General features: G+C 49.2%; 3 protein-coding genes across 4 annotated transcripts; 2 read left to right on the forward strand and 1 right to left on the reverse strand.

Annotated features, from left to right (window-relative positions):
* Positions 1 to 29,250: 29,250 nt before the first annotated feature.
* TSEN2 (tRNA splicing endonuclease subunit 2) lies at positions 29,251 to 40,195 on the forward strand. The gene is made up of 12 exons (XM_071440067.1): positions 29,251 to 29,300; positions 30,501 to 30,690; positions 31,422 to 31,503; positions 32,176 to 32,212; positions 35,075 to 35,573; positions 35,670 to 35,747; positions 36,213 to 36,263; positions 36,996 to 37,134; positions 38,123 to 38,159; positions 38,897 to 39,008; positions 39,410 to 39,499; positions 39,906 to 40,195. The coding sequence occupies exons 2-12, from the start codon at positions 30,517 to 30,519 to the stop codon at positions 39,963 to 39,965; spliced, it is 1,359 nt and encodes a 452-aa protein (XP_071296168.1). The 5' UTR covers positions 29,251 to 29,300; positions 30,501 to 30,516; the 3' UTR covers positions 39,966 to 40,195.
* Positions 40,196 to 40,542: 347 nt separating this feature from the next.
* MKRN2OS (MKRN2 opposite strand) lies at positions 40,543 to 45,502 on the reverse strand. 2 transcript variants are annotated; one of them, XM_071440070.1, is made up of 4 exons: positions 45,278 to 45,502; positions 44,319 to 44,368; positions 43,590 to 43,752; positions 40,543 to 41,263 (listed from the first exon to the last, which is right to left on the reverse strand). In XM_071440070.1, the coding sequence occupies exons 1-4, from the start codon at positions 45,472 to 45,474 to the stop codon at positions 41,044 to 41,046; spliced, it is 630 nt and encodes a 209-aa protein (XP_071296171.1). In that variant the 5' UTR covers positions 45,475 to 45,502; the 3' UTR covers positions 40,543 to 41,043. The 2 variants fall into 2 exon arrangements, with proteins under 2 accessions (XP_071296171.1, XP_071296170.1); XM_071440069.1 differs by having other exon boundaries at positions 40,543 to 41,244; positions 45,278 to 45,498.
* On the forward strand, positions 45,497 to 55,898 carry MKRN2 (makorin ring finger protein 2). The gene is made up of 8 exons (XM_071440068.1): positions 45,497 to 45,638; positions 46,336 to 46,464; positions 47,522 to 47,667; positions 49,340 to 49,644; positions 51,924 to 52,138; positions 53,593 to 53,703; positions 54,116 to 54,260; positions 55,439 to 55,898. Exons 1-8 carry the CDS (start codon positions 45,613 to 45,615, stop codon positions 55,583 to 55,585), a joined length of 1,224 nt encoding a protein of 407 aa, XP_071296169.1. The 5' UTR covers positions 45,497 to 45,612; the 3' UTR covers positions 55,586 to 55,898.
* The last annotated feature ends 1,065 nt before the right edge of the window (positions 55,899 to 56,963 follow it).

Consider the following 56,963-nt stretch of genomic DNA (forward strand, 5'->3'; position numbering starts at 1 on the left):
GCCCTGCCCCAGCCACCCCAGCCATGGATTAAAGGCAGAGACAGGAGGGGTGCAGGGAGCACATCCAGGGCTGCTGGGGCTAAAGGGGGGTGCCCTGGTGGCCAAAATATCGGTTTGGTGGCCAAAACATCTTCTTGGTGGCCAAAATATCTGATTGGTGGCCAAGTCTCTGCTTGGTGGTCAAAACACCTGCTTGGTGGCCAAAATATCTGATTGGTGGCCAAAAGCTCTATTTGGTGGCCAAACATTGGTTTGGTGGCCAAAATATCTGATTGGTGGCCAAAATATCTGATTGGTGGCCAAAACATCTTCTTGGTGGCCAAGTCTCTGCTTGGTGGTCAAAAGCTCTGCTTAGTGGCCAAACATTGGTTTGGTGACCAAAATATCTTATTGGTGGCCAAAATATTGGCTTGGTGGCCAAAACACCTGCTTGGTGGCCAAAATATCTGCTAGGTGGCCAAAAGCTCTGCTAGGTAGCCAAAACCTGAGCTTGGTGGCCAAAACATCTTCTTGGTGGCCATAATATCTACTTGGTGGCCAAAATATCTGCTTGGTGGCCAAAACATTGGCTTGGTGGCCAAAACACCTGCTTGCTGGTCAAAACATTGGCTTCATGGCCAAAGCATCTGATTGGTGGCCAAAACCTGTGCTTGGTGGCCAAAACATCTTCTTGGTGGCCAAAGCCTGTGCTTGGTGGCCAGAGCCCTGCTTGGCTGGCAGCAGCCCTGCCCATGCTGGTTTGTGCTGGTTCAGGGCACTGCCAGCCCCAGGGCTCAGAAGGAGAATTGGGAATCCCCCAAGCCCAGCCCTGGTGCCTCTCCCAGGATGGGAATTCCTGAGGGAAGCCTCCCACCCCCCCAACCCTGCCAGGAACCAGCCCCTGCCCCATCCTGCCTGGCTTTTCCTGCTGCCATTCCCAATCCCTGGCTGCCAGGGCTGCCCAAAATCCAGGCTGTTCCTTTTGGAGCCCTTTTGGAGGCCAGGGATGGCCCAAATCTGGCTGTGCCTCTCCAGGGCTGAGCCACTGTTCCCACGAATTGCTGCACAGGGAGGACTTGATGTTCCCCAGCTCAAGAAAAAGCCTCAGGAAATTGCAAAAAGTCCTAAAAAGCCACAGTTTGTTTTCATAACATTCTTTTCCTTTTAGAGAAGTCTTCTTTTTTTTTTTTTTCCCCTTAATATTGTCTCTGATATTTCAGGAGTTAATGGACATCAGTGATCTAAACACTGCAAAAAAAAAGGTGGGACAAGTCACTGGAAAGGGGTCCTGGCTAATTAGCAGGGCTTCATTTATGAAGGAAAAAAGGATGTTTAAGTTACACCAAAGAGACTCAGATTGATTTTTTTTCTGCCATCATCCTGTTCTGAATGAATGTCTAGGCTCCCTCCAGATCCTCTCCTCTCCTTCACTATTTACAAAGCAAAAATGTTCATTTGTGTCATGCCCTGAGTTCCTAATCCTTAATTTAAGTCTGTCCAAAAGCCAAGCATCCAATCAGACTCATTCTGGGATGGGGGAGCTCAGCCTGGCATTGATCTCCTGCAGGGACTGATGGCTCAGGCTGGGCTTTGCCTCATTCTCTGAGGTGCTGCTCCTTCTGCAGGCTCTGGATGGAAATTTTACATGACTGAAAAAAGATGAGACAAATCCCAGCCTCCACAGCCTTGTGCCACCCCAAATCTGCTTTCCAGTCATGTGCAGAAGCTTCTTTCTCTCATTTAATGGATGACATTTTAAAGAAACCTGCTACTATAACTAAATGATATAATTTATGCATGGAACCTAGCAAAGCTCATGTCATTATTTCATTCTTCTCTCCTTTCCTTCTCACCTTTTGTAAAATAACCTTGTGTTAGGCAAAAAAACCCCAAACCTGAGGCATGAGAAATTTTGGGTCTGGCTGAAAAAAATCTCAAATTTGGCTCTAATTTCCAAACCTCCACTTGATGTGGCTGTATCTGCTTCTCCCCTGCTGCAATGGGGTTGCCAAGGCTGCTCCTGAGCCTTCAGGGTGCCTGAGAGCTGCAAAGACTTGGTGGCACTGCAGGCATCTGTCACTGGCTTTTCCTGAGAGCTGGACCAAGCCTTGCTGGAAAAGCTGAGATTTGCTCAGCCCCAGGCAGCAGGAGATCCTCGGGGGGATCTTTGCCATCCCTGGCTCTGGGCTCATGGGAAGATGGCAAAAGAGCTTCCAGAATTGTCAGGAAACAAAAGAAATCCTAAGATCAGGATTCAGAGCTCTGGGTGTGGATCCCTCACAGAACAGAGGATCACGGGGAGTTTGTGGCACAGGTGGGATCTGTGGCAATATTTATAATTACAATCAATAAAAACTGTTCAAATCTGCCCTCCCAAAAGCCTGAGCACGTTCCTGGCCCTGTCCCAGAGCCCTGGGTGCTGGAACTGCCTGTTCCAGGTGACAGTTCCCCTCTTGTCCCCAGCTCTTGCATTTGTTATCAGAGCACAAGCAACAATACATTAAATTCTTTCTTAATGTTTGTTTCTCTTAGGCAACGGCAGCTGCCATGGGGATACCATGCAATCAGGGCTGGAAGGAGCAGCAGAGTTTGCAAATCAGGGGTGGCTGAGCTGGAAATCTTCCCTGGGGGCAGCCAGGAGCAGAAGGGGAAGGGTCTGCAAGGCAGAATTGGCACCCACGTGTGGGGGAATATTCAGTGTGGGGAGCTGCTCCTTTAGCAGGACATGCACAAAGCCATCCACAGGTGGAACTGGGCAGCACATGCCACACCTTCAGCTGCTGCTGCTCCCCAGGAGTGAGCTGGAGTTTTATTGCTTTCAAAGAGAGAAATCTTTGTTTATATATGTGTATATTTATTATATGATATGCTTCTTTATTATAGATTTATTATATATTCATATCTATTTTATATGTAAATATTTATATATTCTATTTCTATTTATGTAATATAATTATATTTCTTTTCTATTTATATATTTATATTTAAAATATTTTAATATATATTAATATATTATTATTTTCTATTTCTATATTATATTTATATTTATGTAATATATCTATATTTATTTATAATATATATTTTGTATATGTTTCTATATTTTATTTAATGTATACGTCTATAATTATTATTATTATTATATAATAATAATATAGTAATTGTAATATTATTATACAATTATTGTATATTATATATTTCTATAATATATATTTATATTTATATTTATATTTATATTTATATTTATATTTATATTTATATTTATATGTGGGGTTTTATATGTTTATATATTATTTTTATTATTTATTATACTTATAATAAAATTATTATGTTATAATAATATAATATAATATAATATAATATAATATAATATAATAATTCTGTAATTATTTTGATATAATTATTATCATGATTATATTTAATAATAATTGAATTAAATATTTCATTATATTAAATTGTATTTAATAATTAATAAATAATTATATTTGATCGTTGTTATTATTATACTTATAATGTATTATAATTATTATATTTCTAATGTCATAGTTCTGTAATTATTTCTAGTATTTATTTAATATATATTTCCATATTTTATTTAATAGAATGTTGATATATTTATATGTGTTTTTATATGTATTTATGTCCATACTGGTCTCACTAGCAAAGGTCCAAGCACTGAAACAAACAGTTCCAGCATAAATGTCCTCCCTTGATAGCAGGAGCTGCAGACCAGGGGGTTTAATCCAGATGTGCCCTTAATTTACCTTCAGTGTCTTGGGTTTTTTCCATCTCCCAGGTACCACCATGTCCAGCCCCAGAGCTGCAGAGCAATCCCCACCTGTGAGAGAGCAGACAGGTGAATTTCTGTGCAGCCGTGTGGGCAGGACAAGGTGCAGCAGCAGAGGCTCCACCTGGCCCTGGCACAGCTTTGTGCCTCTGCCCCCAGGGAAGGAGGAAACTGCACAAAATGCTCTTCTCCTTCAGATTCTCTGCCCCAGCTTCTGCTTTTCCCTCTCAGCCTACCAGGAACAGCTCAAGACTCTCAGCTGCTTGGGGCAGGAGAATGGATCACATCTCTGGTGCCTTTCTGGCACTTTGCTCCTCATTCTCTGCTCTAAGTGTGGGATGGGGGTCCTTCACCATCCTGCTTTTCTCAAATCCCTCCTGACACCCCAAGTGTCCTCTGACACTTCTGGATTCTCCACTGGACCTGGAGTAACAGTGGGCACCTTCTTAAATTCAGCCTTGCTTCAAATCCTGGATTTTACTGACTTTTCCACATCATTTCTCTCTTCAAGTAACAGAAAATAAAAACCCACACAGGACTGGGTCAGCAGAGGCTGAGGGCTGCAGCCTAATAATCACCACAGCTTTCCTTTGATTTAGTAATTGATTTCAACAAAAGAAAATAGAAGCATAAGAAATAAATCATTCTCCTGACTCAGTGCTCCTGGAAATCTGTTCCTGAAGTGAACCAAGGAAATCAGTGGTTATCTCCTTTTCAGCACAGCTCTTTTCCCTGGAACCAGCTGCCTGAAAAATGTGTGCAATAACCTACAGCTAAAGGGAGCCTCCAAGCCTCCCAGAAAATCAAATGTCATTTCATTATTGCTCCCACACTGCCTGGGCTCTGTTCTGGAATGCTCTGAGCCTCACACACCACTGGCCACAGTGTAAGAGAGGCAAGCAGGTGGAAAAGTAAAATATGATTTTAGTTTCCTGCCATCCACTGGCCTCTTACTACACGCAGAGAAGCAGAGAGGGATTATAAATAAGATCTTGCTTTTTGTTTGTCACTTGATTGATGAGGTGTTTAAGTAACCCTTACAGAATGTATTTAAAGCATATTTCTCCCTGCCATGGCATGCTCTGGGGTTTCTTCTCTGGGAGTTTGTGTTTACAGAGCTCTGCAAAGCCTCAAGAGCTGGAGCTGAGTGAGCAGAATCCCTTGGCTGGATGGGGCAGGACAGGGCACAGAGACAAAATAGTGGAGAGACAATCTGTGAGAGACAATCTGTGAGAGACAATGTGTGAGCAGGGTGCCCCTGCCACACTGATAGCAGCTCTCCCTGCCAGCTGATAAGGAGAGCAGAGCTCTCAGCCAGGGAATTTTGTGCCCTGCAGGCTCTGCTGGCCCTGCTGTGCCTGGGGAGCCCAGGGTGGGGAATGTGTGACCACAGCAGAGAACAGCCCAGCCCAGAGGGGGAGACTGATTAACTGGGGTAAGAGCCTAAATGAGGGATGTGGGACTCCAGGGGCTCTCCAAAATGCAGTCTATTGTATCCAAAATGCAGTTTATTGTACCCAAAATGCAGTTTATGGTATCCAAAGTGCAGTTTATTGTATCCAAAATGCAGTTTATGGTATCCAAAATGCAGTTTATTTTATCCAAAATGCAGTTTATTGTATCCAAAATGCAGTTTATTCCATCCAAGAGGTTCCAGCAGCCCAGGGTGGTGGGTGACAGAGCTGTGCCCACAGCTGTCAGCTCCAGCTGCAGGCAGGCCTGGAGTCCCTTTGGTTTTGGTTCCAGTGCATTATAGACTTTTCTTTGCTGAGCATCTTCATACAGTAGAACCAATCTATACCTTAACTGTTATCTATAGCCCATCATAACTACTGTAATTACCATATTCATGTCACTGTTCTCCAGTCACTAACAGTCAGTACATTACAGTTTAAGCTAGAAGTTGTTTTTCAGTTTTCTTGCAGTGGAAAATTCTGAGACCTTTTTTCTACTTGCCACTTTGCTGCCTTGTTTGCCTGTGCTCTCTTCCTGCTTGGTACAAACATCTTCTTGTTTGGGGTGGGTTTATCCTTTGCTCTAAGCCATAAAAACCCCTTCTAACTAACACAGCCTTTGCCTCCTTGGTTATCCAGTCAGACTGGCTCAGCAATTCTTTTCTTCAATATCAAAACTTGCTTCCATCTCTATTCCTTCATCAGACTCTACATTTAAAAATCTTTCTGCCAAGCACACACATCTGTGACACTTTCTTGTCAAACTTTCACCCTTCCCAACAAACTGGGGAGCAGAAGCTCTGCTGGAGCAGGGTGAGAGGCTCAGGCTCCATGAGCAGCTCTGTGCTTGCTCAGCTCCTGCTCCTGTTCTGAGAAAGGCAGTGCAGAAAATGGGCACCATCAAAAACCAAAAGAAAATCAACAAAAAACTCCAGCAAAACCCCAAAACTCAAAAGCACCTTTCAGTCTGGTGTTTGTTAGCAGTGTGTTGTCCCACTCCTGTGTGACATGGCACACAGCCCTGGTCCCTCAGGGTTCCTGTGGAGAGCAGGGTGAGCACCCAGAGCAGAGCCCAGCCTGCACCTTGTGTCCCCACAAGAGCTTTCCATCCCTGCCTGGCTGACAATCAGCCCCAAGGAGATGATCCCCCTACCAAACCCAGCTTGGGCACTCCCAGACTTTAATTCCAGACAGCAAACATGGAAACTTTGCTCCTTGTTCTGGCCCTGTTTGGCAGGAGAGTCTCTGTCCCACATGCACAGAAAATCCAAATTCCTTTTTCACTCTGCTCAGAAGTGCAAGGTGCAGGCAGCTTCTCACAGGCAGGACATTCCCTCTTCCCAGGCTGAGAAAAAACATACATTGTGTTGCTTCACTAAGCCAAAAACTCACAAGGGAGAATTGCTCTTAGGGTCAGAAAAAATGGAGTGAAACAGAAGCACTTTTAATAAAAATAAATGCTGTTTTGATTCCCCACTAGAAAATTTCCCTCTCCTTGAAGGACAGAGTATTCTGTGACAAATGTTCTCATTCCTCTTTTATTTTTAATCCAAATTCCCAGCTGTGATTGGCCTGGGGTCACATGCCATTTGTTCTGCCTGAACATCCTCAGATGGTGGCAGGAGTGTTGTGAGTCATGTTCTGGAGAGGCTCTGCCCAAACCAGAGCAGAATCCAGGGAGCTCCTGAGTGTGCACAGAGGGGATTTGGGCTCATTGTGCCCCCCAGACAGCAGCCAGGGCAGGGGGATGGAGCCCTGGCCCTGCCTTCTTGCAGACACATTTTATGGAAAATCCTTTCCTTAGGATTTTTCCTCCTGAGAAGCTGAGAGGCCTCAGGAACAAAATGTAGGCAATGGTTATCTGCTGCTGTGGGATGCAACAGGAACAAAATGTACCCAATGGTTATCTGCTGCTGTGGAATGCAACAGGTGCATCTGGGATTGGGCTCATGTGAGTGTTTCTAATTAATGGCCAATCACAGCCCAGCTGGTTCCGACTCTCTGAGACACAAACCTTTGTTATCATTCTTTCTGTTGCTATTCTTAGCCAGCCTTCTGGTGAAATCCTTTCTTCTATTCTTTTAGTATAGGTTTAATGTAATATATATCATAAAATAATAAATCAGCCTTCTGAACCATGGAGTCAGATCCTCCTCTCTTCCTCATCCTCAGACCCCTGTGAGCACGGTCACACTGCCTGGCTGCTCACAGGGCAGAAAATCTGTCCTGGCACAGAGGGGACAGCAGAGGGGACGTGCCAGCTCTCAGGGACCCCTCCTGCCCAGGTGCTGCTCTGTAAACACAGAGTCCCCCTGGATGAATTCCTGCCCCCCTCTGAAACCTCAGCAGGACTGGGACAAACAGCTGGGGAAATGCTGAGCAGAGGAGCTGGGATCCCTGCCCCCAGCAGCTCCTGCAGCTCCTCTCCTGCCTCCTGACTGTGCATTTCCAGCAGCTGCTGACATCTAAACATCCTCAGTGGCCTAAGCTGCTCTGATCCCTGCGTTTCTCCTCTGCTTCCTCAGCCTGTGAATTTTTGGGGGCTGATCACTCCGTGTCACTTTGGTTTATGGACAGGAAAAGCCTCTCCAGACACTGAGCACCACTGAATTTATGGCTGGATGCCACTGCTCTGCTCGTGCAGATGAGAACTGCAGCATTTGCTCCATGAAATAGTTGCTATTTTTTTTTTTCCTAATTCAACGAAAGGACAACTCATTTTAAACTTCTGGTGCCATCCCCATGGCCTCTGAGGTATTTTCTGCAATCAGGGCTCTGATGCAGGAGAGCACAGGGTGCCTCATAAGAAAGGATTTCTTGGGACCATGGTGTGGCCAGCAGGGTTTCCAAAGGGTCCCAGGAGTTATGGGGAATCTTTTCAGCCTGGTCTAGGATGTGGTTCCACATGGGCCACCCCAGCAGGACACAGAGCTCTCCTGGGGGTTTTGGGGACATCTTTACAGGGGCATTCTAGATGTCCAGTCCTTCAGATTTAATAGCCTGGCTCTACCTCACAACCACCCAGGAGCTGGGGAGACTTGGTAGGAAGAATTTTTATTGTATTTTCCCAAGGAGCAGCTCTAAGAAATGCCATCAGTGGGGTCAGCAGATTATTTCAGCTGCTTCTGCCACATTCCTCCAAGGATTTGAGGAGAATAGCTGAGGAGTTTTGAGGAGATTCCATAAATCCTACTCAGGTTATATCTAACCCATTTGTATCCTCCTCTTTTTATACAGGTGAGATGGATTCAATCCCTGGAGAATGAAGCCTGCAGAACAGTGGGACCCAGCAGCAAGGCTGGATCAGAGAAGACAGAGAAGTCCCTAGAAGTCCCTCTCTGCAGAAACCAGCCTGGAAAGTCACTTTTAGGGCCCAGGTTAATCCAGAATTTGTAACCATTCCCTCCTGGCCCTGCTGAGCCTACTGACAACACTGCTCACTAAATTTCTGGTCTTTTGCTGGAAGAACAGGGCTACAACCAGGCTGTTTTCTGTAAATTTGGCTATGCCCATATTTCATCCCCTGGGCAATAATCAATAGTTTTGCTGCTGTGGAAGATCTCTTGCTCCATGTCCAATACGTGGGGTTTTTTTTCAAGGAACATTAGTAAGAATTTTTTTCACGTATTTTTCCCCTTTTTTGTAGCATTTGTATGAAGCAGAACTAACAGCTGCCTCCTGAAGCAAGGCCAGCATCAGCCTATTTTCCAGGTCTGGAATCATTGTAGTTGAACTCAGTGCAGTTTCTGAAATCCTTTTGCAATGAGCACAACCCCTGCTGCATTTCCCAGCTCAGGCTCCCGTGGCAGCCACAGACCCTTGCACTGAACTGGGACCCTGAAGTTTTGTGTACCAGAAGCTGCAGATAACAGCAGAGCTGAGCTGCTGCTGATTGGAGAGAATTACAGATGGGCCTGCTGATTCCAGAGCCGTTTTTAAGCTGTCACAGAAGGAGGAATGGAATAATTGGAATCATTTCTTGTCTCAGCAAATGGCAGCTGTTTGTTTGCAATGGTGTTAAGGAGAGCTTTGCATCCAAAGTGGTGACTGGAACAGAGCCAGAACTCAGAGGCAATCAGTGGGGATGGCAGGATGCTGGCTGAGGGCACAAGTGACAAATTTCTCCTCTTCCCATTTCACCCAGCAGTTTAAATACAGAGAATTGAAGCTGCCTTGCTCTTCCAAGGCCCAGAAATTGCTGTGCCCTGACTCAGCAGAGGAGGGAAATTGCCTTTTGCAACTGCCCCACGCCAAGCACTGAGCCTGGAGAGCAAAACTAATCTTGTACAGGCAGTTCTGGAAGTGAAACCTGTTGACCAAGAGGGTGCAGAGCCTTGTCACAACAGGGGTGACTCAGCAGGGGACAGAGTGGCAGAAAGGAAGTGATGGAGCAGCAGTGACAGCACTGTCAGGTGACACTTGTGCTGGTCACACGACATTGATGGCACAAGGGGCTCCTGGGGGCTGATTTTAGTGGCCTGGTTTATTCTGGAATTGGATATAGAGCACTTGTTAATGAAGAATCATCATGGGAGAAGCTGAAGGGTTCACACAGAAAAATGTTTAATGATCCAATATTGCTTTAAAAGATGTTTAAGTTCTAAAAGAGGCTGTGCATGAAATAATAACCAGGTTATACTCTATCTGCTTGTGCCAAAGTGGAAAATAAGTTGTGGCAGGATGGTCCATGCCTTGCTTTTGGTGCTTCTTTGGGACAAGGGGACAAACCCTTCCTGTGGGGAGGAGAGAGGTGGGCAGGGCATCCTCTGCCCCTGATCCCTCCATTGTCAGACCTGGGAGCCTCAGTGTAGCAAGCTGAGATGTGATGGTGCTCACAGGGGTCTGAGGATGAGGAAGAGATGAGGATCTGACTCCATCTTTCAGAAGGCTGATTTATTATTTTATGATATATATTACATTAAAACTATACTAAAAGAATAGGAGAAAGGATTTCATCAGAAGGCTGGCTAAGAATATGAAAAGAATGATAACAAAGGCTTGTGGCTCAGAGAGTCGGAGCCAGCTGGACTGTGATTGGCCATTAATTAGAAACAACCACATGAGAGCAATCCCAGATGCACCTGTGAGAGGATCTGCTCCTCTCCACCCTCCTGTGAGGCCATGGAGAGGATCTGCTCCTCTCCACCCTCCTGTGAGGCCATGGAGAGGATCTGCTCCTCCTTACCAACCTCCTGTGATGCCATGGAGAGGATCTGCTCCTCCTTACCAACCTCCTGTGATGCCATGGAGAGGATCTGCTCCTCTCCACCCTCCTGTGATGCCATGGAGAAGGCCTGGTCCTCTCCACCCTCCTGTGATGCCATGGAGAAGATCTGCTCCTCTCCATCCTCCTGTGAGGCCATGGAGAGGGCCTGCTCCTCCTTACCAGCCTCCTGTGAGGCCATGGAGAGGGCCTGCTCCTCTCCATCCTCCTCTCCACCCTCCTGTGAGGCCAAGGAGAGGATCTGCTCCTCTCCACCCTCCTGTGATGCCAAGGAGAGGATCTGCTCCTCTCCATCCTCCTGTGAGGCCATGGAGAGGATCTGCTCCTCTCCACCCTCCTGTGATGCCATGAAGAGGGCCTGCTCCTCTCCACCCTCCTCTCCATCCTCATTTGAGGCCAAGGAGAAGATCTGCTCCTCTCCACCCTCCCATGAGGCCAAGGAGAAGATCTGCTCCTCTCCACCCTCCTGTGATGCCAAGGAGAGGATCTGCTCCTCTCCACCCTCCTGTGATGCCAAGGAGAAGATCTGCTCCTCTCCACCCTCCCATGAGGCCAAGGAGAAGATCTGCTCCTCTCCACCCTCCCATGAGGCCAAGGAGAGGATCTGCTCCTCTCCATCCTCCTGTGAGGCCAAGGAGAAGATCTGCTCCTCTCCACCCTCCTGTGATGCCGAGGATCTGCTCCTCTCCACCCTCCTGTGATGCCGAGGATCTGCTCCTCTCCACCCTCCTGTGAGGCCATGGAGGGCCTGCTCTCAGGCCTTACTCCTGGGGAAGGAGAAAGAAAGCTGCAACAGCAATGAAAAATAACCAAAACAAAACCAAGCAAGAAAAAAAAGAGTCATTGGGACCATAGGACATAAATAGAGACAGAAATAAAATCCATTGTAAATTCTGGTCTTTGAATCATGGTAACCATAATACAGGCAATGCAGCAGGAAGTTCTTGTGGATATCAATGAGTTCTTCTCAACTGAACAGCACCAAATCCCAGTCCTTTTACTTTCTGTCAAATATTCAGCCTGTTGTTTAATTATTTTTGATGTTATTATTTATTTTTGTTGTTATCATTTGTTTTTTCCCCTGCTCCTTACAAAAAAATCTGATAATTGTTTTCAAAACCTACTTCAAACCTACTTAAAGTCCTTGGCTGCCCCTGGATCCCTGGCAGTGCCCAAGGCCAGGTTGGACATTGGGGCTGGGAGCACCTGGGACAGTGGGAGGTGTCCCTGCCATGGCAGGGGTGGCACTGGATGGGCTTTGAGGTCCCTTTCAACCCAGACCTGTGGGAATTCTGTGATTCCCATCACTCTGCAGCCCTGGGAAGGCCACCAAGGGCAGTGTACCACCAGCAGGTCCTCCCAGCTTGGATTTGCACCAAAGCCCTGCTGTTGACAGAAGCAATGAGGTTTTTGTCTGCTCCTGAGGTGAAACTTTCACTGCCTGTTTCAAGCAGCCCTATTGCAAGGCCCTGTTGCATCAATGTGAGGTTTCAAAATAGAGTAAAAACCAACTTGGCTTTGGATTATTTATTTATTTGGGACTAATGTCTAAAAGAGCAGCAGCATTCCTGACAGCCAGAGGACTCCAGGCATCTGTCCTTAGCTTCCCAGTGACCCTGGGGAAGCAACCCATAATCCACATATTTGAATTGCCACAGGGCTTTGTGGGCTGTGCAGGGGTGGGAATGTGGGCAGGAATATTTCTGGCTCTGTAATTAATCCTATTTGCTGTACAAGTGTGATTTATGGGGCAGCCTGGGTGCTGGGGGAAGGAAGGAAGGAGCTGCTCCATGGACATGGACAGGGCTGGGATTTGGAGGAAGGAGAATCCAGAGCAGTTTCTCTGTTTAATAAAGCAGAAATGTTGGAAGGGCTCTCATTAAGTACAGTCCTGCCAAGAATTATCCCTTGGTTTTCTGCAGCACCAGGATTATTCCAAAAGTGTCCCCAGAGGGTTTTTTTTGGCTATGGAGTTCAGGATTCACCAAGAATTTCAATTCAAGACTGAAGCAGGAGTCTCAGTGTCGCAGACATCTTTTGTGGAAAATCCTTTCCTTAGGACTTTTCCTCCTGAGAAGCTGAGAGGCCTCAGGAACAAAATGCAAGCAATGGTTATCTGCTGCTGTGGAATGCAACAGGTGCATCTGGGATTGGGCTCATGGGGTTGTTTCTAATTAATGGCCAATCACAGCCCAGCTGGCTCGGACTCTCTGAGCCACAAGCCTTTGTTATCATTCTTTCTTTTTCTATTCTTAGCCAGCCTTCTGATGAAATCCTTTCTTCTATTCTTTGAGTATAGTTTTAATGTAATATATATCATAAAATAATAAATCAGCCTTCTGAATCATGGAGTCAGATCCTCATCTCTTCCTCATCCTCAGACCCCTGTGAACACCACCACTCCTCTCCAGCTCTCCTGGAGCCCCTTCAGGCTCTGACCTCTCCCTGGAGCCTCCTCCTCCCCAGGTGAACATTCCCAGCTCTCCCAGGCTGTGGATGAAGCTCAGTGACCAAATGTTCCCTGCTGAGAGGTCAGGGGACATTCCCATGGGGAATGACACCAGGGGCTGGGTTTGCAAACACAACTGGAAATAATGGAACACAGTGAAGACAAAAAACCTGGGTCAAAAAACCAGGGAACTCTGCAAGACCATAAATCAGAGGGTATTTTTTCCATGAAGTTCTGTTTCTTGGGATCTTAAAAGCAAATGTATCCTGGATTTTAGGGGACATTAAAGTTCTTGAGGTGCCTCTTTCTTACACAGGAGTTCCTCACAACTGGAGAAGGCCCTAAAGAGGAGTCAGGGGTTTGTCCATTGCATGGAATTCCTGACATTTCTCTCCCTGTTTTCTCTCCAGTCATTTCTCTTCCCTCAGATTATTCCCTCCTCCCTGGCAGCCATGTGAGGAGCACATCAATGGTTCAGAGCCAGGAAGGGTAAAGGGCCCAAGGGTGGGATTGTGCTGGCACTGCCTGTGTCACCCTGCTGCAGGGAACAAGGGGACAAACTCTAGAAAGCTTCAGAAACACTGATTTTTTTCCTTCTGGCAAGGAGCACTTCTAGGATTTATCATTCTATTTATGTTCAGGTCGAAGAAATACACAGTGGCAGATTTTGGAGCCTTGAAAGAAGCTTAAAAACATTTCATAAAGGCAGAGCAGGAGATGATCCAGGTCAGGTTTGCTTTTAAAATCCTCTGTGATTTTCTCAATTTTAGCAGAAGGAAGGAATTCACTTCAGCACCATCAGAAAATTTATTTTGAGGACATATTGGTATTAATTATCAGTAGAGACCTAAAGAGACCCAGCAATTTTACTGTAGAAAACTGCCCTGTGTGGGCTAAAAATCCTTTTTATCCCTTTCACCTCTTTTCTGCTTGTAAACATTGCAGCACTAGTTCCATAAAATGAACATTCTGGCCCCTTGTCTGGAAAAACATCTCCTAGAATTAGTGCCATTAACGTTGTTCCTGTGTTTTAAAGCATTCATTTGCTGTGACTCTTTGGATTTTTGAGAGCAGCTGATGCACCAGCACTCCCCTGAGGACTGGCTTTACTCCAGTTTCCAGAGCTGACTGGAAACCCTGCCAGCAGGTAGGAAATCCCAGGTCCTGGCAATGCCAGCAGGGATTTTGCTGTCCCTGTGTGTCCATGGCACTGCCCAGGTCAGCCCTGGCTGTGTCTGAGGGAGCTCCTGCTCTGGCACCTCCTCTTTGTTTTGGCTGTGCAAGGATAAGATCCAGCACACTCCTGGTTTGCTTGGCATAACTGGGCACCCACTGCCTGCTGTCTTCACTGATAATTAGAATTTAACTGGGAAAAAATGGTGTTTCACAGAGCATCCTGCACAGCCACCCCTGAACTCCAATTTAGCAGCCTGGACTTGGCTATCCTGTGGTGCAAACAGATGCTGGTGTTGTATTTTAAGTAGGAAAGTCCATATACTGCAGTTATTTCTGTGCATTGGCAAGATTGCACATTGCAGCAGCATGGCAGAGACTAAACAGTGGGGTTTGCCTTGAGCTGCTGATATGGGGAAGAGCCAGGGGTGAGATTAGGCTGAACGGTCCAAATTCCAGTGAGGGGCTGCAGATCTTCCCTGGCCCCAAATCTCCTGGCTGGAAAAGGGGAGGCAGAGCTGAGCTGAGTGCCAGGCACCTTCCAGGGCTGCCTGGTGCTCCTGTGCCCCTGAGTGAGCAGCTGGCCCTGCAGGGAGGCCCCAGCTGCCAAATCCAGCTGGGTTTGTGGGCACAGCTGGAAGGGGAGAGCTTCTCCTGCTGCATCCATCCCGAGCTGGCAGCCAGGGGAGGCATTGTCCTCTCTGAAATGCTCTGTAACCTGACTGTTGTTGGGGGAGAAGGAGCTCAAACCCAGGCACTTCAGGTCTAATTGGCAAATTTCACTCATTGCTCCCACAGCCAAGGCTCCCATTCCAGCAGACAGAAATTTCTGCAGAAATACAACATTTGACATTCATTTTTCACACCTTCCTTTGAAGCAGGAGGAGAGCTCACACTGCAGGTTAGGTGAAGGTCAGGGAAGGTGCAGAAGCATCACCTGTGCCTGCACCTAAAAAGGCACAAAACACTCAAAAACCACCTTTAAACTGCACATCTCAGACACTCAAACCAGTCCTACAAGGTTACAACTACCTGGGCTCTGGTAGTTAGTAATGCCTAAAATTAGGAATCAGCAGGTTAGAACTACCTGGGCTCTGGTACAGTTTAATAATTCCTAAAATTAGGAATTAGCAGGTTAGAACTACCTGGGCTCTGGTACAGTTTAGTAATTCCTAAAATTAGGAATTAGCAGGTTAGAACTACCTGGGCTCTGGTACAGTTTAATAATTCCTAAAATTAGGAATTAGCAGGTTAGAACTACCTGGGCTCTGGTACAGTTTAGTAATTCCTAAAATTCCTAATTTTCTTTTTTTTTTTTTTTTTTTTTTTTGGCACATTTAGATACTTCAATTTGTCATCCATAAAAATCTGGATTTCCAAGGGAAGACTTTGGGGTTAAGAACACTTTAGAGAGCCTTTTCAAATTCCTGCTGCTCACCTAGGAGAGAAGAGCATTCCTTATGGAGCAGGGAGGTTTGTGGGGATTTTAAATGTGCATTATAGATTTTAAATGTGCATTATTAGATACTTAACACGTTGAAGGAGTAAATTTGCATTTAGTTAGATGCTACTGTTGCTGTGAGTACATAATCACTTGGAAACTAATTTTTGGCAATGAGTTGCTTTTAAAGGAGTCTTAAAAGGAATTATAAGAAATAATAGGTCTCAAATAACACTACTGTTCTCTGTTAATACCAAACTCAGTGGAATGGGAGTGAGTTCATTCCTTTTTGCAAATAGAGGAGTGAGTAACTGAGGTGTTCCTCATCCAGTGCCTGTCAGAACAGGCAACAGGACCCACAATTCAGATTTTTCATCTGCCTGGACCCTGGTGCCTCTAAAAGCCTGCTGGAAAGGTGTCAGAAATGTGGCATTTTTGTGAAAGTCTGTGAGGAAAGTGTACAGACCTTGCACAAGAGGCAGTTGCTGGTTTATTTATCCCAAGTACTGGAGTGCAGCCACCAGCCATGTTTCAATCAGACCCTGCTCTCCTGGGGGCTCAGGCACCCATTGCAGGAATTGATGCAATCCTGCTCCACTCTTGCAATGAGCTGTGGTCAGAGTTTGCAAGAGTTTCCCTAAATTCCCATTTCTGCCATCAGACTGTCACTGGGTAACCCTGCTGGTGACACAGATGGGATCCAGCACTCACTCAAATCCCAGATTTAGATCCAAGGATATTTCCTTTGTATGGTTCCTGTACACATTGACACTGTGATGGAGGACAATAATCACATATTTATAAGAATTTACACTGATCCAGCACTCACATCCCAATTTTTTTGCCTGGATCCACGGATATTTCCTTTGTATGGTTCCTGTAGTGACTGACACATCACTGTGATGGAGGACAATAATCACATATTTATGTGTATAAGAATTTACACTGACCCAGCACTCACATCCCAGATTTTTGCCTGAATCCAAGGATATTTCCTTTGTATGGTTTCTGTACACATTGACACATCACTGTGATGGAGAACAATAATCACATATTTATGTTTATAAGAATTTACACTGACCCAGCACTCACATCCCAATTTTTTTGCCTGAATCCACAGATATTTCCTTTGTATGGTTCCTGTAGTGACTGACACATCACTGTGATGGGTGTTGGAGGACAATAATCACATATTTATGTGTATAAGAAATTACACTGACCCAGCACTCACATCCCAGATTTTTGCCTGGATCCAAGGATATTTCCTTTGTATGGCTCTTGTACACATTGACACATCACTGTGATAGAGGACAATAATCACATATTTATGTTTATAAGAAATTACACTGATCCAGCATTCACATCCCAATTTTTTTGCCTGGATCCACAGATATTTCCTTTGTATGGTTCCTGTAGTGACTGACACATCACTGTGATGGTGCTGGAGAACAATAATCACATATTTATGTTTATAAGAAATTACACTGACCCAGCATTCACATCCCAATTTTTTTGCCTGGATCCACAGATATTTCCTTTGTATGGTTCCTGTAGTGACTGACACATCACTGTGATGGAGGACAATAATCACATATTTATGTGTATAAGAATTTACATTGATCCAGCACTCACATCCCAAGATTTTTGCCTGAATCCAAGGATATTTTCTTTGTATGGCTCTTGTACACATTGACACATCACTGTGATGGAGGACAATAATCACATATTTATGTTTAGAAGAAATTACACTGACCCAGCACTCACATCCCAGATTTTTGCCTGAATCCAAGGATATTTCCTTTGTATGGTTCCTGTAGTGACTGACACATCACTGTGATGGTGCTGGAGGACAATAATCACATATTTATGTTTAGAAGAAATTACACTGACTACAGACATTGCAGAAACTTTCTGGTTGCCAAAGGCTGGCAAGTTTAGCTTGGGTTCTGGAGCACAGGATCAAAGCTTTCCATGCTCCTTGCATGTGCCCAAAATTAAAAGGTTCCAGAGGTCAGACTGGTCCTCAGATTGCTCCATGCAGTGCCCCATGCCAGCAAGGCCTGGTGACCCACCTGCCACAGGGACTTTGTGCAGGTGTGGGTGGCTGAAACTCAGCCAGCAGCTCTGTCTGCAGGCTCTGGGGTGAGCTGAAAGCAGCAGTTGTGTTAACTCTACACTATGAGGGAAAAAATGGACAAAAATCCCCTTTTGGAGCAGAGATGAGCAGGGGCCAGAGCTCTCCTGAGGCAGCAGCACTGAGAGCTGTCTCGTTTCTGAGGGGAGCTGAACCAAGCAGCTCCAGGGTGGATCTCAGGGGGCTGGGGAGAGTTCCAGCCCTGCTGAGAGCCAGGTGACAGCAGAGAGGATGTTCTGTCCCCAGTGGTGTGACAAACACTCCAGGCTGACCACCCCAGCATCGCTGGAGTGTTGATTCAAGAGGATGGGACAGGAGGGGAAAGCAGAGGCTGGGGCTGGGCAAACAGCAGTGCTGGGCACAAAAACCCTCCCCAGGAGAGGAAGCCATGCAGGGAAAAGCTGCATCCCATGGATCTCTCCTTTTAAAATAAGGGGAAAACAGCCTGCTCAGAAAAACTGCCCCAAGAGCCTAAAAAAATCTGTGTTTCCCACCTGGTTCCCAGGCTGTCATTGGTGGAGGTAAACTTTTGGTGACAGAGTTGTGAGCTGTTTCCTGTGTCCCAAACCCTCTGATATTGCAGCTCCGAAAGGGCAGAGTGGGGGCTGTGCCCACCCCCCCCAACCCCCAACTTCCACAGGGAATGAATGAATAAATGAATAAATAAATAAATAAATAAATAAATAAATAAATAACAGCCTGTGCCACCTTCTGACAGTTCTGCTGTCAGACCCCACTTCCACAGGGAATAATTAAATAAATAAATAAATAAATAACAGCCTGTGCCAGGCACTTTTGCTGTCAGACCCCACTTCCACAGGGAATAAATAAATAAATAAATAAATAAATTAATTAATTAATTTGTGCCCACCCCCCCCAACCCCCAACTTCCACAGGGAATGAATAAATGAATAAATGAATAAATGAATAAATGAATAAATAAATAAATAAATAAATAAATAATACCCTGTGCCAGGCACTTCTGCTGTCAGACCCTACTTCCACAGGGAATAAATAAATAAATAAATAAATACATAAATAAATAAATAAATAAATAAATAACAGCCTGTGCCAGGCACTTCTGCTGTCAGATCCCACTTCTACAGAGAATAATTAATTAATTAATTAATTAAATAAATAACAGCCTGTGCCAGGCACTTCTGCTGTCAGACCTCTACCAGGCAGGAAAATGAAATTCCTGCTCACTCTGAGTCTCACAGCAGGAAATGAAAACCCTGGAGGCATTAAAATCCTGCTGCAGAAGTGGGAGACGCTTTCAGCAAGATGAGAGCAGCTCTGAGGAGCTTCAGATGGGACTGCAGAGCCTTTGGTGACAGAAAGGAGCTGAGCCACGGGAGATGGATGAGCTGACAGCCAGAGTTCAAGTGTGGGGAAGTTTATTTGGCCTGCACATGTCCTGATTTCCAGCCTGCTGTCTATACCCTTCTTGGGACTAAAAATAAATCTCCAGACACAGTGAAAAAGGCATTTGCTGGCACCTGGGCCTGACTTAAGAGTTAAAAAAGAAGGAAACATTAGTTGCATTTCTGGAAAAAGCACTTAATCAGCAAACCAGAGTTCCTTTAAAACCTCACTATGGTTAATTCTCCTTCCTTTTACGGAGCAGTCTTCCCCTTCAAGCTTCAATAATCATTTCTTTTCCCAACAAAAGACAGAAATAGTTTCAGAACAACTTTTACTCATGTTTACTGTGGCATATCGTGCTTATAAAATCTTTTTAATCTGTAACCATTTAACTTTCCTTGGCAAGATAAATCCAGAGCCATAGAGATATTTTGTAAATACCACTCCAGCTCAGCATCTGAGTCAGAGCAGATGATAAAAGAAAGTGGCATTTCAGACAAACTGGGGCTTGCAGGGCAGCAGGACACGTTGAGAAAGAATTTGGGGATGAGGCAGAGTTGAGAGTTCAGGATCTTGTGCCCTGTGCTGCCACGGGGGCACCTCTGAGCTCAGCAGCCCTCCCTGGGGAAGTGAGTCAGCAGCAGCCTCAGGGATTTCAACACCTTTGGTATAAATTCCATGGATCTGTAATAGGAACTTTACAAAACTCCTGCTGATTCGGGGCCTGTGAGGCTTTCCAGGGAGTAACTGTGAAAATGCCAAGCCCTGCCCCAAAATCTGCATGGCAGCAGCACTGAGGGCTCCTGCAGCACCAAGGGTTTGCTCTGCTGGGTTTGAAACAGCAAAGGGGGAGGCAAGAACAAAGTCTGGCTCTCTCTGAGCCTGATCCTCACCTCTGAAATTTTGCTGTGCCAGGAAATTGCTGTGTGGCTCAGGGAAGGTGCAGAAGCATCACCTGGGCCTGCACCTAAAAAGGCACAAAACACTGAAAAATCACCTTTAAACTGCACATCTCAGACCCTCCAACCAGTCCTGTAAGGGCTGGCAGAATTTTCAGATCTTGATTATTGCCTCTCTTGCTTTATCTAATGTTTTTTTCAAATTATTACATGTTTTGTATTGACTTGTAGGAGCAAACAGGAAAAGCTTTCCAGATTTTTAGTGGGTTTTTTAATCTTTTAAAATCCTCCCCAGCTCACAATCAGGGATGTGAGATGCTCCCAAAACCCACAAAAAGCCCCACAGCACTGCCCATTCTTCCCAACCTGCCTGTCCTTTACACAGCTTGATAGATGGAAATGAGATTTTCCTGCTATTTGCACTTCCTTTTATGAGTTATTTACTTTTGGTTTTTTTTTTTGAACCTGGAGCCTGGGTTTGAGACACTCCTGTGCCCACAGTTGTGCTCCTGAGGAATCCAGTCAGTGGCTGTTTGTGGTTTAGTCATTGTTTAAACAGCCCCACAGCACACAGAGCTGTGTGAAGAGAACTGGCTTGCTCTATTCAGTTTATAGGTCTGTCCTACAGAAATAAAATTGCCTTTTTTTGACATGATTAGGCCCAAATTAGCCACAGTTACTGCATTTGCCACAATAAAACAGGCAGGGCCAAAATAGGTTCGAACACTTCTGTGAGAAGCTTTGAAAGCTCTCTGTCATTATTTCTTCCAGAGCCCAGTCTCAGAATCAGGGAATTAAAAATCAGCCCTTCAGTTCCAGGTTTGTGACAATATTCAGAATATTGTCAGAATATTCTGAGCTGGAAAGGGCCCACAGGAATCACCAAATGTGGATCCAGCAGCAGATGGGTGATAAACCCTCAACCCAACATTCCCACACCAAGAGCAGCAGAGCCCAGCAGGTGATGGGGAAATGGGAAAAGGGATTTAAGGGAAAAAGGGATTTAAGGGAAAAAGGGATTTACCCTGCCCTGGAATTCAGAAGGTGCAGAGCACAGGAAGGGCAGAGCCAAAGGAGTGCAAATGAGACAGCCAAGGCATCAGGAGCTGCTCCCTGGGTTTATGGCAGCAATTGTTTGACTTTGTGTGCTCATAAAGGCATTTCAAATAAACAGAACATTTCCTACTATAGGCCATGGCACTGTTTTCTTCCTGGTAAAAGTTTCAAGAATACCAGAGGAATATTAAGATGCTGACACATGAAACTCAACAAAAGAAGCAACAAGCCTTTTCCTGTTATTAAACAAACGGAAAGTAAATATTCCAGATTGGGATAGATTCCATAAGAGGATGTTCTGAGTGGGGTTTTTTTGTATTTAAAAACATATATATGTTGGCAACAAGTTGGTTTATTTATTGCAGTTCTTAGAATGTGATGATTTGGGGGTTTTCCTTGATTTGTTTGTTGTTTTGTCCTTCTGTCAGCCGTGACAGATGAACCTGGAGAGCATTTGGGACAAGCTCTGAGACTCGTTTCAGGTAAAATCTGAGCTCCACAGGATTGTTCTGGGCAGAGAAATCTTAAAGCACATTCCTGCATCAGGCACAGTCCACATCACATGGAGTGACACCACATTTTGGTTTCATTCTCTAATAAAAGAACCTATTCTGCTTCCTTAGCATTGTAAATGAGGTAAAAGTTTTGGAGTCAAACTCAGTTTTAGATGTTGCACTCACAGCTGTGGGAATTATAAATCACCAGAGCCTCGTCTGCATGTGGTCCTGGAAGCTGCCTCAAAATGCTCTGGCACATAGCAGTCCCTAAAATTTTAAAATAATATTAAATATTATATCCCTTACATTTAACAAACTGAAAATGCCTGGGAAACCAGAAGAAAAACCACAAAGAAAAAGGAAAAAAGAAAAAAAAAAAGAAAAAAAAGAAAAAGAAAAAGAAAAAGAAAAAGAAAAAGAAAAAGAAAAAGAAAAAGAAAAAGAAAAAGAAAGAGGAAAGAAATTTAAAAAAAAAAGAAAAATAAAAACATGAAAGAAAGAAAAAAAGAAGAAGAAAATCTGCTGGGTTATTCCTAGAAGGGAACCCAGTAATGTTAAATAAATCCCTCTTTTCAGCTCCTTGGAATTTCCTGGTATCTGAATGAAATCCCTGCTCTCTGGCCTCTTATTAATGAATGGGGTTGCAAATGACAAAAACAAGCAGTGAAAAACACCTTCAATAAATGAGCACTAAAGGCTGCTGCCTCCAGTTTGTTTGAAATTGGGAGCATGAAAAAGTCCCTGTGCTCACAAAACTCTGCCTTCCAGCATCCATTAGACAGCCAGGAAAAGTAGGTAAATATTAGGCATCAATATTTGAAGAGAAATGTAATGAGCAAAGCAGTTATTTGACAATTAAGCAGGTGTTTCTAAAATTCTGAGTCACTGCTTTAGGGCTCTCTGCTCAGCTAAATGCAAAAAAGGCTGTGCAGAGAAAAACTGGAAGTCAAATAAGAAGAGACTTTACAAACCCACTAGAAATCTGGAAAGCTTTTTCTGTTTGTTCCTACAAGTTAACACAAGGCACGTAATAATTTGGAAAACACGAGAAAAAGCAAGAGAGGCAATAATCAAGATCTGAAAAGTCTGCCAGCCCTTACAGGACTGGTTTGAGGGGCTGAGATGTGCAGTTTAAAGGTGCTTTTTGAGGGTTTTGTGCCTTTTTAGGTGCAGGCCCAGGTGCACCCTTGACTGGTGTAAAATCTATCTCCCATTTCCATCTGGCAGTGGAGCAGAACAATCGCTGTGCATTCTGCAGGGGCTGAGTGAGCCCGTAATGAAAATTGCTGAAACATGGACACCTAGTGGAGACACCCAGCCCTTACTGTGCCCTTCCCAACTGGAGACACGACAACAAAATGAACTTTTTGCTGCTCATCTTGCTGGAACCTGGAGGTTTTTGTGCCCAGCACGGTGCTGAGCCACACGAGGTGAAGGTGAGGGAGTCAGGATTTGGGCAAAGAGAGGCTGTGCCTCATTGAGCAGCTCACCCAGGGACTGATGGAGCAGAAAAACTAATGAGGCACGCAGAAACAAATGGTTCTGCAGCAAAAGGTAAATAAATCTGGCACTGGGTGAAAATCAGCGGGTTTAAGTGCCCTTAATTCCCCTGGAGTGGCCAGCTCAGAGCTCTGGCTTTTGTTTCCAGGGGGAGAAGGGAAGCAGGGGCTTTGGGGAGGCTGGGGCTGAGAAAATGAATGTTCCCATCATTTCAGTTAATTAATGTTCACGTCATTTTCAATTAATGTTCACATCATTTTCAATTAATGTTCACGTCATCTTCTAACACATCTGGAACAAAAATTGAGGGCAGGGATTGACTGGGGTGCCCTCAGAGAGATGGGATGGGATGGGATGGGATGGGATGGATGGATGGATGGATGGATGGATGGATGGATGGATGGATGGATGGATGGATGGATGGGATGGGATAATGGGATGGGATGGGATGGGATGGGATAATGGGATGGGATAATGGGATGGGATAATGGGATGGGATGGGATAATGGGATGGGATGGGATGGGATCCATAGGATCCATGGGATGGGATAATGGGATGGGATGGGATAATGGGATGGGATAATGGGATGGGATGGGATGGGATGGGATAATGGGATGGGATGGGATGGGATGGGATGGATGGATGGATGGATGAATGGATGGATGGATGGATGGATGGATGGATGGATGGATGGATGGGATGGGATAATGGGATGGGATAATGGGATGGGATGGGATAATGGGATGAGATAATGGGATGGGATCCATAGGATCCATGGGATGGGATAATGGGATGGGATGGGATGGGATGGGATGGGATGGGATGGGATCCATGGGATGGGATGGGATAATGGGATGGGATGGGATAATGGCATGGGATAATGGGATGGGATAATGGGATGGGATGGATCCTGCAAGAATTCCACATCCAAGTGTGTTTAATCTCCAAGAACACACAATCACTGTCCATGTCTGAAGCAAACACACCCATGCCATTCTCATCTCTAAAATCCTCTTTTCTCATGCTGCTCCCTTCACTGCCATCCTCCTCGGGATTGCTGCTATTATGGGATTCCTCACTGGGTTGATGCTTGGCCAATATTTGGCTTCTCTTTTTTTGTCTCCTGTGAAAACCATCTGAAACTAAGCAGAAACTAACCTTGATTTATTTCTTTAATAAACAAAATTAAGATGCTGCATGTTAATAAAAATGAAAAGTATTCCCTAGTTGTTGGGGTTTTTTTTAAGTTTCCAAAAACAGTCCCATATCTCTGTCAAAGTTAATGTAACCAGAATTTCCATGGGAATTTCTGTCAGTCTGGGGAAACTGGAGCTGGCTAATGTAAATAACTACAGCCCATCCTCCCACTGCTGTCTGCATCACCTTGTGAGAAAGAAAATCCAGAAAGGAGAGTGTCATCATGGGGGCTTTGTGGATTACAACACGGATGGGATAACAAAATTTTACAGGAACATTCTGTCAAAGCCAGAATTATTACAATGACAAATCACGACTTGAATTTCATGGACTCCATGCAAAACCCTTTTATTTCTTGGCACGGATTCCAAAATTACCTAAAGACACTGTAAGAACAGATCATTCTTTTATGATTTTATGAGTGGCTTTCTACATGGGCAAATAGTTTTACAGGCTGACATTTCTGTTTCTTTTAATAAGCCTAAGCATGTAAAATATGTATTTAGGGAGTACCTGGCCTGTATGTTTTGGCTGAGGTAGGACTGAGAATTAACTCCCAACTGCCTCTAAAACCCCCAAACACTCAAAAAACCACCTTGGATAACAAAACCGCCCTGTACCTTCCTGCACATGGCAACTCCATTTTACTGGGGTAGAAACTTCACAGCACAGCAACTCGTCAATATTAGCTGTTAAATATTAATTCATATAATATAAAATGAGCTCCTATTTTATAAGGGGAATATTTCTTCCAAATGATTCCAGATGGGCTTCCCAATGAAACAGTGCCTGTGGAAGGACACAAACCACAGGCAGGCTGAGAGCACAGCACTGCAAATGTTGTGCAGATTTTAGAGGAAATCACCACGTGTGTGGTCACAGGAGGAGTTCAGTGAGCCTAGCAGGGACATCTTGTCCTGCCACTGGAACTGGTTTGCAGCTCTGTGCCTCCACCAGGGCCTGAGAAATCCTGGGACAGCACAGAGCAGGAGCATCCTCCCCCTGGAAAGGCTCTGGGAGTTCAGAGAGGCTCCTGTGGATCTGACACGGATGCCATAACACATCCATATTTATATCCATATTTCTGGGATTTATATCTGAATTTCTGGGGCTGGCAGGGCAGACAATGGGGCATTGAGAGTCAGGCAGCAAAGGCAACTGTGCCAGGGTTGAAGGGTTAAGCCACGGTGATTTAGGGGAGAGTCCTATCAGCCTTGGCAAGAAGCTGACATTGCCTTGGACCTTAATTTAATAATGCAATAAATCAGCCCAGTATCAAGAAATGCTGTGTGCAGTTCTGGGCCCTCAGTTTGGGAAGGATGTTGAGATGCTGGAGAACATCCAGAGGAGGCAACGAGGCTGGAGAGGGGCTGGGAACACAAACCCTGTGAGGAACGACTGAGGGAGCTGGGGGTGCCTAGCCTGGAGAAAAGGAGGCTCAGGGGTGCCCTTCTTGCTCTCTACACCTTCCTGAAGGGAGGCTGCAGACAGCTGGGCTTGGTCTCTGACAGAACCAGAGGACACAGCCTCCAGCTACATCAGGGATGGTACAGGTTGGATATTAGGAAAAAAAAATTCACCAAAAGAATAATAAAGTACTGGAATGCTCTTCCCATGGAGGTGGCAGAATCACCATCTCTGGATGTGTTTAAAAAAGACTGGACATGGCCCTTGGTGCCACAGTATAGCTGAGGTGTCAGGGCACAGGTTGGACTTGATGATCTTGGAGGTCTCTTCCAGCCTCGTTATTCTGGGATTCTGGGATTCTGTGCAATAGTGAGCAAGTGGAGGCTGTGATTTCGAGCCTGAACCAGCCGTGCAGCAGGGAATTCCGTGTTCCCGGTGCCATTCCCAGCCAGGGAGGGCAGAGCGGGGATAGCTGGGCAGGAGCTGCGCCCGGCGGGGCACAGGGAGCTCGGCTCTGCCGCACTCAGGCACGGCCGCAGCGCTCCGGGGAGCGAAAATCCACCCTGGAAACTGCCCGCAAAGCGATCTGCAGGGCTTTGAGCGCAGCCCCGTGTCTGCAGGAGGGATTGGCTGTATCTGTACTGCTCCTGAGTGCTTGTTCAGCCTGTGAAAAGCCCCGGTGATGGACACGTACAATCCTCGGTGCTGTCCTCACTCACAGGTACAACATTGTTTTGTTCCTCCCATATCTCAGTGGTCCTGCAGAACTATGCAGGTCTGTTCACATATTTACTAGGAACTAATATTTAAATCCCATTTTACGCATTCATTTTTTTTATCTTGACGTATTTTTTTTTATTAAATAATTAAACCATATATCCCTACATTATCCAAATCATTTATCATCAATTGTGACGGCATTCACAGGGGTTCTTGGATGAGGAAGAGATGTAGATCTGACTCCATGTTTCAGAAGGCTTGATTTATTATTTTATGATATATATTACATTAAAACTATACTAAAAGAATAGAAGAAAGGATTTCATCAGAAGGCAAGCTAAGAACAGAATAGCAAAGAATGAATGATAACAAAGGTTTGTGGCTCGGCTCTCTGTCCGAGCCAGCTGGGCTGTGATTGGTCATTAATTACAAACATCTAAGATGGGCTAATTAAAGATCCACCTGTTGCATTCCACAGCAGCAGATAGCCATTGGTTACATTTTGTTCCTGAGGCCTCTCAGCTTCTCAGGTGGAAAAATCCTAAGGAAAGGATTTTTCATAAAAGATGTCTGCGACAATCAATATACTTTCAATTAACCTTCCTCTATATTTCCTAGTGTCAAAAACCATAACCAGCTGTCATCATCACTCCATAACCACCCCAAAACAAACATAGAATTAACCCCAGAACTAACACCCCCCCCAAAAAACAAACAAAAATACAAACAATGATCATAAATCATCAACCAATCACCCACCAAATTTTCCATTCTTGTGGCTTATAAAAGGCATGACACTGAAGGTGTCAAGATGGCTGCCACACACACCCAAGGACAAAAGACTAAGTCCTAACCTTACTGTTAGTTTTTGCTGGGTATATCCATGCAAGTATCTGTGCTCCTGTGTAGATGCCCTGGACACCTTAATTTCTGTGCCCTGTACAATTTCTAGACTGGGTGATTTCAGCCTTGTGCTGCTGTGTTGAGACACGGATTCTCACACTGTGCCTCTCCCCGTGGCTCCTGACAGCAGGTGACATTCCTGACTCCCTGGTGACCCCGAGGGCCCCAGCTCAGAGCCTGTCACCAGGGAGCTGCCTGCTCTGAGCTGCCTCAGCAGCAGCAGGGACATGCAGACACTGCCGAGAGTGTCTGCACAATTACTGATAGAAGAAATTGATAGATAAAAGAAACGAGGTGTGACTCATCCAAAGCTTGTCCTTCAGACAGCAAGTTCTGGCTGCAGCTTGATCTGGGCTTATCAGGGACAGGAGCAGATTATGGGTTGAAGACACAGGAGTGTGAGTGATTTAATTGGGGGCTGGCTGTGGGTTCTCTCCAAGGCTGCAGGCTGATAATGAAATGTGAGTGACCTGTAGCTCCTCATGTTTTGTCTGCTTCTCCCTGCAGGGAATGTCTCATAGTAAATGTGTCTGCACAAAGAGAAAATCCAGATATAGCTAGCAGAGATAAACTTGCTTTCATTCAAGTGAGACTTGGTTTGAGAGTGGCATCTTTGATGCTGGGCCGCTTTCATTTTGTTGCCTGGAATATTTTAATTTGGGTATTTCTATGGCAGAGCTCTGAGAATGAACCTGAAGTTACCAGAGCATCTCTGTGCTTTGGTGACAGGATCACATCAGGCCCCTCTGAGGTTTGGCTTCAACACTTTTTATGCAAACCAACATCAAAAAGTCCTGAGCTGGTGTATCAAGCACACCTCTGCAGGCAATAACTGTAAGAACACAAGCTGAGTGTTCTTATGTTTTGTGCAATAATTCCTGTCTGCCCTTGTAATCGCTATTGCCTGCCCTTTGGCTCACCATAAAAAAACAGGAATGAGATAAAATACCTCCTAAGAAGGACATATTATTACAGCTTTTCATCAGGGAATTCCCTGATCTCTGCTGGGAATCAGAATTCTCTGCTGAGAGTCTGCATCCCTGCAGCCAAATTGTCTCTCTTCTCTTTGTGTGACAGTGGCACCTCCCAGGTGCCTCAAACAGGAGCAGGTGAAGGTGTGACCATGGGTTGGACAAGCAGGGCTCAAGCTGTAGAAAAAGAGACACCAGGTCCTAATAGTGAAACCCCTTTGTATTTTATTCAGGTGCTTTTATTTTATAGCTGCACAAACCTGTCGTGCCCAGCTGGCTCTGAGCTGCGGGATCAGCCTCACCTGATGGGACAGCGGTGCCTTGTCCCGGGTGCCACCGAGCCACGGGCTTTGTCCCGGAGCCAAATGAGCAGGACATTGTCCCTGCGCTGTCCCCAAATGAGCAGAACATTGTCCCTGTCTCTAATTAACCATCTCCGCTTGTGGCTCTGCCGCTGCTCATGGAGGAGCTCACTGCTCACTCCAAAAGCTTCTCTCACTTCGGTCGCGCTAAAGCCGCCAGTGCCGTGTGATTTGTCCCCGGGAGGGACACCAGCACATCCCGGCGGGGACAGCCCCGTATCCCGGTGGAGACAGCCCCGCATCCCGGCGGGGACATCACCGCAGCCCGGCAGCAGAGCCGGGAGCACATTCCCGGTCCCTCCCTGCCGGGAGCATCCCTCGCTAGGGGCCGGGACACCGCGGCCTCACCTCTGCCGGGGCGGGACACCCGAGCGGGACCGGGCCCGCACGGCGGGGATGGAGCGGGACCGAAACCTCCCCTGGACCGGGGATGGAGCGGGACAGGGGTAAAGCAGGACCGGAACCCCACGGCACGGACCGGATCTCCCTCTGGGCTTGGGACGAAGCGGGACCGAACCCCCTGGCGGGAACGGAGCGGGACCGATGCACGGGGATGGAGCGGGACGGGGATGGAGCACAGCCGGGGCCGGAGCGGGACGGGGAATAGACCGTGACTGGGGACGGAGCGGGACCGGCACCAGGAGCGGAGCGGAGCGGAGCGGGGCGGGGCGGGACCCCCGGGCGGTACCGGGGCGGGCTCGGGGCGGGGCCGGGGCGGGGCCGTTCCCGCGCGGGCTCAGTGCGCAGGCGCGGTGGCGGCGCGGCGGTGACGGTGACAGTGACGGTGCGTGGTGCGCGCGGGCGGCGGGAACGGCCCGGCTCGGTCTGCCCGAACCCCCCGGGACCGGGCACTGCCCCTCAAACCCACCGAGACCGGGCACTGCCCCTCAAACCCACCGAGACCGGACACTGCCCCTCAAACCCACCGGGACACCCTGGGACCCGACACTGCCCCTCAAACCCACCGGAACACCCCGGGACCGGCCACTGCCCCTCAAACCCACCGGAACACCCCGGGACCGGGCACTGCCCCTCAAACCCACCGGAACACCCCGGGACCGGACACTGCCCCTCAAACCCACCGGGACCGGACACTGGCCCGGAGTTCACCGGGACACCCCGGGCCGAGTGCGGGTCTTGCAGCAGGGCCCGGCTATCCCGGGGAGCTCCCCGGGGCAGCCCTGAGGGGATCCCGGGACAGCCCTGAGGGGATCCCGGGACAGCCGTGAGGGGATCCCGGGGCAGCCGTGAGGGGATCCCGGGGCAGCCCTGAGGCGATCCCGGGGCAGCCCTGAGGGGATGCGGGGCAGCCGTGGCTGGATCCTGGGGCAACCCTGAGGGATCCCGGGACAGCCCTGAGGGGATGCGGCGCAGCCCTCAGGTGCTCCCGGGGCAGCCGTGAATGGATCCCGGGGCAGCCCTGAAGGATCCCTGAGGGGATCGCTGCCCGCCGTCCCTCGGCCCAGCGGATCCCGGTCCCTCGGCCCAGCGGATCCCGGTCCCTCAGCCCAGCGGATCCCGGTGTCAGGCGGAGAATCCTGCCGGGCCGCGGCTCTCCTGCAGTGCCAGAGCCCCAGGGTGTCCCTGTGAGCCCCGGTCCCGCACACACGGCCCCGCAGTGCCGCCCTGCTCTGCGAGCGCTGCCCCAGCGCTGCTGGAGCTCACGCTGTTCACATCGGTTCATATTTAAGCACTTGTATGGTTTCTCCTTTTGTGCTCGTTGCTCTGCTTTGTTCCTGGATGTATTTTACTCCTTTCTTGCTGGAGTTTCCTTCATGAGCTCTGGCTGCTGTGCTGGGGATGCCCCAGAGGCAAATCCGAGATCTCCAGCACATCCCTGCCTGTTTGAGTTGCACAATTAAACCTGTGTTACCCTGCAGGATCCACGGAGAATGTGCTGCTGTAGGAGGGGTCTTGCTGAAATACAAAAAAAATGGGTGAACCTTAATCCCCGGGTGTTAAATCTTTTCTTTCCACTCCTTAGGAGGATAAATTAAGACATGGCAGAAGCAGTTTTTCACCCCCCAAAAAGGAAAAGAAGAGTTTTCGAGACCTACAAGGCTCCCTTTCCTGTGGATGTGGGAGGGAAGGATTTCAGACTCTGCCAGGCTGAGATCATCAACAACAATGTGATCGTGAGGAACCCCGAGGATATTGAACAGCTCTACAACAAGGTGCTGCACCCTGTTTGCACAATGTTTGTAGTGTTTTAAATGCAGATAAAACATAACACTGGTTCAAATCTGCTGCCTTTATCTTTCCTGCCCCTTCAGCCTCCTGTGATTCTCCATATTTCCCTTCTCTCCTGAAATCAGCACCAAAAAAAATGTATTCTGTATGAAATGTGAAAAATCTTTCTTATCCAAGCAAATAAATGTTGGAATGAAGTGATATTGTGAGCTAAGAAACAGCTGCAAAGCCTTCATGTTTATGTCTCCTTTCAGCATTTTGTGCAACTTTTCAAAGCATTTTCTTGTTTTTAAAGCTCAAGTGGTTGAAATATTAATGTTTTATAAGTGCTTGTATAATTCTTTGAACTTCAGAGTGATTTATTCCTCTGTAAAACAAGCTGTGTTCAGTTTTTTCTGTCTGAGTACCATTCTAATGCAGTGGTACCTCCTTGGTTTCAGGTGTTGTTTTCAAACATTTGCTGGGAGCTTTTGGCTGACAAATATTTAGAGTTCAGGGAAAAGGCCCAACACTCTCCAGGCTAAATGGGATTTAAACACTTGGTTAAATCAGGTGTTGAATACTGAACCAGCAGCTACACAAGCTTTAGGCAGGGCTGAAATGCTGCAGGAGTTGAGCTGTTTGCTCCAGCTGGTGGCACCATTGCACATTTTATAAGGGGGTAGAAGTTAATTTGTGTGCCATGAGATGATTTGGGCTTTTCTGTCCTTTGCAGGGCTATTTTGGCAAAGGGATCCTCTCCAGGAGCCGCCCAGTGTTCAGCATTTCAGATCCTCAGCTGCTGGCCAAGTGGAGAGGTAAATGGGGGCTCTGGGAGTTCTTCTCACCTTTCCTCACCCCCTGAAGGTATATTTTTATAAATTACATGCAGAACAGTCTGCTGGATTGGATCAGGTGAAGGATATCTGTCTCTCCCCATCTCTCATGCCTAGGAACAATCCAAGAGTTGAAATCCATGTGGATTATTCCTTAGTGCATTCACCCAAACCTTCACTGAGTTGTTGCTGGGGAAGACTGAAGTAAAGGGATCATCCTGGGGCTTTTCCCCCTTATTTTCCTTGGGTTTAATCTGCAGATTTTGGTGTCTCTGCAATGATGAGGGAAGGATTGGTGAAGGTTTCAGTCTGCTTGGAGCCAGTCACACCCATTCTGCTCTTGGCCATTTATGTAAAACCTCATTTTGTACTCACCTCTGCCATGACAGTGAAGTCCCAGTGGCCATCACTGGATTGTTTATCCTGTCCCTCCATAAGTGTCTGGAGAAAAAAGTGTGTTTAATTCTCCTCTGTGCAGCCTGTTACATTTGTACCTTTCCTGGTTCTGCTGTGTCCCTGCTGGAAAAGTGGCACCAAAATGGCTTTGAGGACTGAAAATGGGGACAATTCCCAGGCTGCAGATCACCCAGTGACCAAAATCACACAAAACCACCCTTATATTGCTAAAACAATGGATCCTTTTTCTTTACACAGGTGTTAACACCAGCATGCCCATAATTACAGCTCAAAAGTAAGTGAATAATTTGCTTTTTTCTTGGTGTTTTTAGCAAACAGATTGTCCTGGTTTCTATTTCTCACACTGGGTTTCAGGTTGCTGGCTGTATAAATACTGAGGGTGACTTGCTTCCATTTATTTTCTCATTATTTCATTTCTAAATCACTTTAGAAGAAGCAGAAATAGGGTAGGGGATGATCCTCAGGGTGGTTTTTCATGCAGGTGTTGATTGCTGAATAGAAGCCAAGGCTGAGTGCATGCATAGAATGGGTAATTAATTCATAACAATTACAAGCATAATAAACATTCTCTAAGTGAGGAGCAGGAAAAGAAGTTTCTGGGGCAGGCTATTTAAAATCTCTCTTCCATTTCCATATTGGGTTTTTATGGTGTAGCTGAAGCAGCTCTTGAACTTTTACAATACTTTGATATTTTACCTTTTTTTTTAAGTCTCAGTTAACATTGGTAGTTTGTACATTTGGCAAAACAGTGTTGGGCTACTTTTTGTTTTTCTGTTTAAATAGTGTATAAACTATTAAGCATGTGCAGGTGAGTTACTCAATTCTATGGTAACTTTAAAAATTCACTTGAATTTGAAAATTCTGCTCCTGCAGCCCTCAATTTTAGGTAAGGAAAACAGTAACCATATTATTACTAATGCTGCTGCAGTTACTGCTGCTTGCAGATGCTGAGCATCAATAAAAGTGGGATTTTATTGAAAATGCTCTGCCTCTGTAGAAACCTGCAAGTGCAAATTAAATGGTAATTAAATAATAGGACAGAGAGGAGTGTCCTCTATATACCAAAGAGCAGAGCCCTGAATTATCCAGCTTTATCAGGAGCCTGCAGGGGCACTTGTGTTTGTGTTGACACCTGGAATTTACATTTAATGTCCTTGTTACCTGGGCTGAGGTTGCTGCCTGAGGATTTTGTTCAGGGAAATAAAAAATGCTGTGCAAGATTTTCACCTTCACAGAGTGAAAAGTCATGTTTCAACTGACTTCATGTTATTTTAATAACATTAAATGTTATTAACAATGAACTAATGTTATATTCCAAGAGAAGAGGCTCTAAAAACTCTGTCATGATTGAAGACTATGAGAAATAGTAGCTGAAAGTTGTAAATATCTCAGTGATGGGATTAATGTCATTTCTCAGGGATATAACTTAGGGGTTTGGTTCCAAAGGGTGATTCCCACTGGAGGATTTTCCACTGCTGTTCCTGCTGTGCCATTGCTGTTTCCAGGCAGTTACAGCAGAGTTTTGCAGCTCCTGCTCCCAGTTCTTGTGTAAAAGCTGAAGTGGGAGGGCTCTTGTTCCATGTTTCAATCCCACAATTCCAATTCCAAATTTGTAGGGAATTCAGGCTTAAGATTTCATGGGAGAAGGGACCTTGTGCCTGGTGAAGCTGCCCCTGGCAATGCTGTTTGCTGCCAGGGAACTGGAAAGGCCAAGCAAAGGCACAGCAGGCAGCAGAATCCTGGTGTCCATGAGGCTCCCTAAAAACCTGGAGCCCCTGCACTGATCCCATTTGTGCCCACAGCTGCTGGGGCTGTTTGTGCTGCACCCTCTGGGGTTTGCAGTTGAATGAAAGGATCAATCCCTGCAGTTCCTCCTTTCTGTGTTCAAACTGAGGGGGTTGGTTCCAAAGGGTGATTCCCACTGCAGAATTTTCCACTGCTGTTCCTGCTGTGCCATTGCTGTTTCCAGGCAGTTTTGCAGCTCCTGCTCTCAGTCCTTGGCTGTATAGAAGCTGAAGCTCTTGTTCCATGTTTCAATCCCACAATTCCAATTCCAAATTTGTGGGGATCTCAGGCTTAAGATTTCATGGGAGAAGGGACCTGGTGTCTGGTGAAGCTGCCCAGCCCTTGGCAGGGCTCAGCAATGCTGTTTGCTGCCAGGGAACTGGAAAGGCCAAGCAAAGGCACAGCAGGCAGCAGAATCCTGGTGTCCATGAGGCTCCCTAAAAACCTGGAGCCCCCTGCACTGATCCCATTTGTGCCCACAGCTGCTGGGGGTGTTTGTGCTGCACCCTCTGGGGTTTGCAGTTGAATGAAAGGATCAATCCCTGCAGTTCCTCCTTTCTGTGTTCAAACTGAGGGGGTTGGTTCCAAAGGGTGATTCCCACTGCAGAATTTTCCACTGCTGTTCCTGCTGTGCCATTGCTGTTTCCAGGCAGTTACAGCAGAGTTTTGCAGCTCCTGCTCTCAGTCCTTGGCTGTATAAAAGCTGAAGCTCTTGTTCCATGGTTCAGGCTCCCTAAAAACCTGGAGCCCCCTGCACTGATCCCATTTGTGCCCACAGCTGCTGGGGGTGTTTGTGCTGAACCCTCTGGGGTTTGCAGTTGAATTAAAGGATCAATCCCTGGAATTCCTCATTTCTGTGTTCAAACTGAGGGGTTTGGTTCCAAAGGGTGATTCCTGCTGGAGAATTTTCCACTGCTGTTCCTGCTGTGCCATTGCTGTTTCCAGGGCAGTTACAGCAGAGTTTTGCAGCTCCTGCTCCCAGTCCTTGGCTGTATAAAAGCTGAAGTGGGAGGGCTCTTGTTCCATGTTTCAATCCCACAATTCCAATTCCAAATTTGTGGGGAACTCAGGCTTAGATTTCATGGGAGAAGGGACCTTGTGCCTGGTGAACCTGCCCAGCCCTTGGCAGGGCTCAGCAATGCTGTTTGCTGCCAGGGAACTGGAAAGGCCAAGCAAAGGCACAGCAGGCAGCAGAATCCTGGTGTTCATGAGGCTCCCTAAAAACCTGGAGCCTCCAGCACTGATCCCATTTGTGCCCACAGCTGCTGGGGGTGTTTGTGCTGCCCCCTCTGGGGTTTGCAGTTGAATGAAAGGATCAATCCCTGGAATTCCTCATTTCTGTGTTCCCCAGGTACCAGCGCCGCGTGCAGTGGGCTCAGAGCGTGCTGCAGGAGCAGGGCCTGGACAGCTGCTCCATCAGCAGAATCCTGGAGAGTTACACCCAGCCCCTGGGGCTGCCCTTCTGCACAGGGGATGGGGATGGACAGACTGAGCACAGCTGCACCACAGGGAGCCCAGGAAATGCAGAAGTGTGCAGGAAATCTGCTGGCAGGGAGGGAGCCCAAAGCCCTGAGGGTCAGAAGCAGCACTCCAAGGAGGGAGGAGATGCAGCCCTGGATCCTGGGAGTGCCTCCAGGGACCAGGAACAGGGGGATCCCAGGGAAATGGCTGAAGGGTCCTGCCACAGGCACCCTCCTGTGCTCTGGGGCCTCGAGGGGAAGCAGAGCCCTGAGCAGGGGGCTTGGGAGGGGATGGACTCCAGGGAATGTGCTCCAGAATATGTGCTGGTGCAAGAGGAGGAAGAAGGAAGCTCCTGTCCTGAGGATGACTCCACTCATGCACATGAGAATGTAAGAAAAATGATCTAATCTTTTAGACAAAACTACTTTCAGAATTCATTATTTTTTCCAGTTCAACATTTTAATAATAGTTAATTTTTCTTGTAGCTTGTCAAGAAGGAAGTATTAGTATGCAGAAAAAACCCATTTAGGATTTTTGAGTACTTACAACTCAGCTTGGAAGAGGTATGTGTCAAGCACAGTGCAAGTTAGTTTGCTTTTCATCTGAAAAAGTAAACTTTAATCTATGTTACACTGTCATTGAAAATATGGTTCTAAAATACTGGGTCCTGTGTCTCTAAGGACCTGGATTGTCTTAGTCATTAACTTAGCTTTAATATGCTGTGATAATTGCCTGAGATGGTTAAAACCAGAGTCCAATCCTGTTTGCTTTAGGTGAGTAATCCCACTGACACAGAGACCTGTGACAGCACTTAAATACAGAAATACCAGGAATACAACATTGATATGAATCCTGTTTCAATTCTGGTGCTTCTCATGGTATTTACATGTCAGTTTTAACAGCATGCCTCCAGCAGGGATGACATGGTAGGAAATTAATGAATGGAGCCTTTGTTCTTGCAAGGCTTTGTGTATAAACTACAGGAGGAATGTAGCTGTCAGTTAAAGTGTCTCTGTTTGTTTTTTCAGGCTTTTTTCTTGGTGTATGCTCTGGGATGTTTAAGTATTTATTATGGTGAGGTAAGAGATTGGATTAATTTTGGATTACTGGGGATGCTTTTTCTCTGGATATGGTTTAGTCTGAATCTTCACCTGTATGGCAGTGATTTGTGCTGTTAATTCTGGAGGAGGAAATATCAAACACAGGAACTGGGAAGGTTTTCTTACAAGCAATGATATTTCTGTTTAGGAAATGCAGCTCTGAAAGCTTTAAGTTTACCAAGATCAATATAATTAAGCACTGTCTGTCTGCAGAGAAAAGATTTTTGTTTTCACTTAAGCAGGAATTATAGGAGAAATAATATGGTAAATAATCACACCTGAGATGGCAAAACTCCTTGGAGTTTTAAGCATTAATTCATGTAATGCCATAATAATTCAAACCTGTGCTTTTAGTTGAAGATTTATCAGCCTTTCCTTTAATAGGGGTATTATGGGTCTGGTTGTGAACTGCCTAAAAGAGCCACTAAGTGGAGCAGCAGGTTCCTGCCTTGAATCCAGGGGTTCTGCTTTGCTGGCTGCAGTTCCTGCTCTGTGCAGCAGCCTGTGCTGTTTATTTGGGATTTGGTGCTGTGGTGTTTGGGATTTGGTGCTGTGGTGTTTGGGATTTGCTGCTGTGGTGTTTGGGATTTGCTGCTGTGGTGTTTGGGATTTGGTGCTGTGGTGTTTAGGATTTGCTGCTGTGGTATTTAGTATTTTTCATGCTGTGCAGCAGAGCGTGGCTGGTTTATCTCAGTGCTGTGTGCTTTGCAGGAGCCCCTGAGCATCGTGAAGCTGTGGCAAGTGTTCAGTGAGGTGAAGCCTGATTTCAAAACCACCTACATGGCCTACCACTACTTCAGGGGCAAGGGCTGGGTGCCCAAGGTGGGGCTGAAGTATGGCACGGATCTCTGTGAGTACCTCCCCAAAAATGGGGTCATTTCCTGCCCAGCCCTCCTCCAGGCAAGGCAGAACTCCAGAGGGGAACTCAGTGAGGAGCTGCTGGACTGGAGCAGCCTTTGCTGCTTGCAGTTGGCAGAGGATGTTTGGGGTTAGCAGTGAAGTTGGGATGGGAGAGGAAAGGAACATCCCATATCCAGGAGGTGAAGAGACAGCTTGGAAGGTCTGGTTTGCTTCATGAGGTTCATAATTCCTACAGGATTGCACTGAAATTCCCTTCCCAACTTTCTCTGTCCTCTCCTAAGCTCATCTCCTACAGTGTTAACAGTCTCTAGAATAACAGGTTTGATTTCAGATCCCAGTCCACAATAAAGTTCATGCACCTCATTCATCCCAGTTAAGAGAAGCTGGACTTCTGCTGAACTCACTGCCAGCACTGTTTCTTTGTGTGGGGTTTTGGGGGAGCCAGAGAATGGACTTGGCTCTTTTTATTCTTGGTTGGAGGTTTAATATTACAGAATTAATGAGTGGTGTCCTTGCTAAGGAGCTCAAGAGCTCAGTTTGGCTCATGTCAACACAAGCAGTGCAGTTATTACAGAATGTGCACTGAGTCAGGTGCTTTTGGATGTGTGCAGCCCAGCAGGTGTTTTAATGCTGCTGAAGTGGTGGCACATTTTGGGGGGTGTGCTGAGCAAGTCCTTTAGGTCAGGGTGTAGCTCTGGCTGAATTCATCATCCCTGCCAAAAAATCCCATCCTAAACTCTTTCCTACAATTGCTAATTCCTAAAGTTCTGCCTTGCCTTTGACCTGCCCTGCCCTGAGTCACTCTGCTGCTCTTCCCTCTCTCCACTTGCTGGGACAACCCAATTCTGAGCAGAATTCAGAAGAGTTTTTTTTTTCTTGTGTAATTAAAATTTACAGAACATTTGACAATATTGACGAGCCCTGCTATTGAACCCTTTTAACTCTGATCTGACTGAGGTGTTTCTCTTTTGTTTCAGTGCTGTATAGGAAAGGGCCCCCGTTCTACCATGCCAGGTTTGACACTCCTGTTTCTGCTCATTTCTTTCAGTTCAATTGCACTCACACCAGTTTAGCATCTTCACTGGTTCAGCACATACTCATCACTCAAAATACATTGTGTTCACACTGGGAATGTGAAAATCCCTTCAGCAGAGGAGCTGAATGACACCATTTCTTTAAATATAAATAACAGGCATTCAAAATCACAAGCTGCAGTGGATTTATACTCAGATGATGATGGACTCAGGAAAATAATTGGATTTTGTAATACTAATTTAGAAAATGACACCATTTCTTTAAATATAAATAACAGGCATTCAAAATCACAAGCTGCAGTGGATTTATACTCAGATGATGATGGACTCAGGAAAATAATTGGATTTTGTAATACTAATTTAGAAAAATAGGTGATCTGGGTAATTTATGTAATTTGGGAGAGCTTTGAAGGGATGATAATTGTCTTTATTTGTTGGCTAGTCAGGTTAAACTCCTAGAAAATAAATTGGTTATAAATGTCAGCTTGGCATGAACAAAGAGAATGCTACAAACATCAGAAGGGTGGGGAGGGAAGGCACCACTGGGCACATGCACAACTTCAGTATTTCTCCTCTTTTCCTCATAGAAAGACTCAATGTCACAGTTTGCAAGCTGGCAGATTGTTTAATGCCAGTTTTTAGCCCCTGGTTCTTGAGTTGTCCTCAGAAAATGCCAATTTCCTTTCTGTGACCTGTCCTGCCTGCTGTGTTTCCCAGTTACTCTGTCATTGCTGAGTTGGTGGATGATAATTTTGAAGGTTCCCTTCGCAGACCCCTCAGCTGGATGTCCCTGTCTGGGCTGAACAGAACAAATGCAAATGCTTCTAAGGTACAAGCTCTGGGGTAAAAGCAGCTTTGGGATGATAAAGTTTGGCTCCAAAGGGCAGGGACTTGGACTGAGGCTGGGAAGAGAATCCTCCTGCTGAACTTTGATCTGCCAGTGGCAGAGAAGTTTCCTTTTTCAATATCCAGGTGAATCCTGGGAGAATTATTGTTAAATAATAATAATTATGAAAGTTCTGCCACTTGGAGGAATGTTAGAAGTTGTGTGAGGAACAGCAAGACCTGAGGGACCCTTGTTTCCTGATTGCCACTGCTGTTTTTAAAGCCCTTTCCATGTCCCAGGATTTTCCTTTGAGCAGTGAGATGGAATTTCCCTGAGGCTGTCAGTGTGAGCTCCACGGTGCTTCCCTAACCCACTGAGATTGCTGTGTTTGCTGCTGCCCACAGGAGCTCATGCTGTGCTACCTGATCAGACCTTCTGACATGACTGCAGAGGAGATGGCAACCCCAGAGTGCATGAAGAGAATCAAGGTTCAGGTGAGTTCCTGCTTTTTCACACTCCCTGGGACAACTCTGCCTTCTTTGCCTTGATTTGGGTTTTGCACACGTGGCTGCAATACAATCCAATTCCTTCATGCAAAGTGCATTGTGGGATCTCTGTAAGCTTTACACCTCCTGTGGGAATGGGAATGTTGCTGATAATGGGCATGGCAGCATTTAGGGCTTCCTAAAACCCTGTAGAGATGGCAGGGCTGAGGTAAGGTCAGAAATAAAAGGGGGAAAGTGTGAGAGCTCAGCTCTCTTCAGGAGCAAACAGAGTCACCTGCCAGAACACCTCAGTGGCCACATCATACACATAATCAGTTGTACAGACCCAGTCCCCATCCCTCACTGATTTCCTGTGCCTTTTGGGATTTTCCTTCCTCATTGGGTTTTATTCCAGGAGCTGATCGTGTCCCGTTGGGTTTCCTCCCGCGAGCGCAGCGAGCCCGATGAGCTTTAACTGACTGCACAGGAAAACCTCACTTGTTAAAAACCACTCCTTGTTGGTTTTCACCTGATCTCATGATGAACTGCTGCCTCAGAACATTTCCTAGCAACATAAAATGCTGTGTATAAATGCTGTTTAAAATGAGCTGTATCCTGTTTACTGGAGAGAATGTTTTACTGAAAAATGTACGTGAGCAGATGAAAAGCTGTGTCCCAACTCAAAATATAAAAGATAAAAAGGTGCATGTTTGAGTGGTGGTTACACTGCAGTCATTAGGAACAGTATTTCTGATATTATGGCAGCACAAACCTGACTTCACAGTCTTGGTGAATTCGAATTTGGATTTGGGGAGAGGTTTGGTTGTTGCAGTTGGGACCCTGGAACTTCTACAATCACAGCTCAGAATTGAGGAACTCTTCCCAGAATTTTTAAATTTATTCTGGGGCCTGGGCACCTCTCCCACTCTGGGTGAGAAGTGTTTCTTCCCTTGGGATTTGCAGCTTCACATTCAGGTATCTGAACTCCACCTCAGCTTCTTTCCTTTACCCTGCAGTTCAGAATGGGAAAAGAAATCTGACAGGCAAGAGGCTGGATTGATTTGTTGGTACATTTATTAGTAATTAACAGACAGGAAAGGAAATCATCAGACAAGGATGGGATTTAGCAGCACACAAACATATGTTCCCTTTTTCACTCATCAAACAAATATGACAGAAAAGGCCACTTTGGTCTGCTACAGCTGAAGTTCCCACAGTTCATCTGTAAATCCCTGAATTCCACAGCTGTTCTGATTTCTGGTGTGAAGTGTCTTTGCAGAACAGAGCACACAGTGAATGTTAAATCCCAAAACATTTTTCCACAGGAATAGTTCCCATGGAAATTCTCTGTAGTGTGTACATTGTGTGTGTGTAGCTTCCCTGAAATGCACAAATGCTCAGTATCCTGATCCTCCCTGAGCTGCAGGGTTTAGTTAATGGTGTTTTAACCACACTGAACCTCAACCCCTGAGGTGGAGCCCCATCCCCTCGTTTCCCATCGCTACTCCAGCGGGCTGTGGCTCCCAGGCAGGCTCTCCTGCTCCTGCTCGTGCTCAGCCAAGGGCACGACGTAGACATCGCTGTGAGCCAGCTGCTGCTGCAGCCGCAGGTAGCGGGCGGCGTCCCGGCTGCGGGCCAGCAGGAAGCGCTCCGTGAACTCCGCCTTGCTCAGGGCGGGCCCGCCCCGGCCCTGCCGCACGCGGTTGATGAACGCCAAGGCGAAGGTGAAACAGTTGTGCTGCTGCTCCTCGTACCTGGGGAAACACCTCCTCACTGAGCGGGGCGGTGTCAGTGACCAAAGAACCCTCACTGAGCGGGGCGGTGCCACTGACCAAACCCCCCTCACTGAGCGGGGCGGTGCCACTGACCAAACACCCCTCACTGAGCGGGGCGGTGTCACTGACCGAACACCCCTCACTGAGCGGGGCGGTGTCACTGACCGAACACCCCTCACTGAGCGGGGCGGTGTCACTGACCGAACACCCCTCACTGAGCGGGGCGGTGTCATTGTCAAACACCTCCTCACTGAGCGGGGCGGTGTCACTGACCAAACCCCCCTCATTGAGCGGGGCGGTGTCAGTGACCAAACACCCCTCACTGAGCGGGGCGGTGCCACTGACCAAACCCCCCTCACTGAGCGGGGCGGTGTCATTGTCAAACACCTCCTCACTGAGCGGGGCGGTGTCAGTGACCAAACACCGCTCAGCGGGACAGTGTCACTGACCAAACACCCCTCACTGAGCGGGGCGGTGTCACTGACCAAACACCCCTCACTGAGCAGGGCGGTGCCACTGACCAAACACCCCTCACTCAGCAGGGCGGTGTCACTGACCAAAGAGCCCTCAGCAGGGCAGTGTCAGCGACCAAACACCCCTCACTGAGCGGGGCGGTGTCACTGACCAAACACCGCTCAGCAGGGCAGTGTCACTGACCGAACCCCCCTCACTGAGCGGGGTGGTGTCACTGACCAAACCCCCCTCAGCAGGGCACTGCCATTGTCAAACCCCCCTCAGCAGGGCACTGCCATCACCAAACCCCCCTCAGCAGGGCACTGCCAGTGTCAAACCCCCCTCAGCAGGGCACTGCCATCACCAAACCCTCCTCAGCAGGGCACTGCCAGTGTCAAACCCCCCTCAGCAGGGCACTGCCATCACCAAACCCCCCTCAGCAGGGCACTGTCATCACCAGACACCCCTCAGCAGGGCACTGCCATCACCACCCCCCCTCAGCAGGGCACTGCCAGTGTCAAACCCCCCTCAGCAGGACACTGTCATCACCAGACACCCCTCAGCAGGGCACTGTCATCACCAGACACCCCTCAGCAGGGCACTGCCATCACCAAACCCCCCTCAGCAGGGCACTGGCACCCACCACCATTCCTGGGCAGTGTTTACTCCAGGAATACTCTCCAGTTACTCGCCCTCCCTGCCAGTGCTTCCATATATTCCTCACAAGTGGCACCTCCCAGCCTGAACTCTGTAAAAATGAGAGCTGCAAGGCTTGACAAAAAGCAGTTCTTATTTTTTGTACTTCTTTGTCTTTTACCTCGTTAAGCTTTGCTCTTCCAGCTCTTGTGAGCAGCCCTTTCCTGCAGCCCCAGAGTTAATTGTGTGTGTGCCACCACGGGGGAGTGGGAGCTCGTTTCAAATCCTATCTGTGATTTCTCTACCACCCTGCAGTAAGTGAAAAGCTCTCAAGAAAACTAGATTAGGTTTGGCCTGAACCCAAAGGAGTTACAGGATTAGCTCAGTGCAGTTCCTGTCCACTGAAAAAATAAGCAGAGGATTTCATTAAAGTTGTTTTCAGTTCAGTGGTCACTGGTGTGGCTGTGGAAAAACGTCACTGTGTCAGAAAAACCAGGGAAAGCCAGGAGAAGGGATGCACACATCTCTGCCCTTCTGCCAGTGATCTTTGGATGTCAAGGCACTTTTAATATTACTGGGAACTGTAAAAGTGACAAGTTCTGTTGGTTTTACCAGCTCTGTAAATATTAGAAAATTTGATTTCAAATAGAAATTTTATCTTCTTTAGGGGGGTAATGTTTGATCCCCAAAATTATATAGTCAGCACATAGAAACTTGCTAAAAAATGCTTTTGATTTGATGGGTTTTTTTTTTTTTTTTTTATGGTTGCATTTTCAGTGGCACCCAGACAGGCTGTGAGTGTCACAGCTGCTGGCACTGAGGGACAGTTCCAGGAGTGCTGCTTTCCTGGAGAGCTGCTCTGTCACCAGCAGAGCAGAAATCAGCCTGCTTTCCATTTCTCACCACTTACTTACAGCAAAAACAACAACAGGGCAAGAATCCCATCGCTGTGCTCAGCCTTTAAATGCAAATACACCTCAAACTGCTAGAAAAAGAATTATGGACTTGTGCCTGGACTTTTGTACTGAGCAGCATGCAGGTAATGGTTCATTGAACTGGGGCTTTAATGCAAAATTCCCTAAAGCCACCTCTTGCTTTAGGGCTTTTATGTTCCAGCAGCTGAGTTTTACTTAAAATTCAGAACGTTCTGTGCAGCCAGGCCAGGCCAGGCTGCCAGGAATGGTGTCCTGAGTGACCCCAGGCCCATCCCAACTCACCCCAGCTGTTACACACACCTGTGAGGGAGCCAGGCCTGTTCCAGGGAGAATTCCTCCAGGAGGCTGTCCCAGTGCTGCAGGAGCTCCCACATGTCTGGCTGCACCAGGGGGATGCTGATGCACTGCTCCCAGCCCCTGCCATCCCTGTGCACGCCCTCCTGGTCGTAGTTGTACACCACACCTGCAAACACACACACAGAGCCCTTCTGGGTCTTTCTTCTGACCCAGCTTCCCACCAGCTGAGCAGGAAATGCAGTCCTGGCTTCCAGCAAAAACCTGATCTCATTCTCACAGCCTGGTTTGAAAAAAGGCTTGGCTTGTTTAATAATCAGAGCAACAACCAGGCTTCATTTTTGACCCCCAAAGGAGACTGGCTTTGTATGAAATACACATCTGAAATGATGGGTGGGCCTACTCTAGGTAGAACCCAATAGGATTTGTAATGGGGCTTTTAAAAATGATTTTTAATTGCGGGTGTTTTAGAATTAGCAAGAACTGTGTTCAACTCAATTGAACTGTAACTCCTTTAAAGCAAGCCCAGCCTTTCATCCCAGGGGTGGAAGGCACCTGTCTATTCCATTCAGGGCCTGTTTCATCCACTCAGGGGAATGGCTCTGCTCTGGAGCTGTGCTGCAAGGTGAGGCCATTCCCAGTGAGCGCATCCCGGCCATTCCGAGCAGGAACGCCCAGAACAGCAGGGGTGGCAGCTGGGGTGGCTCCTGAGGGGGCACGGCGGGCGCTGCTCACCCTGGGAGCTGCTGATGCCCACGTGCAGGTCGCAGTGCCCGTCGTAGCCGCTGCGGGAGGAGCAGAGCGGCTCTGAGGGACAGCGGGGGCCGCTACAGCCCGGCAGAGCTGCCCGACACCTGCCGGGGGACAGCCGGCCTTCCCTGGGGCCTGAGCCCGTCTGCTCCCTTCCTTCCCCTTCCCTTCCCTTCCTTACCCCTCCCCTTGTCTTCCCATTTCATTTCCTTCCCCCTTCGTTTTCCATTCCCTTTTCCCTTCCCTTTCCCCACCCATTCCCTCTCCCTGCCCTTTTCCCTCCCCGTTCCCTCAGTGCCCGCCCCTTTCCCATCCCTATTCCCGCCCCTTTCCCATCCCTATTCCCGCCCCTTTCCCCTCCCTCTTCCCCTTCCATTCCATTCCCCGTTCCCTCAGTGCCCGCCCCTTTCCCAAACCTTTTCCCTCCCCTTTCCTTCCCCATTTCCCTCTCAGTGCCCGCCCTATTCCCATTCCCCGTTCCCACTCCCACGTCCTGCCCCATTCCCTCCCCATTCCCACTCCCCTGTCCCGCCCCGTTCCCTCTCCATTCTCATTCCCCATGTCCCTCCCCGTTCCTTCCCCATTCCCTATTCCCATTCCCCATCCTTATTCCCATTCCCCCGCCCCGCCCCGTTCTCTCCCCATTTCCCTCTCTCCCACTCCCCCGTCCCGTCCCGTTCCCTCCCCATTCCCGTCCCCTCCCCATTCCCATTCCTCTGTCCTGCCCCATTCCCTCCCCATTCTCATTCCCCATTCCCATTCCCATTCCCTGTCCTGCCCCGTTCCCCTCCCCTGTCCCTCCCCGTTCCCGTTCCCACTCCCCTGTCCCGCCCCATTCTCCATTCCCCATTCCCCGTTCCCCATTCCCATTCCCGGTCCCGCCCCGTTCCCGCCCTTTCCCCTCCCCGTCCCGCCGCGCTCCCGCAGCGCCCCCTGGCGGTTACTCCAGGAAGGTGCCGCGGGTGGGCCTGACGAGGAAGGCGCGCTGCTGCCGGTGGCCGTGCCGGAAGGGGCTGTCCAGGCGCACAGGCGCGGCGGCCAGCCCGGCTCCGCGCAGGTCCCCTCCGCACGCGGGGCAGCGCGGCGGCGCGCGCCGGCAGTACAGGAGCGCGCGGCAGTGGCGCACGCGCAGCACCGCCATGGCCGGGCGCGCCGGCCAAAACCGTCCGGCCGGAAACGCGGCCGCGGGGCGGGGCGGGGCCGTGGCCACGCCTCCCGTGCCGCGGAACCTCCGTGCGCGGCGTGAGGAGCCGGGTGGGCCGGACAGTGCGGCGGCACGATGAGCACGAAGCAGGTGACGTGCAGGTGAGCGCGGCCCGGCCGGGCCAGAGCCCCCAGAGCCCTCACGGCCCTCAGAGCTCTCACGGCCCCCACAGCCCTCAGGGCCCGCACATCTCTGACGGCCCTCATAGCCCGCACAGCCCTCACGGCCCTTGGGCTCCCCGCCTCCGCCCCTGCCCCGCGCCTTCCCATCGCCTCGTTCCGCTCTCACGCCCCCCACGCTCCGGCCGGGCCCGGAGCCCTCACACCCCTCAAACACCGTCCCGGCCCCTGCCCCGCTCCTCACAGCCCTTCGCTCCGCTCTCCCCCGGTGAGGCTGGCCCGTGCCGAGCTGGGGGTCGTGGCTGCCCCCTTGTCCCCAGCCCTGCGCTGCCCCTGAGGCTGCCCGGGGTTAGGGTTAGGGTTAGGGTGGTGTGGCACCGGCGGGGTGCCCGGGGAACAGGCGGGGTCAGCAGGGAAGACTTCTCCAGGGCGCCTCGGGGAGTTTTGTTCATGAAGCGGCTCTGGGGTCCCGAGGGGCCGCCGGACAGTGCCCATCCCTGGCGGTGGCCGTGGGCCGCTCTGCTCGGGGGCACGCTGGGCACAGACCGGGCACAGCTCGGGCTCGAGGGCTGGGAGGGCTTTGCCAGCCCCGCTGCTTCTGTACAAACAAACAAACCACAGCAAAGCCAAGCGTGGCGGCAGCGCCCGCCCTGAGTGAGCCGCGTCTCTCTCTCCGCAGGTATTTCTTGCAGGGCGTGTGTCGGGAGGGCAGCAAGTGCCTGTTCTCCCATGACCTGGCCACCAGCAAATCCTCCACCATCTGCAAGTACTACCAGAAGGGGCAGTGTGCCTACGGCTCCCGCTGCAGGTGAGCACCGTGCCTGGGCACCGCGGGGGCTCCTGGGCAGGCACAGAGCACCTGGGCAAGGAAATCATTTCTTAAATGTGAGTTTTGCCCGAGCCTAAAGCAGCTTTCACCTGCAGCGGTGCAGTTCTGCTCCGGCTCAGCGTCAGGGGTTGTTTTGCTCTGTAGGAATGGAGCTTTGGGATTCAGGTGTGTTTCCCACCCTGTTCTTCAGTCAGAGCTGCAGGTGGAAGCTCCTGGTGCAGCTCCCTCCTGCTCATCCCAGAGCTCAGTTTTAGTTCTGGGGACTTTCAGCTCTGCCTTGGGGCAGTGCCCTGCTCGTGTCCCCTGGGCTGGGGCAGGGCTGAGCAGTTCCACAGCTCTCCCTGCAGTCTTCAGGTTAAACCTCCCAGGGGAATGGCCTGGGGAGAACCAGGCATGGATTGATTCCCTGCAGGCTGAGGCTCCTGCAGCTCCCCTCAGCTCCCTGCCTTGCCTGGTCCATGTGCCAGGCTCCATCAGTGCTGCCCTGGAGCTGCTGTGGCTGCCTGGGCTCCTGCAGGGCTCAGGGAGGGCCTGGCTGTGCTTCTCCTGCCACTGGGATATGTGTCCAGCTCCAGACACAGCTGGGGAATGTTTCTGTTCCCTGAAAATATTGGAGATTTGGCTGTGTCCATGGAGCAGCCCCTTCACTCCCGTGGCTGCTGCTGCAGTGTGTCCCCAGTTCTGCTGGAATATGTCCCCAGTTTCCCTGGAGTCCCCCCCGGTTTCCCCCCGGGCTGTGTCCCCCCGGGCTGTGTCCCCCCGGTTTCCCCCCGGGCTGTGTCCCCCCGGTTTCCCCCCGGGCTGTGTCCCCCCGGTTTCCCCCCGGGCTGTGTCCCCCCGGTTTCCCCCCGGGCTGTGTCCCCCCGGTTCCCCTGGGCTGTGTCCCCCCGGTTTCCCCCCGGGCTGTGTCCCCCCGGTTCCCCTGGGCTGTATCCCCTCGGTCTGTCCGGGATCCCGTCCCCCCGGGTCAGCTGTGGGTTGGGTGTCCCGGTGCCGGTTCCCGGTGCCGGTTCCCGATGCCGTTTCCGTGCCGCAGGTATGACCACGTGAGGCTCCCTCCGGGCGGAGCCGCGGCCCCGCCGCCCCCCGCAGCCCCAGGCAGCCCCCGGGCGCCCCCCGAGCCCGGCCCCGGCGCCCCGCGCAGCAGGAGGGAGAAGAGGACGCTGGTGCTGCGGGACAGGAGTGAGTGGGAGCTGCTCTGCCGGGCAGGGAGGGAGGGTGGTGCTGTCCCCGGTGCTTATCGGAGTTCCAAGGCCAGCCTGAGCTGTCCCTGGAGCCTCCCTCCCTGAGGTGACAGCTCGGGGCAGGGAGGGCGGTGTTCTGTGTGGGGGATGTCAGGCTCTGCTCCTGGAGCTCTGTGAGCCCTCAAGCCTGGGGAGCTCCGGGCTGGACATTGGAAAGAGTTTTTTCATGGAGGGGTGGGTCAGGGATTGGGAGGGAGTCCTCATCCCTGGAGGTGTCCAGGTGTCCACTTCAGTCAGGGGGCTTCAGTAAGAGCTGATGGATCCTTTCTCTAGAGTTTAGTATAGCTTAGTATAGCATTTCTTTTAATATAATATCATAAAATAACAAATCAGCCTTCTGAGAGCATAGAGTCACATTCTCATCTCCCACCTCAAACACGCCCAGGGCTGGGCTGGGAGAGCTGCCTGCAGGAGCAGCAGGGTGCCCTGGCTGTCCCTTGCTGCACTTCCCTCATCCCACAGCCCTGCATGGCAGCTCTGGCCACTCAGCCCTCTCTGCTCCTGTGCTCAGTGGGCACAGTGGGCTCTGGAGCAGCTGGAACCTGGCAGAGCTCTGCCCCCTGTGGAAATGCTTCATTTCCTGCTGACACTGGAGTGCTCCCATGTGCCAGTGTCCTGGTGTCCCCAGTGTCCTGGTGTCCCCAGTGTCCTGGTGTCCCCAGTGTCCTGGTGTTCCAGTGCTGAGCAGCAGACACAGAACCTTTACAGCAGCCCTGGCATGAGCTGATGGAGCAGCTGTTATCCCTGCAGTGCCCACTGCAGTGAGGGGCTTCTGCAAGAACTGCCATGTTTTCCTATGGATGTGCTCAATGATGGGATTTCTCCCTCAGTTCCAGCTTGCTCCAGGTCATTGTCCCACTAACCACACTTTACCTGCCTCAGTGAGTGCCTTTATCTTCTAGCTCCACAAAACATGGGTTCCAAACATGTTCCCCCTCAGAGAGAATTCAAAACATCCAATCAGGGAAGTTTCCTTCTTTGAGCATCTCCCAAGTTACAAACAGACTCAAGGAAAGGTGGGGAATATTTTCAGGCTTCTACCAAAACAGACTTTTCTGCACAACTTTCACTGCAAATGTCATTGAAGGGACCATCAGCTCCTTGCATTTCAAAGGCTGAGACATCTTAATTTGTGTTTTTGGCTTCCTGCTGCACTCCCAGAACGGAGTTTGTCTCTGCCCATGGGAGGAATGTGCAAACTTTTGCTCAAGTGCAGAAACCAACACAAGCCCTGGGTGTCCTGAACTGAGTAATTGCAAGTGGAGCTGCCCCAAAGCTCAGTGAGGTGTCTGTGGCTGCCTGAGGTGACAGATGCCCTTCTCTGGGGAGGATCCTCACTGCTGGGGCTCACTGAGGAGGGTCCCAGTGTGGGGAGGGCTGTGTCCAGGGCTGTCCCGGGCTGCTTGGTCACACCTGATGGTCTCAGAGGTTTTGTGCAGCGCTGGTGTTCCTGTGGTTTCCAGCGGGTTTGTGCAGAGCGCAGCTGCACAGACCCTGCCCTGCTCAGCAGGCACCCTGGGAACCCCACCATGCATGAGCAGAGGGGGCTCAGGGATGGGCCCGCCCGGGGAGGGAGCGTTAACCCTGAGCTCGCTGTGCTTGTCCCGCAGAGCTGTGCGGCTCCAGCCGGGAGCAGGCGGCGCCCGGGGCCGTGCCGGGCTGCCCCGAGCCCGCCGATGCCGATGCCGAGGAGGCCAAGCCGCACTCGTACCTCGAGGCCATCTGCAGCGGCCTGGAGGAGGCGGCGCCCGCCGGCTCCCCCTGCAGCCCGGCCCAGCAGCTGTGTCCCTACGCCGCCGCCGGCGCCTGCCACTTCGGGGAGCGCTGCCTCTACCTGCACGGGCAGCTCTGCGAGATCTGCGGCCTCCAGGTGCTGCACCCCTTCGACCAGGAGCAGAGGAAAGCCCACGAGATGGTAAAGGGGGAGCTGGGGCAGCTCAGGGCAGGGCTGGGGCTGGCTGCTCTCAGCCTTAGAGTGGGATGAGTAGGAATTAGGAAGAACAGCAGGGAGGTGGAAAGTGTTGTAATGTAGGGGTCTAGGCCATATCTCATGTTGGAAATTGTAGGAGTGCCTTGGTTTGGAAAGACAGGAGCCTGCTAAGGAAGGCAGGAGCCTCCCCTGAAATGGAGAATGTAAACCCTCCCCACCCCTCCAAATTGCTATAAATTTGAAATTAAGGGGCTCTCAGGCAAAAAATATGGGAGCAGGAAATAGCAGTTCTTTAATAGGGAAGAAAAAAAAAATAAAAGGATAAAATAAACAATGCAGTGCATTAGAACAACACTGCCAGAGTCAGAACCCAGCCTGACACCCTGTGGGTCAGGCTGTTGGTAGCAGTTCAATTGGAATTGTGGCTGCAGCCCTCCTGCAGTGCCAGGGCTGGTTCTGTTGGAGCAAGGGGGTCCTGTAGAGAAGGATGGATTCTGCCTCTGAAGATCCAGGGGAAGGAGAGGCAGCTGCTGTTCCTCTGGGCAATCCCGTGCAGAAGCCGTGCTGGTGTCTCCAAACCTCAGGATTCTATCTGGGTAGCAATGCTTGGCTCCTCCCTCTGGGCTCACATCTCCCAATGGGATGTTACAGTTCTTATCAGCCATGCAGGGACATTCAGTAGCTGTTATCAGCAATGTCCCCTCCCAGGCAGGTGTGAATGTGGTCACTCCAAGAGAGAGATAAGGCAAACTGCCCACTTGGCAAAGGTAACCAGCCACAGAGATGGGAATGGAAAACATCCTGCATTGCAATCTTCAGCAGGGATAGATCATGACATGAACAGTGCATTGGGGAAGGAGGTGAGGGAATAGGAGTCTCTTTTTAGGCTGATGGGGATTTCGAAGTTTATAATGAATTTTCATTCTCAGAAGGAGGTGAGGCTTTCTGTTCCAGAGTGGATGGAGATTGCTATTGGGATTAGGCTGATTAGGAAGGAGGTTTTGACTGTGTTTGTAGTTGTGTTGGGGGTGTTCTTGAGGTTCTTGGATAGAAGAGGAAATGGGATCCAGAAGCCATTCCCACAGCCACAGCACTGCAGGCTGAGCTGGTGCCTCATGCAGAGCCTCCCACAGTCCTTCTCCTGGGAGGGCTGCTGGGGTTAAGAGTATGAATGTGTTTAGGACTAGTGAGAGGTCCAGCTCAACGTGGGGCTTCTCCCACAGAGCTCCTCCTGTACTGCTGGTCTGGAGAATGGTGCTGGGCCAGCTCAAGCCTCTGGAGCTGAGCTGGCTGCAGGCAGCAGCTTGTGGGTTTTGCCTGGGACTGCCCTGCTGCCTTCTCCCACTGCAGCTCTCCCAAGGGAAGGGCTGTGGGAGGCTCTGCCTGAGGCACCAGCTCACCCTGCAGTGCTGTGGCTGTGGGAATGGCTTCTGCATTGTCACTGCTGGGCTGAGAAGTGCTGGAGGAAAGCTGAAATAAGAGACTAATTCCTCACCTGGGTAAAAATTAGCATCTGGTGAATTAATGTGGCCTTAATTATAGTCAGAGCAGCGCCTTGAGTGTGGCACCTATTCAGTGAGATGCTTTTGGGGGGTGTTTGAAGCACCAAATAATTCAGTACCTGTTCTCTGACAGAGATGCAGAAAGGGGTGAGTGAAGCACCCTGGCATCTTTATCTCTGACAGCTGGGAGAGCACTGAAGGCTGAAATACATGATTGAATTTAATGTTCTTTAAATTAAACTGTGCCAGGGACAGGTAGGAGTGGTGCCCTCAGTGAGTGCTCTCTGCTCTCCAGAGGAGCTGGGTGTGCCAGGCTGGCAGTGGTGCCCTCAGTGAGTGCCCCATGCTCTCTTAGAGGGGCTGGGTGTGCCAGGCTGGCAGTGGTGCCCTCAGTGAGTGCCCCCTGCTCTCCAGAGGGGCTGGGTGTGCCAGGCTGGCAGTGGTGCCCTCAGTGAGTGCCCCATGCTCTCTTAGAGGGGCTGGGTGTGCCAGGCTGGCAGTGGTGCCCTCAGTGAGTGCCCCATGCTCTCCAGAGGGGCTGGGTGTGCCAGGCTGGTACTTGGTGCCCTCAGTGAGTGCTCCCTGCTCTCCAGAGGAGCTGGGTGTGCCAGGCTGGTACTTGGTGCCCTCAGTGAGTGCTCCCTGCTCTCCAGAGGAGCTGGGTGTGCCAGGCTGGTACTTGGTGCCCTCAGTGAGTGCTCCCTGCTCTCCAGAGGGGCTGGGTGTGCCCTCTGTCCCTCACAGTGCCCTGTCCCCTGGCAGATGTGCATGGCAACCTTTGAGCACGACATGGAGAGGGCCTTTGCCATCCAGGCCAGCCAGGACAAGGTGTGCAGCATCTGCATGGAGGTGGTCTATGAGAAGGCCTCGGCCTCGGAGAGGAGGTTTGGGATCCTGTCCAACTGCACCCACACCTACTGCCTGTCCTGCATCCGCCAGTGGAGGTGTGCCAAGCAGTTTGAGAACCCCATCATCAAGTGAGTGCTGCACCTGCCTGGGGGCTGAGCTGCTCACACACGGGGGCTGGAGCTGCAGAGCTCAGCAGAGCCTGCCCCAGCTCTGCCAGGCCCAGGGCTGTCACCGTGGTGTTGGCTGCAAAGTCCCTTCACCAGGGATTCTTCTCCTGGCAAGCTGAGAGGCCTCAGAAAAGAATGCAAGCAATAATTATCTGATTGTTTGGGAATGTGGTCTGGAGATCATTTCCCAACAGGTGCATCTTTGGTGGGTTCCATGTGGATTGGTTTTAATTAATGACCAATCACAGCCAGCTGTGTGGGACTCCCTGAGGCAGTCAGGAGCTTTCATTATCATTCTTTTCCAGCCTTCTGAGGTATCCTTTCTCTAGAGTTTAGTATGGTTTTATAATATAATGTAATATCAGCCTTCTGAGAGCATGGACTCACATTCTCACCTCAGACACCCCCAGGGCTGGGCTGGGAGAGCTGCCTGCAGGAGCAGCAGGGTGCCCTGGCTGTCCCTTGCTGCACTTCCCTCATCCCACAGCCCTGCATGGCAGCTCTGGCCACTCAGCCCTCTCTGCTCCTGTGCTCAGTGGGCACAGTGGGCTCTGGAGCAGCTGGCACCTGGCAGAGCTCTGCCCCTTGTGGAAATGCTTCATTTCCTGCTGACACTGGAGTGCTCCCATGTGCCAGTGTCCTGGTGTCCCCAGTGTCCTGGTGTCCCCAGTGTCCTGGTGTCCCAGTGCTGAGCAGCAGACACAGAATCTTTACAGCAGGCATGGCATGAGCTGATGGAGCAGCTGTTATCCCTGCAGTGCCCACTGCAGTGAGGGGCTTCTGCAAGAACTGCCATGTTTTCCTATGGATGTGCTCAATGATGGGATTTCTCCCTCAGTTCCAGCTTGCTCCAGGTCATTGTCCCATTAACCACACTTTACCTGCCTCAGTGAGTGCCTTTATCTTCTAGCTCCACAAAACATGGGTTCCAAACATGTTCCCCCTCAGAGAGAATTTAAAACATCCAATCAGGGAAGTTTCCTTCTTTGAGCATCTCCCAAGTTACAAACAGGCTGAAGGAAAGGTGGGGAATATTTTCAGGCTCTACCAAAACAGACTTTTCTGCACAACTTTCACTGCAAATGTCATTGAAGGGACCATCAGCTCCTTGCATTTCAAAGGCTGAGACATCTTAATTTGTGTTTTTGGCTTCCTGCTGCACTCCCAGGACAGAGTTTGTCTCTGCCCATGGGAGGAATGTGCAAACTTTTGCTCAAGTGCAGAAACCAACACAAGCCCTGGGTGTCCTGAACTGAGTAATTGCAAGTGGAACTGCCCCAAAGCTCAGTGAGGTGTCTGTGGCTGCCTGAGGTGACAGATGCCTTCTCTGGGGAGGATCCTCACTGCTGGGGCTCACTGAGGAGGGTCCCAGTGTGGGAGGCAGCAGAGCATCTCTGTTTGTGCTGTTCCTCCAGGTCCTGCCCCGAGTGCCGCGTCATCTCCGAGTTTGTCATCCCCAGCGTGTACTGGGTGGAAGAGCAGGAGAAGAAGAATGAGCTGATTGAAGCTTTCAAGCAGGGAGTGGGGTAAGTTCAGCAGCCACCCACACCCCTCACGTTGTTCTTTAGCTGCTCTAAGGCTCAGTCAATTGCTGAGCCTTTCTTTTTAAACTGAATGGAATTACAGACCCCTCTGCAGAGAGCTCCTCATCTCTGCTCACACTTTGCTTCACTCTGTGCCTGTGCAATTGTAGGTCAGACACTCAGAATGTTGAAAATGCTCAGAAATGTTGAAGCTCCTTCAGCTCACTTGCCAAAACTGCCTTTGTGTGGATCCCTCAGCCACCACTGCTGGTGCCTGAGGGAGGGAAAATGGAAGAACATCACTGCTCTCAGCTCAGTGGCTGTGTTAGCAGAGCATCACTGGGGCTGTGGGCACTGAGCTGCACCCCTTGCCCTTCCAGCTGAAGGCAATAACCTCTCTCTTGTGATTCCTCAGGAAAAAGCCCTGCAAGTACTTTGAGCAAGGCAAAGGGACGTGTCCCTTTGGGGGCAAGTGTCTGTACCTGCACGCCTACCCCGACGGCACCCGCGCCGAGCCCGAGAAACCCAGGAAGCAGCTGAGCTCCGAGGGCACTGTCAGGGTAAGGAGAGCCCTGCAGCCCCTGCTGCCCCTGCTGCTCCTGCTGCCCCCCTGCAGCCCCAGCTGTGCTGCTGCCAGTGCTTCCTGCCATGCAGGACAAGTACAAAAAGCCCCTCAGTGTTCTTGGGCAAGGGTTTGCCCTTGGAGACAGGGAGTGTCTCTCATTATGCCTGGATTTCACCAAATTTCTCCAGTTATGAGCCAAATGGGTATTTCTGACCAGTATAAACTGGCTCACAGACTGACTGATGTGGAGACATGGTACTGTGTGAACTTTGGAGCAGAGTTTGTTAGTTGTGCATGATTCTTGCCTCAGGCAGAAGGGAGCTCACCCCTTAGGCTGTCTGAGGGGCTTTGTGCCATGCTGTCCAGTACTCTGGGGCTTGGCCAGAGTTATTGTCTTAAGCACAGCTGAAGTTGGGGAAGCTTTGGTTCATTTCCTTCTTAGTGTGCTGAAGACAGATAATACTCCTACTAAACTATGCATCTGTAAAGAGCATAAGAAGTGCTTCTGAATATGTTTTTGTGACCAGTCCAAAGCTTTCCTCACAGGGATTCTGCCCCTAAAGCTTTCACCCACAGTACTGACAGCTCCTCCTGTGCTGGCACTCAGGGCAGCTGAAAAGACAAAACCTCAGGAGGTGGTGCTGGCTGTGCCCCAGCTGTGTCCCCTCCCCTGGCTGTCACCAGAGCTCACGGCCACCTCTGGGGCTGGTCTGAATGGGGAGGTGCCAGCACAGGCCAGGGCTGTGGGGGTGTTCACAGGGGTCTTAGGATGAGAGAAGAGATGAGGATCTTGACTCCATCTTTCAGAAGGCTGATTTATTATTTTATGATATATTTTATAGTAAAAGAAAATTAAATACTAAAACTATACTAAAAGAAGAAAGGATTTTATCAGAAGGCTAGCAAGGAAAGGAATGGAATGATAATAAAATCTTGTGTCTGCTCACAGCCTCGACACAGGTGGGGCTGTCATTGGTCATCAAGTAAAAACAATTTCACGTGCTGGGTAAACAATTCTCCAGATCACATTCCAAAGCAGCAAAACATGGAGAAGCTGAAGCTTCCCAGTTTCTCAGGAGGAAAGATCCTGAAGGATCTTCTGGATCCAGAAGGATTTTTCCTCAGATGTGTCCGTGCCCCAGGGGTGCTCAGGCTGCTCTGTCTCTCCTGCAGTTCTTCAATTCCGTGCGCCTGTGGGATTTCATCGAGGACAGGGAGAGCCGCAGCGCGCCCGACGCCGAGGTGACGGAGCTGGGGGAGCTCTTCATGCACCTCTCTGGGGCTGAGGAGGAGCCCAGCGAGCACCCAGAGCTCCTCTGAGCCCCCAGTGCTGCTGCCTCCCAGCCATGCTTTTATCTCTCCAGCACAGGTAGAACAAAACGTGCCCTGCTGGTTACTTGTGCAGTCCTGGTCGAGTTTTCAGATAGTTTTTATATGGCAACAACAACAACAACAAAAAAAACCTAAAATATATTTAAAAGAAAAAAATAATTGGCTGCATGGAAAAAAATCCCTTAATCCCAGGAGGGTTTTCTCCCTCTCTGGCCTGACATCTGCTGTCTTGTGAGCTGAGTGGTAGTGTAAATACAGGTCCAGTGAAAGCTTCAGCTGGTAAAAACTGTTGCTAATTAGAGTTTGGGTGCTTTTGGGTTTTTTTCTCCACTAAATCAGCTAAATGTAAAACTACAAAACCCACTGGGAATAATGGGCAGTGTAGGGTTTTCTCCTTAAGAAGGAGCTGGTAATGATGCCTAGTAGCTGGAGTTCAGAGTGGAGGCTGGTGGATTCTCTGGGCAGGCCTGGCTCCCCAGGTGCTGCCAGCCCTGTTTGACACTAATTACAGTGTAATGAGCCTGTTTCACAGCAATCCCAGTGTAATCAGCCTGTTTCACAGCAATCCCAGTGTAATGAGCCTGTTTCACAGCAATCCCAGTGTAATGAGCCTGTTTCACAGCAATCCCAGTGCTCAGAGGCAGCAGTGGCTCCTGCTGCCCAGGAAATGCAGCTGCACAGATTCCTGCACTCCCTGGAGCTGCAGCACAGAGGAGTGAGGTGTTCTCAGAGCCTCCACTCCCCTTTGCCCCAGCGAGGCCCAGGAGGGCTGAGGGATTCATGCACATCTCTGCTGAGGTAACAGAACTGGTACTGAATTCTGGCTTTGTTACAAATGTGATTTCTGTTGGTGTGGCAGTTGGATTGTGAAATCTGGGAGCAGAAGTTAATTCTGCCAAGTCAACTGCTCTAACTTGGAATTTAAACCAACAATTCAGTGAGCACTGCAGTGGCTGCTGAGTAACAACAGCATGGACACAGCTGAGCAGGAGCTGTCACTGACTCAGCCCCTGGAACATCACTGGGCCCTGTTTGCAAACACCAACAGAGATGTGGGGTTTGTTTTACAGCACCTGGGCTGCAATGGAAGGCAGGTGTGTAACTGGTTTGGTTGTTATCTATAGCAACAGAAAAGCATAAAAATAATACTTAAAATGTGTAAGAAAGAAAGGCCAAGGGCAGAAAGGTTTGTAACCAGTGATTGATCACAGCCTTGAGCCACCAGGGGTGGGAAATGATGAAGCAAAATGTGTTCAGAGAGACCTGGGCACACAGGGCCAGCCTGGGGGTGGCAGCAGGCTCTGGGTCCCTGCTGGGAGGGAGCAGCAGGAACCTCAGCCTGGGACTCCAACATCCCAGCTGGCAC

Source organism: Agelaius tricolor, unplaced genomic scaffold (assembly GCF_023055355.1).
Source record: "Agelaius tricolor isolate 1412-34295 unplaced genomic scaffold, bAgeTri1.0.p SCAF_14, whole genome shotgun sequence".
Taxonomy (NCBI): Eukaryota; Metazoa; Chordata; class Aves; order Passeriformes; family Icteridae; genus Agelaius; species Agelaius tricolor.

Excerpts from the sequence above, each read along its gene's own strand:
- TSEN2 (XM_071440067.1), top strand. The coding sequence starts at position 30,517 with ATGGCAGAAGCAGTTTTTCACCCCCCAAAAAGGAAAAGAAGAGTTTTC. Across the intron at positions 32,213-35,074 it reads CCCATAATTACAGCTCAAAA|GTACCAGCGCCGCGTGCAGT; the intron begins GTAAGTGAATAA and ends TGTGTTCCCCAG. Across the intron at positions 39,500-39,905 it reads TGAAGAGAATCAAGGTTCAG|GAGCTGATCGTGTCCCGTTG; the intron begins GTGAGTTCCTGC and ends GTTTTATTCCAG.
- MKRN2OS (XM_071440069.1), bottom strand. The coding sequence starts at position 45,474 with ATGGCGGTGCTGCGCGTGCGCCACTGCCGCGCGCTCCTGTACTGCCGG. Across the intron at positions 44,369-45,277 it reads ACCCGCGGCACCTTCCTGGA|CGGCTACGACGGGCACTGCG; the intron begins GTAACCGCCAGG and ends CTCCTCCCGCAG. Across the intron at positions 41,245-43,589 it reads CAGGCCTGGCTCCCTCACAG|GTACGAGGAGCAGCAGCACA; the intron begins GTGTGTGTAACA and ends GTGTTTCCCCAG.
- MKRN2 (XM_071440068.1), top strand. The coding sequence starts at position 45,613 with ATGAGCACGAAGCAGGTGACGTGCAG. Across the intron at positions 46,465-47,521 it reads GCCTACGGCTCCCGCTGCAG|GTATGACCACGTGAGGCTCC; the intron begins GTGAGCACCGTG and ends TCCGTGCCGCAG. Across the intron at positions 52,139-53,592 it reads TTTGAGAACCCCATCATCAA|GTCCTGCCCCGAGTGCCGCG; the intron begins GTGAGTGCTGCA and ends CTGTTCCTCCAG.